At 44.4% G+C, this 72,089-nt stretch overlaps 2 protein-coding genes across 3 annotated transcripts; both read left to right on the plus strand.

Moving 5' to 3' along the window:
* Nucleotides 1-32,041: 32,041 nt before the first annotated feature.
* LOC123445748 (fructose-bisphosphate aldolase-lysine N-methyltransferase, chloroplastic) lies at nucleotides 32,042-36,950 on the plus strand. Of its 2 annotated transcripts, none has more exons than XM_045122782.1 (15): nucleotides 32,042-32,179; nucleotides 32,314-32,423; nucleotides 32,497-32,560; nucleotides 32,680-32,799; nucleotides 32,954-33,013; nucleotides 33,457-33,564; nucleotides 33,648-33,717; nucleotides 34,101-34,141; nucleotides 34,241-34,321; nucleotides 34,415-34,450; nucleotides 34,615-34,698; nucleotides 35,142-35,275; nucleotides 35,768-35,856; nucleotides 35,982-36,130; nucleotides 36,570-36,950. In XM_045122782.1, the coding sequence occupies exons 1-15, from the start codon at nucleotides 32,072-32,074 to the stop codon at nucleotides 36,720-36,722; spliced, it is 1,407 nt and encodes a 468-aa protein (XP_044978717.1). In that variant the 5' UTR covers nucleotides 32,042-32,071; the 3' UTR covers nucleotides 36,723-36,950. The 2 variants fall into 2 exon arrangements, with proteins under 2 accessions (XP_044978717.1, XP_044978718.1); XM_045122783.1 differs by having other exon boundaries at nucleotides 36,466-36,623.
* Nucleotides 36,951-37,055: 105 nt separating this feature from the next.
* LOC123445747 (protein NETWORKED 2D-like) lies at nucleotides 37,056-41,076 on the plus strand. Its single transcript, XM_045122781.1, has 2 exons — nucleotides 37,056-37,370; nucleotides 38,040-41,076. Exons 1-2 carry the CDS (start codon nucleotides 37,277-37,279, stop codon nucleotides 40,868-40,870), a joined length of 2,925 nt encoding a protein of 974 aa, XP_044978716.1. The 5' UTR covers nucleotides 37,056-37,276; the 3' UTR covers nucleotides 40,871-41,076.
* The last annotated feature ends 31,013 nt before the right edge of the window (nucleotides 41,077-72,089 follow it).

Raw genomic sequence — 72,089 nt, forward strand, 5'->3', positions numbered from 1 at the left:
CGCGTCGACCAAAGGCTGGATCTGGGTTCTTTCTCCCTTAGAGAGCGCTAGCTTCCTGGGAGGGCCCAGGCGGTCTAAACTTAAGGGTGGTAACCCACTCGAAGCATTTGGGCAGGCAATGTCCTGGCAATAGAACCAGGACGATTGCCAGTTCCTAACCGACTCAGATAGCTGAAGCGAGGGATAGCTACTCTTCATTTTCTTCTGAAATCCTAAACCCCCGCAGAGCTGGAGGATGTGTGTCTTATCATCGGACTGGCTAAGCTTCTTAACAGTCTGGGATCTAGCGGAGAAAACATATTTGAAGAGCCCCCAGTGGGGAGGACATCCTATGAAGCACTCGCAGAGGGTGATGAATGCAGAAAGATGAGCTATCGCATTCGGAGGAAAGTGATGGAGCTGCGCCCCGAAGTAATTCATGATACCTCGGAAGAAAGGATGGGGAGGCAAGGAGAAACCTCTGGCCACGTGGCTGAGCAGCAGAACGCGCTCCCCCTCCTTCGGCGCCGGCTCCGTCTCGCCTTCCAGCAGACTCCAAGACTTGTTGACGACCATGCCGTGCTCCACCAGCTCCAGCACATCGTTCTCCGTCACCGAGGAGGGGAGGAAGTCCCCCTCGATCCAGCCCGCTGGCAACGCCCGCTGCCGCCGCTGAGTGGAGGCCGCCCCCTTTTTCTTCTTCGCCTCGAGCTTGCTGGTATGTCCCTTCGTCATGGCGAGGGTGACGGATCCGCAGAGGAGGAGAGGAAGGAGGTGACTAGAGGTGCGCAAGGAGTTGCGGGGGAGGGCGAGATTAACGGGAGGAGGACGAGCAGTGCAATAGGAAGGACCGCCGGGAAAGCTTTAATAGGCCTCCGACTGAGTCACCTACAGGTGGGCCCAGGATCTTATCCTCCCAACCGGCCACAAGATTAGTGGAGAAGATAGCGGCACGGTAATCGAGGAGGCGAAATCTACTTGATGGCGATTGCGTCATCCCCGCTGAGTGCGCGACAACCGAAATTTGAGGATCCCGGAAAATCCGGCGCTGTCAGTATGACCGGTCACGTCGAAAGATTTCGCGGAAGCAATCGGTCCCTCACGGTTCGTTTCGCTTGCATATTCACTCGGATCACTAGACGCAAGGATAAAATGGATCGAGGCAGACAACGCTAAGATCACCTCAATACCAGTCGGTTCTGAACTTCGGACATCAATTCATCGTTCCAACCCCGATCCATTCGGGGACTAATGATGGGGTTATAGTCCCTGGGTAGGGTCATAGGTCTGCCCTATAGGTCCTACCCAAGGACTACCCTTCATAGAGGACAAAGCCCTTAGACAGTTCCGACTGAACTAAGCGCGCCCCCATCATCCAGTCGTCGACGATCCACTCGGAGCGTATCTAACGTACCGACTGGAATTCATTCTGTACATCGTAACCTCCAGGAGGGCAACGGTCATACGTTTTCATACACCATTATTAGCATTTAAAACTTTCGTTACTTGTAACGTCAGTGTTTACTCGCCACTACTCCACCCCTATCCACCGGGCCATTATATATGAAGGGCAGCGCACTCTATATAAGCCGCCCTTCGTGTTGGAAATATGCCCTAGAGGCAATAATAATTAGTTATTATTATATTTCTTTGTTCATGATAATCGTTTATTATCCATACTATAATTGTATTGATTGGAAACACAATACTTGTGTGGATACATAGACAAAACACTGTCCCTAGTAAGCCTCTAGTTGACTAGCTCGTTGATCAAAGATGGTCAAGGTTTCCTGACCATAGGCAAGTGTTGTCACTTGATAACGGGATCAAATCATTAGGAGAATCATGTGATGGACTAGACCCAAACTAATAGACGTAGCATGTTGATCGTGTCATTTTGTTGCTACCGTTTTCTGCGTGTCAAGTATTTGTTCCTATGACCATGAGATCATATAACTCACTGACACCGGAAGAATGCTTTGTGTGTATCAAACGTCGCAACGTAACTGGGTGACTATAAAGATGCTCTACAGGTATCTCCGAAGGTGTTCGTTGAGTTAGTATGGATCAAGACTGGGATTTGTCACTCCGTGTGACGGAGAGGTATCTCGGGGCCCACTCGGTAATACAACATCACACACAAGCCTTGCAAGCAATGTGACTTAGTGTAAGTTGTGGGATCTTGTATTACGGAACGAGTAAATAGACTTGCCGGTAAACGAGATTGAAATAGGTATGCGGATACTGACGATCGAATCTCGGGCAAGTAACATACCGAAGGACAAAGGGAATGACATACGGGATTATATGAATCATTGGCACTGAGGTTCAAACGATAAGATCTTCGTAGAATATGTAGGATCCAATATGGGCATCCAGGACCCGCTATTGGATATTGACCGAGGAGTCACTCGGGTCATGTCTGCATAGTTCTCGAACCCGCAGGGTCTGCACACTTAAGGTTCGACGTTGTTTTATGCGTATTTGAGTTATATGGTTGGTTACCGAATGTTGTTCGGAGTCCCGGATGAGATAACGGACGTCACGAGGGTTTCCGGAATGGTCCGGAAACGAAGATTGATATATAGGATGACCTCATTTGATTACCGGAAGGTTTTCGGAGTTACCGGGAATGTACCGGGAATGGCGAATGGGTTCCGGGTGTTCACCGGGGGGCAACCCACCCCGGGGAAGACCATAGGCCTTGGGGGTGGCGCACCAGCCCTTAGTGGGCTGGTGGGACAGCCCAAGAAGGCCCTATGCGCCATAGGAAGAAAATCAAAGAGAAAAGGAAAAAAAAGAGGAGGTGGGAAAAAGGGGAAGGACTCCTCCTTCCAAACCTAGTTGGATTCGGTTTGGAAGGGGAGGACTCCCCCCCTTGGCTCGGCCGAACCCCTTGGGGGTCCTTGGACCCCAAGGCAAGGCTCCCCCTCTTCCCCCTATATATACGGAGGTTTTAGGGCTGATTTGAGACAACTTTGCCACGGCAGCCCGACCACATTCCTCCACGGTTTTTCCTCTAGATCGCTTTTCTGCGGAGCTCGGGCGGAGCCCTGCTGAGATTATATCACCACCAACCTCCGGAGCACCGTCACGCTACCGGAGAACTCATCTACCTCTCCTTCTCTCTTGCTGGATCAAGAAGGCCGAGACCATCGTCGAGCTGTACGTGTGCTGAACGCGGAGGTGTCGTCCGTTCGGCACTAGATCGTGGGACTGATCGCGGGATGGTTCGTGGGGCGGATCGAGGGACGTGAGGACGTTCCACTACATCAACCGCGTTTCTTAATGCTTCTGCTGTGCGATCTACAAGGCTACGTAGATCGAATATCCCCTCTCGTAGATGGACATCACCATGATAGGTCTTCGTGCACGTAGGAAAATTTTTGTTTCCCATGCGACGTTCCCCAACACTTCGCCACTGGTACGGGGGTTGGCACTTGCTGTAATCCCACAATTCACTCGACACAAAGCTCCCAATAGCACTGAGACGTAGGGCTTTTACCTCCACCGTAGAGGGGACTGAACTCATACATACTCGCCGTAGCTAAGGCTCTGCCCATATACTTTCGTACCCCATACTTCTACTGTCAGACTTATACCCACGACAATCTCTATTCCGTTTTGTATGGAGATCATTTGATGTTTTTTGATGACCAAACTTTGCAAGGTTCAAAAATATTTTTTCATAATCACATCCACAAAGTTTCTGAATTCTTTGACTTTTACCCTCTTTTTTTTAATTTACTGTTCACTTTGTCGGTGTAGTCACTACTTTCCCTTTTCAATGATCACATGCTCTTTGAGGTGACACGACAAAGGAATAAAATGAATACACAAATGAAAATAATATACCTATCTTCCCTAATAATAAAGCGTGCAGCGTTTCTGCCGTACGTCGCCGGCTTTTTTTGCAAAAACACTCCTCACTTTTTCGGTATTCAACCCGCGGTCCGTTTTAAGTCAAAAACGAATCATTTTTGCGTTTTACAGAAAAACCCCTGATGTTTCAGATAATCAACCCGCGGTCCGGATTTAAGTCAGAAAACGAATCTTTTTTTTTCAATTTTCCGAAAACCCCCTGATGTTTCAGGTAATCAACCCGCCCTCCGTATTTTAACAAAAAAAACCTAACTTTTTAGTTAATCAATCCACATTATATCTAAAACAAAGTTATCCATATCTTTTAAACCGTAACTTCGATTTTAACATGTTATATATGAAATTTGATTAAAAAAATTTGTAGAATCTAAATAGGATGTTATTTTTAGCTGTTGAATACTTTTTAAATATTATTTTTGGTGCAAACTTAATCTGTAGTGCACGGTCTTTTTCTTTCTTTCTTTCCGGCGATGATACGAAATGCAATAAACATCCATTCAATTAAAACCAAATTGAGAGGAAAGAAAACATCGTTAACAACACATGCACACCTTTGGAAAACCTCGTGGGGAGAAACAACATATTTTTCATCTTATTCCGAGTGAATGTATATTCAAACGCGTTTTTATTGTGTGAGCACTAAAGCCATCATCGGCAACACAAATGTGATGTCATGTGAAAATATATTGCGTTCAGAGCATGTGTTATTTTCTCTTCCGTTGCAACGCACGGGCTCTTTTGCTATATACTAATGGAAATAGATATTCTTAGTCCGTCATGCTATTTTATAGAAAAACTTCTGATTTTTTTAACATTAAACCCATAGTATATATTAAATGTTTTTTAAAATACTCATATCTTCTAAACCGTAACTTCAATTTTAACATATTATATATGAAATTTGATTAGAAAAATATGTAGAATTTAATGTGATGATATTTTACATGTTAAACATTTAATAAAAATACTATCTAGGGTGCAATCTTAATAATAAGCCATTATTCATCTTTCTTTCATACCGGTACTCATCCGGATTGGGATGAACATGTCAACAAAATCAGGATTGAAGATGAAACTGAAGGTCACAAGCAAGCCGTTTTAAAATAGAAGACCGGTGAAATTTGGACTGCACTTTTATAGGATAAGACCATCTTTGTTTGTGTTGTAACTACAAATTCTCATATTATAGACCATTTTTTATAAATTAAGAGCATGTGGTATTTATTTCTTCCGTTGCAACGCACGGGCTCTTTTGCTAGTATACACCTATGAAAAGTCTATGTAAACTGCCAAAGTTTATTCAGTACATATATAACTAGCAAAGCGCTTACCAAAAAAGCTGAATATAGTTTCGTCATTGAAATGCCGGTAGATATGCCATCCATACTCTATTATTATTTTTCTGTCTTTCCATCCTGTTTGAATGGCTTCATTACAACATGGCATGGTTTTGACTCACGGCTGACCTGGCCACCAGTGATGGGAACGTTTGAGCCAGGATCATGCGTGGTTCACGGAGTCTACAAGATCACCATCATGTTTCTTGTTGTTGTCGTCGTGGTGGTCGTCATCGTCCTCGGGGAGACGGTCGAGGTAGTTAGCCCGGGCCTCGAGCGCGAGCAGCTGACAGACGAACCAGATGAGCGCGGCATCGAGGGCCAGCAGGGCGCCTCCACCGAAGTGACCATCCATCTTGGTTGTCTTTGATGGGCAGCTCATGGTGCCGTCAGGTTGAATTGGCAGCTGGTACCGGAGATTGGCAGCCTCCGCCTTGGTCGCTCCCACCAGCATCATCAAAGCCGAAGCTGAGACCAACCTATTTTGACAATTAATCCCATGACAAATGGTACTTAGTTACTGAGCAGAACAGATCACTGATCAAAGCCGAAACTGAGACCAACCTATTTTGACAAAACAGATCACTCATAGTCATATAATTAATTACTTATATGGACAGCTAAATAAAGGGATTCATTTAGTTACTCCGCGATGATGAAGAAGACTATGAGAATGGTGCTTTGAAGCAGAGCTCGGTGAGGAACTTTTGCAGGTTGTTGGCTGGTCCTGTTGGTAGGGTAGGGGTAGAAGACAGCACGGTGGCCGATGACGATGGTGAGTAGCAGCGAGATCACGGAGAGGATCCCCATGACCACGCTGAGACGTGAGAACTCGCACATGACATAACCATCACCGATGACGGTACCGGTTCCGAACTGAGGCTGCAGTCGATAGAGGCATCCCATAGGTTTATTAGTATTTTCGACACAAGCGAACGAATGAACGATCGACTAACCTTTTTGTTTTCGGCAACGATGCCGAAAACGAAGGCCTTCACGCCAAAGTAGCAGAGAAGAAGGGCGAGCTTCGACCAAGCTGAAGCCGCCATTGTTGATGCTCGGAGCGGAGCAGGTGCTGCTTGTGATTTCTGTTGATAGGATCGTTGCTAATTTGCTTTCCTGCTGCATGTTAAGCAATAGTACTTAAGTAGCTTAATTAATTAACTCTTTTGGATCCATTTGGGGCCTAGTTAGGATTACTATGCTGCTTGCTGCCATTTCTTATTCTTTGTTACGGGGAAATCTATGCATGTATGAATTACTTATCGCTGCTGCCAAAATCTCAAGGAATTAATGGTACGCTTACTATGTGGGTTTTAGTTTTTCTTATATTATTATTTCTCACTAACACGAGGGAAAATAAAATTTATATGAAGATGGTGTTCCTCAGCCGTGCAAAACTCAATTGTTTTGTGTGGAATCAGATATAAATCCCTTGTCGCGGAATTGGAGATTTTATTTTGTACTTTTTTTTGAATGAAAGGGGTTGCCCCCCCTGCCCCATTTTATATAATGAAGCAGATAGAACACAGTTCAATGTCGCCTGATTATCAGGCCCCACTACCACATCACACATCAGGCGATACACACAGGTAAAGTTCTGAAAGGTGGCCAGACCACATAAAGCACTACCACAAACTAAAACAAGGACAGGTCTGCAAGGAAATTAAAGCTAGCTATTACAGTTGAGATCACTCATCCCTCCAGGCAATCCGAAGCAGCTCGCCTCGATGTTTGTCCAGGAGCAGAACAAATCTTCTCAGCACCCCCACTTGTGCAGCGTCGCAGAGCACCGTCCATTTTTGCAAATTCCCTTTTAATTTGGCAAGGCCGCAGCCCAGACCCCTCCATGATCGTCCCTGGAAGCAGAAATCATTTCTCAAAGACCAGATACTCCACAAGGAGGCAACAGTGATCATATTAAGCATAATTCTTTTTCTTTTTGCATTTCCACATGAAAGAAACATCATCAAAACATTGAATCTTTCTTATCATAAAAAATTCAGAAATAATAGACCAAATATGCTCAGCATTGATACAATCAAAAAACAGATGTTGTATAGACTCCTTTTCATTACAGAATAGGCAAGTTAAGTCATCCATGTTTTTCCTCTTAGCCACATTATCCCTAGTCAGAATTTTGTTATATAGACACAGCCAAAGAAACACATGGATATTCTGAGGACAAAGAACCTTCCACAAGTCATCTCCATACAGAGACCCTACCCCACCAAAATTGATACATTTGTAAAAAGACTTGACTGAGTACTCCCCATTCTTCTCTAACACCCACACAAGTATATCAGGATTATTAGATAGTGGGTAATTTTTAATATAATCAATGAGACTCTCCCACTGATTCATCAAATCCCAATCTACACATCTTCTAAATGTAAGTCTCAGATCAGTACCATCCCAAACCTGGGACACCACACAATCTTGCTGATTACAAATCTCAAACAACCCCCAAAATCTAACTTTAAGGGAACAATCCCCAGCCCATTTATCATGCCAAAATCTAATATTCCTACCATTACCAATCTTCCGTTCATAAAAAATCCTAGCAGCTTGGAGAGCCCAAGAGATACTCTTCCAAACAGGGGAACCCCCTTGTTGTCTGGACCAGAAGATATTAGGATTATCAACATTATATTTAAAAACAAGCAGTTTCTTCCAGTCACTATCTCTACTGTTATGGAACCTCTTCCCCCAGGAAGCTAGCAAAGCCATGTTATACTCTCTAATATTTGGTATACCCAATCCACAAAATTCCTTCTTCCTGGAAACCAGTCCCCATTTGGCCAAGTGATATTTGTGGTGGTCTCCCATATTCCCCCACAAGAAATGAGTCATCTGAGAGTTGATGGCATTAATGGCGCACTTAGGAAATTTCAGTATAGCCATCAAATAAGCAGGAATGCTAATCACACATGCACACAGCAAAATAATCTTCCCCTTATATGTAAGATATCTACCTAGCCACCCAGAAATGCCTTTAATGATTCTATCAATGATAGGTTGGAGATCCTCCCTTCTCAGTTTATCATAATGTAGGGGCACACCCAGATACTTAATGGGGAAGGAACCCATGTTACAGCAGAAAATCTGGGCAAAGATATTAGCTCTCTCCTCATTCACATTAATGGTAATAAGATCACTTTTATGGAAATTGATTTTCATACCACAGATGCATTCAAAACATGACAAGATCCATTTAAAGTTTTTTTCCTTTTCATAGGAATCCTCCAGAAAGAGGAGAGTATCGTCTGCATATTGAAGACTAACAATTCCCCCTGGAATGACATTACTCAAAACCCCTGAAATCAAACCCTGCCTAGCAGCTTTTGCGAGCATCTTGGTGAATACATCCGCCACCAGATTAAAAAGAATGGGGGATATGGGATCCCCTTGTTTAAGACCTTTCCCCCCTACAAAGTAGGGACCCGTAGTATCATTAATACGGACACTAAAGGTCCCCTGGAACAGTAATTTCTGTATCCACAAAATCCATTTAGATCCAAAACCTCTGGATTCAAGCATTTCAAACAAAAAATCCCAGTTAACACGGTCGTATGCTTTTTCATAATCCAGCTTGAGCACAAGCCCAGGAGCATTGAATTTTTTCACCTCATGAATTACTTCATGGGCAAGCACCACACTTTCCAAGATATACCTCCCCTTAATAAATGCAGTCTGATTAGGGGAAATCAGTCTATCACTAATAGGGGAAAGTCTATTAGTTAATACCTTGGAAAAAATCTTAACAGCGCAATTGCTCAGGCTAATAGGTCTAAAAAAATTCATAACATTGGCATCAGGCTCTTTTGGAATTAATATAATCAAAGCGAAGTTCAGCCTATGAATGTCTAAATTCCCCACCTCGAAGTCCTTAACCATTGCCATAAAGTCAGACTTGATCAACTCCCAAAAAGTTTGGTAAAACAGAAACGAAAAGCCATCCGGCCCAGGAGCACCATTGGCATATGAGCCAAAAATGGCTTCTTTCACCTCCGCTTCTGAGAAATCTTTTTGGAGACTTTCATTTTCAGCCATGGTGATTAACTCATCATCCTCCCAAAAGGTAGGGCCCAAGTGAATATTATGTCTGGCCTCCTGGCCAAACAGTTTTTTATAAAATGATGTTGCCACCTCCAGCATCTCCTCAGGAGAGGAGACAGGACCATGCTCGCCAACAAGTTCAGCAAGATGGTTCTTCCTGTGGCGATGATTCGCCAACGCATGGAAGTAAGCATTATTTCTATCACCTTCCTTAATCCTACGATCTCTAGATCTTTGCCACAAGGCAATTTCCTCTTTCCTCATTATCTCTTCTAGTTCTCTCTTAATATCTTTCATACGTTTAATGTCCACATCTGTGAGACGATTGGTTTCAGCAAAGACATCTAAAATATCAAATTCCATAATAAGATCTCTCTTTTTCTTCTTAACAGTAGCTTCAATATTAATACTCCACCCTTTGATTTTCTTCCTAAGTCTTTTAGATTTCGCAACCCAAATATCAATAGCAGATCTGCCCACAATGGGAGCATTCCACACTGATTCAACAAGATTTTTAAAATCAGGTTGTTCCAGCCACCACTTTTCAAATCTGAACATCTTTGGGGAGGTAACCCTCCGAGCCATCGTATTTATAATCAGAGGGGTATGATCACTACCAATTCGGGGCAAAGCCCTAAGAGCTGAAAGGGGAAACATGGTGTCCCAAGAGGGAGAAACAAACACTCTATCAATAGTGGAGTAAATGGGGTTTTCCTGGTTATTACACCAGGTGTATTTCCTGTTAGCTAAACTGATTTCCATCAGCCCCCATTTGTTAATCCAATCATTAAACAAGAAAGAAGTGGAATGATTCACATTACCATTGCTCTTATCAGATCCTGATCTGGTTAGTTTAAAGTCCCCACCCAAAATAATAGGATAAGAGGTTTTCTCCATAACCTCATGCAGGTCTGCAATAAAATCCATCTGGTTCTCATTGTAAGCCGTGCCATAAACAGCAACAAACTGCCAAACAACTTTATCCGTTTTATTCCTAATGGTAGCTGTAACACAGAACTCATGGTTTAAAAAACCAACAGTCTCAAAAAGATCTCCATTGATGCCCACAAGGACACCACCAGCTGTACCTTTAGCAGGTAGCTGGTGCCAAACAAAATTCTTATTACCCGCAATCTTATCTAGAAGCTTGCTATCAATGTTTTCTCTCTTGGTTTCAGAGAAACCCACCAAATCCACATTATTAATCCTCAAAAAATCTTGCAGGCGTTGAATCTTTCCAGGTTGTCTTAGACCACGTATATTCCAAAAAACTCCTATCATGAGATTTTAAAAGGATGTGACAGGCTACAAAGCCTCCTAGCATGAATCAGGTTTGGACAAGTACTACCAGAAGCATCAACGCCTACTGCTCTGTTAAGTATCATGTCTTCACCACGTGGAGAACCCTTACTATCCTTATTAACAGGTGTGTAAAGGTCATCAGGGAGCACAGTCTCAGGATTGGAATCTGCAAATTCCAAACACCTAATACTCTCCCTCAGGACCAAATCCTGAATAATATCCCCCTGCTCCTTATCATTATCTCCTATGCAAATGTCTACCCTAACAATTTGATCAGCAAGAGTTTGAGTATCGTTTAATGCAAAATATTTACCTTGGAAGGAAGCAGGAATCTCCAAGTTCTTCTTTTGCAGGTATGCAGTAGCCTTCTCCATAATCTTTATGTTACCATGTTGTCTTGTAGTAGGTCTCGTGGAGAGCACAGGGCCCCATCTCTTCTCTTTACCTGTATCTTCTTTCCTTCTCTTATCCATTTCCTCCATATCCACGAATTCTAGCAATGATCTCTTAGCAGAACCAAAGCTTGTGGCTATTTGTTCAAGTAGACACACCATCTCAGGCAGATTATTTTCCTCTTCATCTTCAGAATCAGCCATTTCAATCTTCCTCAGCTGTGCAGAGCAATAGTCCATGTGAGAACCAATGTCCATATCATGATTCAGATCCTCAATACTCTCCTCAGATATCTCCATCTGTGCAGTGGGAGTTTTACACTCAGCTTCCAACATAAACTGCTCATGTAACTCATCCATCAACATCTCAGGGTGAAAGCTGGCAGCAGATGTGCAGATTTCTTCCTTAATACCAGAACCAGCTTTCTTATCCTTTGAGAAGTTTGCTCTATCTAGCTCATCTATTGGTTCATCAGCATCCCCATCCATATACTCCTTATCTTGATCAAACTCTTCCCCTTCTTTATCCTCATCTTCCACATCTAGATCAGGGTCATCTCCATCTCCTCCAGAACCTTCCCCATCCTGGTCAAATCCTTCCACAGTGAATAGCAATATGTAGAGCTTCTTTTTCATCTCCACCAATCTCTCATAGGGAATCTTGGTTGGATCTCTACAAGCAACCTTAATTCTGACTTTCTCATAGAAACTCTTAAAAATTCCATTCCAGTCCACATCAACTAGGATACCAAAGCAGGATGCTATTTGGGCTAAAACCTTCCATGCACACCATCTGGGAGGAATACCCTCCACTTGGATCCATACTTCAGTCAGCTCACCATAAGGTTCCAGCATCCCAGCCCATTCACATTGTTGGAATTATGCCCTAGAGGCAATAATAAATATAGTTATTATTATAATTCCTGTATCAAGATAATCGTTTATTATCCATGCTATAATTGTATTGAATGAAGACTCATTTACATGTGTGGATGCATAGACAAAACACTGTCCCTAGCAAGCCTCTAGTTGGCTAGCCAGTTGATCAAAGATAGTCAGTGTCTTCTAATTATGAACAAGGTGTTGTTGCTTGATAACTGGATCACGTCATTAGGAGAATCACGTGATGGACTAGACCCAAACTAATAGACGTAGCATGTTGATCGTGTCATTTTGTTGCTACTGTTTTTCGGCGTGTCAAGTATTTGTTCCTATGACCATGAGATCATATAACTCACTAACACCGGAGGAATACTTTGTGTGTATCAAACATCGCAATGTAACTGGGTGACTATAAAGATGCTCTACAGGTATCTCCGAAGGTGTTCGTTGAGTTAGTATGGATCAAGACTGGGATTTGTCACTCCGTGTGACGGAGAGGTATCTCGGGGCCCACTCGGTAATACAACATCACACACAAGCCTTGCAAGCAATGTGACTTAGTGTAAGTTGCGGGATCTTGTATTACGGAACGAGTAAAGAGACTTGCCGGTAAACGAGATTGAAATAGGTATACGGATACTGACGATCGAATCTCGGGCAAGTAACATACCGAAGGACAAAGGGAATGACATACGGGATTATATGAATCCTTGGCACTGAGGTTCAAACGATAATATCTTCGTAGAATATGTAGGATCCAATATGGGCATCCAGGTCCCGCTACTGGATATTGACCGAGGAGTCTCTCGGGTCATGTCTACATAGTTCTCGAACCCGCAGGGTCTGCACACTTAAGGTTCGACGTTGTTTTATGCGTATTTGAGTTATATGGTTGGTTACCGAATGTTGTTCGGAGTCCCGAATGAGATCACGAACGTCACGAGGGTTTCCGGAATGGTCCGGAAACGAAGATTGATATATAGGATGACCTCATTTGATTACCGGAAGGTTTTCGGAGTTACCGGGAATGTACCAGGAATGACGAATGGGTTCCGGGAGTTCACCGGGGGGCAACCCACCCCGGGGAAGCCCATAGGCCTTGGCGGTGGCACACCAGCCCTTAGTGTCCTGGTGGGACAGCCCAAGAAGGCCCTATGCGACATAGGAAGAAAATCAAAGAGAAAAGAAAAAAAAAGGAAGGAGGTGGGAAAGGGAAGAAGGACTCCACCTTCCAAACCAAGTTGGATTCGGTTTGGAAGGGGAGACCTTCCCCCCTTGGCTCGGCCGAAACCCTTAGGGGTCCTTGGACCCCAAGGCAAGTCTCCCCCTCTTCCCCCTATATATACGGAGGTTTTAGGGCTGATTTGAGACGACTTTTCCACGGCAGCACGACCACATACCTCCACGGTTTTTCCTCTAGATCGCGTTTCTGCGGAGCTCGGGTGGAGCCCTGCTGAGACAAGATCATCACCAACCTCCGGAGCGCCGTCACGCTGTCGGAGAACTCTTCTACCTCTCCGTCTCTCTTGCTGGATCAAGAAGGCCGAGATCATTGTCGAGCTGTACGTGTGCTGAACGCGGAGGTGCCGTCCGTTCGGCACTAGATCGTGGGACTGATCGCGGGACGGTTCCCGGGGCGGATCGAGGGACGTGAGGACGTTCCACTACATCAACCGCGTTCACTAACGCTTCTGCTGTACGGTCTACAAGGGTACATAGATCACACATCCCCTCTCGTAGATGGACATCACCATGATAGGTCTTCATGCGCGTAGGAAAATTTTTGTTTCCCATGCGACGCTCCCCAACAGTGGCATCATGAGCTAGGTTCATGCGTAGATGTCTTCTCGAGTAGAACACAAAAGTTTTTGTGGGCGGTGATGTGCGTTTTGCTGCCCTCCTTAGTCTTTTCTTGATTCCGTGGTATTGTTGGATCGAAGCGGCTCGGACCGACATTACTCGTACGCTTACGAGAGACTGGTTTCATTGCTACGAGTAACTCCGTTGCTTAAAGATGACTGGCAGGTGACAGTTTCTCCAACTTTAGTTGAATCGGATTTGACCGAGGAGGTCCTTGGATGAGGTTAAATAGCAACTCATATATCTCCATTGTGGTGTTTGCGTAAGTAAGATGCGATCCTACTAGATACCCATGGTCACCACGTAAAACATGCAACAACAAAATTAGAGGACGTCTAACTTGTTTTTGCAGGGCATGCTTGTGATGTGATATGGCCAACGATGTGATGTGATATATTGGATGTATGAGATGATCATGTTGTAATAGATAATATCGACTTGCACATCGATGATACGGCAACCGGCAGGAGCCATAGGGTTGTCTTTATACTAATGTTTGTGCTTGCAGATGCGTTTACTATTTTGCTAGGATGTAGCTTTAGTAGTAATAGATGAGTAGCACGACAACCCCGATGGCAACACGTTGATGGAGATCATGGTGTGGCGCCGGTGACAAGAAGATCGTGCCGGTGCTTTGGTGATGGAGATCAAGGAGCACGTTATGATGGCCAACCTACTGCAGCACTACCAAAGTACTCAACAGTAGGTTGTAGATGTGCCCAAGCAATACAATTATTGACATTATGTGTACCAGAGCAGATAAAGCATCTTTTTGGTTCCACACAATTGCCTACATAGTGCCCAGGCCAGCTACAATTGAAGCAGATCATCTCCTTATATCTGGGATCTAAGACTTGCACAGTGGGAGCTGGAACAGAGGCAGGGACTGGAGCAGGGGTTGTGTTTTGAACACTGGGGGCAATCTTACCAGTGTTACCTGATTGCTTCTGACCTGCTGCTGCCCCTTTGACAACAGGAGCTACAGGAGGTGGAGGAAGAGCCCCCTGTCCACCTTTCTTGGGAGGATTCTTCTTGGATCGCTATTGCCCCTTGGGATACATGATCCCTTTCACCACAGACACGAAAGAAACCCTCCTCTCACCACCTTCCTCACAGATCCGAAACCTAGTGGGGGCAGGATCAAAACGTCCGGGGTGGATGATGGGATAGCGATCTTCTACAGAGAAGCTCCCAGACCGCAGCAAAGTTTTCTTGATCCAGAACAGGCGGCTGCCTATTGTCGATCTAGGGTTTGGGGGGGACCATATTTATGGTTGGTTTGACGGCGTTGGGGGAAGGGGTGACCCACAGCTGTCCATAAAATTCCTCCACCTCTTCCTCCTTTCTGTCATCATAGCCAGAAGGCGTGTTTCTCTTTACCGCTTTATCCTCCACCACAAATCCATAGATCATCGATGGTGTGTGATCCTGGGCCCTCAAAGGAAGCCAACATTTTTCCATATTCCCAGTTTTTCCTTTAGACCCAGCCCCACCATCAACTAGCCGTGGTCTCTCACTAGATAGGGCTTTGGATACAAATCCATTCTCTCTCTGCAGATTGTTTTGGGGCTGTCCATTACTTTCCACCTTTGTTATCCCAGTTATCATACCTTCATCACTGTTAATCTCCACGATCACAGTACTATCAAACCCCTTTTTGCAAACAGCATCAGGACCTGTAACCTTGCTAACAGAGGAATTAACACTGGACAGAAGTCCATCAGGAACAAATGGATGGCTGAGAAGTTCATCCTCACCTCCACAATCCCCAGCTGATGCCCCAATCCCCCCAAACTGAAACCGAGGAACAATCCCCCCCTTATTAGCCCTAGAATCATCACCTCCCCCCTCTGCAGAAGCAGGAGAACAATATCTAATTGCAAGTTTACGAACCTTCACATTTTCCAGAGGGATCTCACCCCTGTCTGCCCCCATCACTAGTGGGGACAGGGCCTATAGCCCCGGCCCGTAAGGGGCTTTAGTCCCGGTTCATCAACCGGGACTAAAGGGGCGGGACTAAAGGCCTAACCTTTTCGTCTCGGTCCTCTTACACGCCGGGACTAAAGATGCTCCACGTGGCAGGCCCTTTAGTCCCGGTTCGTTATACGGTCCGGGACTAAAGATTTTCAGATTTTGCTGGTTTTTGGGTTTTTTTTTAATGAAAATTATTTTTGGGTTTTAGGGTTTTAGGGTTTAGGTGTTCGGGAGATTAACGTGATGCCTCGTTTGGTGTTCGGGAATTAGTTTTCATATAATTTAAATAGAAATAATTATGCGTATATATATAAGATTAACTTATCTTACAAGCGAGCATATATATACAATTATATGCAGATCTGAATTATCGGGACTAGAGCCCGTCTATTCGATTACATGGACGAACATCAGTAATGGCCCCTATTTACACTAAATCGTCCTTTGTCATCTATAGCTTCCGTTCTCAGAAATCCCGCAAGCTCCTCTGCAACAGCAATCGCGCGTTGCTCTGGTAGGACCTTCGTCCTCATGGTCGTGTGCTATATAAGAAGAGGAGATGAATATGAATATCAATCATGATAACAAAGAATGACGGGTAAAAATAGAGGTGTGAATGTTCATTGCTTACGTCGAATCTGTGCTCCTTGAGCTCAGAGGTAAACGTGCGAATGGTCTCGCAAACATAGTATCCGCATAGATGCGTTCCCCGTGGCTGCTGGTCGCACTTTATGAGAATAGAATATATATAATCAAAATAATAATCTAGCATCATAAATGTATTGAAAATTAATAGAAGTATATCATACTACTACTTACCTGAGCCGCTCTAAAGGTCAACTTCTCAGGAAAGTTACCGGGAGTCACGCACTTGAACCGATTCCAAACCCTGCCCGACAAGGATAATGATTTGCTAAGTTTTTCATTAATTGATATATCAGAAAATCATCAAAAGAGACCGATAGAGCGCAAGAATGATTAAAATTACCCTTGGAGCATGTCCTGCAGGCTTTGGAACTGTTCCAAGGGTCTCGATAATGGGTCGAAGGCATCAACTCTTCCCTTATCAATTTGAATGTCCAACAGAATCCAATGGAAGCTGCACATGTATATATATATATATATATATATATATATATATATATATATATATATATATATAGATGTGTGTGTGTGAGTAACTTATCAATTACACTTATAAGTGAATGGACACAACAGAGTAAAGACCCTCACCTGAAGTTGTATGGAAACAGTATGTGGTCACAGAAATTTTGATCTATTAGAAACCTTAGAAGGTTTTCCTCCGTCTCCTTGGGATAATTAGTTAGCGTCGCTATATGTATTTTATCTGGATCAATAAACCCAATATTTATGATGCTCTTACTTTTACACTCCAGAATCTTCATTCTGCATAATAGAGTACAAGTTAATTATATATAGACAATGAATTGAAATAACTAAACAAGTTATATGTAGACAACGAATTGAAAAACTTACAGACAATAGCAACTCATAAGCGATTTGTCGAGGGCGTCGCCATTGTACATCTGGAAGAGTTCATCAAAGTCGATATGGATTTCTTCGGAGCGGCTGTAGTACTCCTGTGGGACACTCAGCACGATCATCGTTCTCCCATTCTTTGATTCACTTAAGTACCATTTATGCAAGTAACGCATATTTGTTGGGAGATCATCTTTGCTGACCAAAGGCTCTCCCATGACAAACTGTGGCTTAGGGGCTACCATAGCCTTGGGTATCCTGTCGTCTTGGGAATTAGCCAGCAAATTTTCAACCGAGATACCACATTCATCCGCCAACTCCTTTGCGTTTTCAAAAGCTTGCCCGTGCACCGGAGGGGGAATATTCTCGGTTAACACCTTGAGGGGTGGGATCGACTGTTTGGCATGTTGTCCAAGCTGAGGAACGTCTGATTTTTTTTCTTGCTTGTAGTTGAACTTGATTTGCTCCCACTTGCACTTGCATGTGACTTGCTCTTTTTCACTTCCTTCTGCAATGTGCGTGTATAGTCATCAGGCTTATAGTGTAAGTCATACTGTGATGGAGTGGTTATGAAGTCTTTTGCCCATGATATGTTCTTCTCGGTGTATTTCGGGCGGGGCTCGGGTTCCTTCCTTTTCATCTGCGCCTCATGTTGTTCCGTTGCTATCCTGGCGTTTTCCTCGGGGGTACGATCATAAGGTCTGATAGGAAGATTAGCATGAGGTACCTTTGGGAGGGGCGACAGTTTGCGCTTTGGAGAGCTCCGTCGCATAGAAATCATCGACGAAGCGTTCTTGCTGGCACGCTTCCGCTTAGTATCATGTGCGGGCGGCGGCGAAGACGGACGACCCAAGTCCGGCGGCGGTGATCCAGATGGACTCGTGTTGTGCTGGCCGACGTCATGTGGAGGGCTTGGAGGTAATGGAGGTGTAGGTGACCTGCGACGACTCGGAGGCGGTGTTGTCCTTGGGGGCAAGCCTGGAAGCTTGATGTAGTTCTTGTCCCATAGGATGACTCCACCCAGTACTTCTCCGAGTGTCCTCTCAACTTCGGGTCCAGCTATGTCGAGCTCCATATCATTAAACCCCGTCATGATTTCATCCACCCCGACTTTAGCAAAGCCAGCTGGAATCTCACGGCCATGCCAGCGTGCATCAGGGCCAGAAGGTAAAGCTTGTCCTACGGCCACCTTCATGGATATGTTCTTGAATTTCTGATGGAGTTCACATGATGTTGACTCCTTGATTCCATCCACGGGGTAGCCGGGATCGCCCTCTATCATTCTTCGTTCATCGTTGGGCGGGGCCTCAGATTCAGCCACGCTGCTTTTCTGCTTAGATGGGGCGCCGGTAATATCAACTGCATGATCTTCCTGGCGCGGTACTCCTCTAAGCTCATCAATCTGCTTCTATTGCTCGTTAATCCTGGCAAGCAACTGGTTGAACTTGTCATTCTCCTCATCCTGCTGCCGCTTCTTTGCTCTCTCTCGGCTTCTGTAAGTGTGTTGGTCTCTGGCAAACCCAAGCCACCACGGGTAAGAAGGACTGAAGCCTCGCGTTCGTCCTCCATGTTCGTCATTGCCGAGGACCAGTGTGAGCAAATCTTTCTCTCTATCTGCAGTGAACTTTCTTCTTACCTCCTTAATTTCTTTCACTATCCTTTTCCAATTCTCCCTAGGTATCCTAAGATTGTCATTGCAGATGAGGTCCCCTGTTGTTTCGTCGTACGACCCATCATGCGCAAGGAACCAATTTCTTGCTCTCAATTCCCAATCATCACGGAGTGGTTCAGGTACGACGCCTTTATCTATCAGATCTTGCTCTTTCTTATCCCACTTTGGGATGGCAGTCTCATAGCCCCCTGGCCCCAACTTGTGGTGATATTTATTCTTGTCGGCATTTATCTTGTTTTTTTCTGATAATGCCTGGGCATCTTCTGACTCCTTGTACTCTTGAAATGCCTTCCAGTGATTCGCCTGCTTGGCTAGATACCCCTCGAATACTGGCACTTTCTGTGTCTTCAGATAGTTTTTCCATAGCTTCTTCTTCCAGCTACGGAACAGTTCGGCCATCTTCTTCAGAGTCCACTGCTTGACTTTGGCCCTCAGTTTGTCTGCGGCGTCTTCATTCTCACATTCTGGCAGGTTGAAATGTGACATGAGATCATTCCAAAGATTATCTTTGTACCTTTCGGCGACATAGTCACTATCGGCTGCCCCTTTGCGTTTGTTCCACTCCCGAGAACTCCGCATTGCTTCTTGAATGTGTCAGCAGCATTCTTAGGAAGCTTGGGTTCGCCCGTAGGAAATATCACCTCAAATGTGTAATGCGTCCGTGCATCCAACTTTCTAGTCGGGCCTCGTTTCGTAGTTTTGCTCGATGTGGAGGCCTAAGAGGGAGAAACATTTGTCAAATGAATGTATATGTATACAATATAGAGCTATCTCCAATATTTTTCACATATTACAAGTGATTGTCGAACTTCATATGTATACCTCGCCGGAATTCTCCTCTTCACCGGCTTCTCCATCAGTGGAGCTATCACCTTCTCCGCCATTGGACCTATCTCCTGCCCCATCGGCTTCATCTTCGTGTCGCTCGACCTCCATTCCAACGTCCTGGTTTAGATATAACGACGGAGATTCAACTGTTTCAACGTCGGGGCCGTTTTTGATTATATCTTCCAGAAGTTCTTCCTCTTCGAGGTTCCTGATATGTGGATCCATAGTTCTGCAAAAAACGGATTCTCTTAACCTTTGTACCAAAAACCAAAGTAGGAGTACTTTTCCAATTTGAGACTCCTAGATTTCTGCATAGTATTCAAAGTAGGAGTAAATTTCCAATTTGAGCATTCACTAAGCAAAACCAAATCGTAAAATAAAGTAGTATTCAAATTAGCATGCATTCAATTATAAGCTAATACATCATCACTTTTGTCCGTACATCGTCGAATATTATCATTAATACTCCTCGAATACTATCATACATATAGCATCACTAATACATCTAGAACCGTAGCGCCCGACGGGTATCGGCGCGGGCGGTGGACACCCAAAGAGAAGGAACCATCACAGGATCATAGCTCCAGTGAGATCCCCGAAGAACCTGCCAGGTATGCTCGAACCTGCCCTCCAACGCAACCATGTAGCGACGGACGTGCTCATCCTCCTCGCTGACACGGTGACGTACCACCTCCGCGGTGTCCGGAAGCCTCGGCACCCTCATTGGCCCACGCGACCGCCACCAAACAAGGATCGGGTCAACGATGGGCTGACTCCTCACCAACCTATGCCCCCCGAAAGGTAGCACCTCCCAATACCAGTCGGGCGGAGCCCAGTCCCGGACAGGGCCCCTCTGATCAAGCAGGTGTCCTCCGCCGAGTCGATGACGAGGATGCGGGATAGGCATCGTAAAATGAACTAAAAAAATAAACTAGTTCTATTAATTTTCTTGCTAAAATAAACTATTAACACTTAAGCATATACAATAGCAAAATTAAACTATTAACACTTACTTTCATTTTTCTTCTCCTCCTCTTCTTTCTATTCTTCTCCTCCTCTTCTTTTCTTCTCTTCTCCTCCTCTTCTTTTCTTCTTTTCTTATACACTATACACTATAGCAAAATTCCTCCTCTCCTTATACACTATACACTATATACACTATACACTTAAGCATATACACTATACAATATACACTTTTTCTTCTTTTCTTCTCCTCCTCTTCTTATTTTCATTTTTCCTAATCTTATTTTCTTATTTTTGTTCATATTTCTTCTTCTTGTAACCCTAACCTAATTCTAAATATTACTAACCCTAATAATCTAGCACAAACCTAATAACAATAGGAATTAAATGACAAAAAAATCTTTTCTTTTTCTTCTTTTCTTCTCCTTTTTCTTCCTTTCTTCTCCTTTTTCTTCTTCTCTTCTCCTTTTTCTTCTTTTCTTCTATACTGGCCGGAGTGTTGGGGAGGAGGGGGCGGGGGGCTTACTGGCCGGAGTGTTGGCGAGGAGGACGGCGCGGAGGACGGCGCGGCGGCGAGGAGGACGGCGCGACGGCGAGGAGGACGGCCGACGACGAGCAGGACGGCGGGCAGCCTGACGGCGTCGGTTACGTTCGTCGTTGTGCCGCGCCGGGCAGGAGAACGAGAGGAAGAAGAAGAGAAATGGACGAATTGGGTTGGAAATTTTCGAAGTCCCGCTTATATAGGAGGGGCTTTAGTCCCGGTTGGAGCCACGCCCCGGGACTAAAGACTCCCTTTAGTCCCGGTTGGAGCCACGACCCGAGACTAAAGGCCTCTTTTCGGGCAGACCAAGAGGTGGGAAGCAGGGGGTCTTTAGTCCCGGGGCGTGACTCCAACCGGGACTAAAGGGGGTCTTTAGTCCCGGGGCGTGGCTCCAACCGGGACTAAAGACCCTCCTCGGCTGTACGATAAGTTTAGTCTCACCTCGCCCAGCGAGGGGGACTAACACTTGTTTATAAGCCCCGTCGCAGCTTCTCCATCGAGCTCCTCTCTAAAGCAGGCTTATAGGGCCTAAACTCACTGAAAATTGTAACTATATTAGAAATTATAGGGAAAATTCAATCTAAATTCAAATGAGAATTTAGGTTGAATTTTCTCTATGATCTCGAATATAGTTTCAATTTTTTTTATTTTCATAATTAATAATTTTGACTATCCAAACTATTATCTATTTTGTTATTTTCAATTAAAAACTATGTTTATTAAAAATTCTTTTTGCATATTTGAGAATTTGACTAAACTATGATAATGAAAAGTGTTTCAAATTGAATAAATAATGCAAAACTATTTTTTATTTTCATAATTAACAATTTTGACTATCCAAACTATTATCTATTTTGTTATTTTCAATTAAAAACTATGTTTATTAAAAATTCTTTTTGCATATTTGAGAATTTGACAAAACTATGATAATGAAAAGTGTTTCAAATTGAATAAATAATGAAAAACTATTTTTTATTTTCATAATTAATAATTTTGACTATCCAAACTATTATCTATTTTGTTATTTTCAATTAAAAACTATGTTTATTAAATATTCTTTTTGCATATTTGAGAATTTGACAAAACTATGATAATGAAAAGTGTTTCAAATTGAATAAATAATGCAAAACTATTTTTTATTTTCATAATTAATAATTTTGACTATCCAAACTATTATCTATTTTGTTATTTTGACTTAATTTTTTATATTTCGTGCATTTACTTATTTTTTTAGCTAGTTGACCCTGAAATTGAAAAGCACTACAAATGAACTCTGAAAATGTTGAAACTTGGCATGCTATCATCATTTCACCCACATAGCATGTGTTAAAAAGTTGAGAGGGCTACGACAAAGACTGGATGCAGTTCGTGTACAAAACTATCAATCTCTCTCGAAGTAGCAGGGTTTTGAACGAGAACTCATCTCTTACAAAGGGATTTCATTTTTTTAAAACTTATTTGAACTCCATACTTTTTGTGTGTTCAAAATGCACCATTCAAAGGCACATCACAGAATTTCAACAATTTCTGACTTCATTTGTTATATTTCGTGCATTTACTTATTTTTTTGAGCTAGTTGACCCTGAAATTGAAAAGCACTACAAATGAACTCTGAAAATGTTGAAAGTTGGCATGCTATCATCATTTCACCCACATAGCATGTGTTAAAAAGTTGAGAGGGCTACGACAAAGACTGGATGCAGTTCGTGTACAAAACTATCAATCTCTCTCGAAGTAGCAGGGTTTTGAACGAGAACTCATCTCTTACAAAGGGATTTCATTTTTTTTAAACTTATTTGAACTCCATACTTTTTGTGTGTTCAAAATGCACCATTCAAAGGTACATCACAAAATTTCAACAATTTCTGACTTCATTTGTTATATTTCGTGCATTTACTTATTTGTTTTGAGCTAGTTGACCCTGAAATTGAAAAGCACTACAAATGAACTCAGGAAATCTTGAAAGTTGGCATACTATCATCATTTCACCCACATAGCATGTGTTAAAAAGTTGAGAGGGCTACGACAAAGACTGGATGCAGTTCGTGTACAAAACTGACAATCTCTCTCGAAGTAGCAGGATTTCGAATGAGAACTCATCTCTTACAAAGGGATTTCATTTTTTAAAACTTATTTGAACTCCATACTTTTTGTGTGTTCAAAATGCACCATTCAAAGGCACATCACAAAAATTCAACAATTTCTGACTTAATTTGGTATATTTCTTGCATTTACTTCTTTTTTTGAGCTAGTTGACCCTGAAATTGAAAAGCGCTACAAATGAACTCTGAAAATGTTGAAAGTTGGCATGCTATCATCATTTCACCCACATAGCATGTGTTAAAAAGTTGAGAGGGCTACGACAAAGACTGGATGCACTTTGTGTACAAAACTGACAATCTCTCTCGAAGTAGCAGGATTTCGAACGAGAACTCATCTCTTACAAAGGGATTTCATTTTTTTTACTTATTTGAACTCCATACTTTTTGTGTGTTCAAAATGCACCATTCAAAGGCACATCACAAAGGGAATTCTTCTTCTCTCATATATGGTGGACACTAGCTCACCTGATTTTTCAACCGTCGATGGTGGTCGCTACTCCTACTTCCCCTAGTGCATAACCAATATCTAGCACAAGGAGAAGAAGGAGAAGTGATTGTTTTAATCAAAAACAGATCTGTTACAAAAGGGATTTCATTTTTTTAACTTATTTGAACTGAAGACTTTTTGTATATATATGTGGTCGAAATGCATGATACCATGAAGTTAGAAAGGGCTAAACCATTCAAAAGTAGCAAATGAAGTTAGAAAGGGCTAAACCATTCAAATTTGGAAACTATAATGGCACAAACAGAAACTAGACATATATAAATTGGTCCAAGAAGTACATGATACTAGTCCAAACAGTACATAATAATAGCTACAATAGATATATATACAAGTGTTCGACGTTAAGAACACTACTCGTCTGAATCATCTGAATCAGAATGTCCACCTTCCTCGAGGGGATATAGGTGACGCTGGCCATAGTGGACGACTCGAATCTTGCGGTACAACTCGTATGAAACATATGCATCTTTTGCTGCATACTCAATGTTGATATCATCAAGTGGGCTCTTCTCCCAAAGTCTGTGCTGAGACCTTGGGAAATTGGTCTTCATATCAGCATATGAATCGTCGATCAAGGCAACTGCCATACGAGCCATCGAAGTCCTGTCATGTTGAAGCTTGAATATCGTTTGGATATCAACGAGGCAACCAGCTGGTATCTCAATACCGAAGCTGTGCCTCATCTTCAGCCTGTCGTTCCTTATGTCAACAGAAGCAAAAGTGACGCCGCTGCGAAGGCACTCCATGAGTCCTGGATAATGCTTGTCACTCCTGCAACAGAAACAAATTAAAATGGACCAAATGTTACATACTGCTGCAATAAGGAAACATGTTTCACTACAACTAAAGAGAAACTTATCTTTAGGATTCATATAGCACATATGCAATGGAACCTAGAGATAGATTATGAACCTACTACTGCAATAAGGAAACATGTTTTACTACAACTATTTGAAGGGAACCAACTATGATAGAAACAAATAAACTTATACGTGGAATTCACTATGATAGATTATGGACATTATGCATAATATGCAAACAAAAGAAAGCTTGTTAACTAGTAAATCCAAACTACAAACTAAGTCTTATCGGATTGACAAAATTCGATCCAATGTGAATTATAAATGAACACAAATAAATCAAATGTACTCCACACATACTACACTACTAAATCAAATGTACTACACTACTAAATCAAATGTACAAATACACAAAATCAAATGTACTACACTACTAAATCAAATGTACTACACTACTAAATCAAATGTACAAATACACAAAATCTACTACGCTACTTAATCAGATACACAAATACACAAAATCCATGTGAACATGGGAGTAGTGACCCTAGGGGAGGGATTATCTTGGATCAAAGAAAGCCTCAAAACTTACTTCGCCCATTGGAAGATCAAGACATGGGTTGCGAAGCATATTTGGATGACGGCAACACCACGTTGATCGGTCGTGTACTCCAGATCAAGCCCGAAGAACTTCTCATGATCCGGTACGTGGTTAAACCATCGTTCCTTCAACTGTTGAAGGAAAAAACGGCACCTCCGTGCTCAGGTTCGTGTACACGACAAGGAGCTTCGCCGCGCCATGCGCGACCACCTCACGAAAGATAGTTGGCATGGTGGAAGAAGAGAAGGGAAGAAGAGAGGAGAAGAACAGAGAGGGCGACGCGAGAGAGAAGAAGAACAGAGAGGGCGACGCGAGAGAGAAGAAGAACAGAAAAATGGCGACTGTACGCTTCGGTTCGTGCTTTTCATCGCCCGAAACGACGCGGGATGCAAACCATTTGGGCCATTAATCCCGGGTTGAGCCACCAACCGGGACTAAAGAGGTATACCAAACGGTTGCCACCACTACGGCAGGCCACGTGTTAGGCTTTTAGTCCCGGGTTCAACCACCAACCGGGACTAAAGAGGTATGCCAACGGTCGCCCCACTACGGCAGGCCACGTGTTAGTCCTTTAGTCCCGGGTTGAGCCACCAACCCAGACTAAAGAGGTATACCAACCGCCGCCACAACCACGGCATGCCACGTGTTAGGCCTTTAGTCCCGGGTTGAGCCACCAACCGGGACTAAAGGGGGATACGAACGGTTGCCACCACCACCGCCCGCCGCGTAGCCCTTTAGTCCCGGTTTGGGACACGAACCGGGACTAAAGGCTCCTTACGGCCCAGGACTAAAGCCTCGAGGGAGGCATTGAGAATTGGGGCGACGTGGTCGGGCCTTTAGTCCCGGCCCAGAGGCACTCCGGGACTAAATGGTCCAGGCCAAAGGCCCGTTTTCTACTAGTGCATGCAGGAGGCTCATGAAGACGAGCCCCCATGAGACGCCCGCGACGTGCTCCCTGGCCACGTCCACGGGCAGCACCCATCAGGGGAGGCGGGGTGGGCTGACACCGCGCGACAGGTGCTCCAACGGGATGCTGGCCAGCTCCATGATCGACGGTGGTCGGATGTTGAGTCGCGCGGGACTTGTGGATTTGAAGCGCCTCCACCTCTCCGCCTGGATCGGATCTGACGACTCCGCCTCCTGGATGGCCCAGAAGATGACGTCGTAGTCCATCCCTCCCTCATCGCCGGCGAATCGGCAACGCTCCGAGAACGAGCTGCTCCTGATGACCTCGACGCAGATCTCCGGCCACTTCTCTCTCAGCGGAAATCTCTCCCTCACCACATGTAGAATCTACTCCCGCGCCTCCGGCGAGTGCGAGTCTATCTGCGGGCGCCTCTCCACCGGCACCGCTTCCTGAATCACCACCGGCGCCGCTACCTGCGCCTGAGGACGCAAGCGGCGGATTCGCCTCCTCCGTCGCGGATTCGCCATCTGCGCGCCGAGAGGAGAGGTGGGGAGGAATGGGAAACGGTGGAGATCGAAACCCACCCGCGCGCTCGATATGGTGGGCGCAGTAACTACGGGGCGTGGGTAGGTGTGGGAGTGGACGGCCATTAATGGCAGCCGCGGCACGCGTGTCGCCAGACGTGTCGGCCGTCGGCTCTAGTTTTCTCATTTTATTTTGTACTGTAAAACATTGTATAGACTGTAGAATATAAATCCATTCGTTAACATTTAAAATATTCGAGAATTGGTCGCAGTAACTACGTGATTCCACGATGGCGCCCGGAAGCACAGTCTGATATTTTTGTGCAGTAAAAAGAAAATATTGTGAACATAAGTTTTTCTTAAGGTTTTTCAAGATCATAAGTTTTTTTTCGTAAAACATAGGGTAGTATTGTTGCATGGGCGATATACTGAAGCAAAGCAGGCCAAGATATTTGGTTGGGTGATAAAGAAAAGGCCCATTACAATCATCACAATGGCTCTACGTATGGATCGAGGGTTAGAGTTAGAGACGACGGCGCCTCATCACAATCGCTCAACGTACGTGTACGTGCTCCGGCTGGCTGATCCGATCCACCTCGGCAACGCCAAGGGTGCGCCGTCGATGGAGGACGACCTCTTCTCCGAAGTCAGGGAGAACCTGGCGAGCTTCCCGGAGGCAGGGGCGCTGAGCCCATTGGATCTGGAGGCGGCGGTGGGCCGGATCATGTCGCTCTCCGACCCCTCAACGCCGGCGCCGTCTCCGGCACAGGCATGGTCCGGCTGTCGGACGAGGACATTGCCGTGTTCATGTACCACAAGGAGACGGAGGCCCCCAACGGGGTGGATCGAGGAGCGGAGGCGGCAGCTGGATGAGCAATGCCGTCTCCCCACAGCTAAGATGAAGGCTGACGGAGAAGACAGCCTCCGGGTGTTGCTGGCCAAGATCAGGGTGGACCTCATCGCCAGGGGCTACGTCGACGTCCCGCTGGAATTCCTGCAGGCTCAGATGGAGCAAGGGACAACAGCCGGAGATGTCTGCATTGACGGGGATCGGTAGTCGATGAAGAAGATGATGAAGGCCTTGCAAAAGATATATAATGCACTCTCTAACACCTACATATTATCTTTAAATGTATATATACGCTATGTATGCATCGCTAATTTATGAAGGGATCAACATATTTTATCCAGCACCTATGTCTTTGTATACATCCACTTGAGTATATATATAGATTTGTCTTGCAAGCTTCATCCTCTGTCAAGAAGCATGCATTACTCTTGCTTTGCCTTCGGAATTATAGTCATGCATTACTATATGCTACGTTTATAGTTTGGATCTTGTCCATCACATCATTCTTCAATGATGTGATCTCCTAATGTAGGCATATATTCCGTATGTAGTCATACGTGCTTAGGAAAAAGAATTTTCATGACATCTATTGTCCATCCCTCCCGTGGCAGCGGGGTCCTAATGGAAACTACGAGATATTACGGTTCTCCTTTTAATAAAGAACCGAACAAACACATTAACACTTGGTGAATACATGAACTCCTCATACTATGGTCATTTCCAGGAGTGGTTCTGGCTATTGTCACTCCGGGGCTGCCGAGTCATAACACATAGTAGGTGACTACAACTTGCAAGATAGGATCTAAAACACACATATATTGGCGACAACATATTAGGTTCAGATCTGAAATCATGACACTCGGACCCTAGTGACAAGCATTAAGCATAGCATAGCCAAGTAGTAGCAACATCAATCTAGAACATAGTGGATACTAGGGATCAATCCCCGTCAAAACTAACTCGATTACATGATAGATCTCATCCAACTCATCACCGTACAAGAAGCCTACGATGAGATTACTCACGAACGATGAAGAGCATTATGGAATTGTCGATGGAGGAAGGTTGATGATGACGATCTCCCCTCTCCGGAGCCCGAAACGGACTCCAGATCTGCCCTCCAGATGAAGAACAGGAGGTGGCGGCGCCTCCGTATCGTAAAACGCAATGAAACATTCTCTCTGATTTTCTTCCGGGCGAGACGGAATAAATAGAGCTGAGTTTGGGAGCGGTGGTGCCACGTGGGCCCCACAAGCCCTCACGGCGCGGCCTAGGGGGGTGGCCGCGGACTGTGGGGTTTGTGGCCCACTGGTCCACCTCCTCCGGTGGATCTTTGTGCAGATATTTTTCATTTATTCTAGAAAAAATCTCCGTAAATTTTCAGGACATTCCGAGAACTTTTATTTCTGCACAAAAATAACACCATGACAATTCTGCTGAAAACAACGTCAGTCCGGGTTAGTTCCATTCAAATAATGCAAATTAGAGTTTAAAACAAGGGCAAAAGAGTTCGGAAAAGTAGATACGACGAAGACGTATCACCCCGCTATATATGAGAGGCCTAGGATACAAGTGTCCTATTTGGACACGACTCCGTATCCTATCTAAAAACAATACAACTACAAGTCCAATTGTAACCTACCTTGTACATAATATTCGACACAACTCTAACAAACTCCACCTTGGTGAATATTCTTCACCACCTTGAATTTGTCCATGCGTCAAACTTCCATGCACATCGGACTTGAGCTTATTCCATGTGCACCGCTACTACTCCAAAGACTCCATGTGACTTCACTTGCAACTTGTAGTTCCTTCTTTTTCTGACCATAGTCAACGCTCGAACGAAATTAAGCTCCACATTACTCTAGTTGCGCTCGCAACTTTCAGAGTATCCAACACCATCACACGTCGATCACTGACCTGCGTGAAAGTGAACAATTCATATTGGGTGTCGCACATAAGAGTTACCTGAACTCAACATCACCGCTCTTCCTTGACCGTCCGTCTAAAACTTGAAGGAATTTTACCATTGCTTGTATTCATCTCGAATCAAATTGGCAGTTTGTCTCACCACATGTATGACCACCAGAGCCCTGGCCCGTCTCCATGTCCTGTGCGTACCGCACACCTCGCCGCTATTACCGCGTCGAGCCTCCGTTGTCCGGTCGAGTCTCAAGGGTCGCGAACCCACACCACTCAACCCCCACTGCAGAGTACCACCGATCATCACCGACCGATGACGAGTATCACGTTTCCATCAGACCACCGAACTCCAGTCCGAACCACGTGTCACTCGCTTTCCCCCGCTGAATAGGCTTTGACTCTTTGTCGACTTACATCGTAGCCCCTCAATCTAGCTCTACCTTCAACATGACTCCATGGTAGATAATCAGTCCACCCCTTGCGCCCCATCGACTTCAAGCTCACATGTACACCGTCTTGAATCAACCCCGCGCCATAGTCTTGTCGAAGCCACACAAGCCCTAGAGCCTGCGCCGTGTGTTTCCACGTCCAGAAGTCGATCACCATCATCATCACGTTCCTATGTCGTCGTCTCCGATCCTACCACCGTCTTCTGTACCAACCGACTCGCGTCGATCCGTCAGACTATCCAGTCCGACCCAATCGAATTTCCATCCATCATATGATAATTTCATCTTAGCCGGCATGACTTCCAGCAACGCCTTCAAGCATCTTTTTGTGCCTACAAGCTTTCACCCATGTCTGCCATAACCCAAGGTTTTCAGTTCCATCGAATTTCTTCACCTCAAACCTGATACCCGTTGACGTCATGGTTCTTTGTACAGCTGACCCTGCAAAAAATTAACTGAGCTTTCCACGCAATGCCCGGAGCAGACGACTAGCCTCCGTGTACAAATAGCAATTTCCAACCAAAACAACTTACTGGTCTTCACGTGTATAGCTCACTAGCACAACTCCCGAAGCTAGCTAATTAATTACTCTCTTAAATCTTTGCCTTCCCGATGAACATATCCCTTGCTGAATTTCTTTTTCCCTTGATTGATCTGCCTTGTGCCTCTCCGTGTCATATGAGGAGTCGATCTTTCTTTTGTTTTCAAAACAAATCTCAACTATACGCAGCAGCTCACACACGAAACATTAAAAGTGCCGTGCGTGTCCCTCGGCCGCACGACTCGGTCGGCTCACCTAGCTGGCTTCACGCGCGCATATCGTTGAGATTTGTTTTAACATTAAAAGAAGTTCGACTACGGACGCTTCTTCCCGTGACACCGTCACAATACCGCACCTTGGGCACCGGCACACGACGCCGGCTCCCCCTGCACGCCTGTGTTATTATGTCGGCATAGGCTACATCATGTGTCTAGCCCCCGCTATCAGGGGCGGACCTAGAAACTATTTTAAGTGGGGGCAAACAATAGGAGTGGGGGCACACTTTGTACAAATTTACATAGTTTTGGCAAAAAATTCTAAAATTTCAAAGAAATATAACTGGAGTTTCATATTTTGAGTGGGGTCCTAGGCCCCCACTCCCATGAACGTGGGTCCTTTCCTGCCCGCTATATATGATAGGCCTAGGATACAAGTGTCCTTCTTGGACACGACTCCGTATCCTATGTAAACACAATACAACTGTAAGTCTAATTGTAACCTACCTTGTACATAATATTCGACACAACTCTGACACATGCGATCATTACCAAGGTATGGGCCTACCACGATAGTTCTAGGTGACACACTTGATGACGACCAAGGCGCGTTGGAAATTCCATAGTTTCTCCTTGTTGATATAATTGCGGGAAGAAGTTGATGCCTCCGCTCATAAAAATTGTTTCGAACCACCTTAATGAGCAGTTATCCGTGAATCATATCAAAAAAATGGAGCATCCGACACAAACATGCTTGCACTAAGTCGGATCATGCCATATGCCCTGATATCCTCCCATCATGAAGCCTGGGACTTGGGGATGGAGTTGGCGGCGTGATAGATGGCCATTCGATCGCCTTGCCATTGGACTTACGGTCGGGGATCGACAAGGGGTAGGGGTTGAACTTGAAATAGGTGGGTGCAAGTCAGATCTTGGTTGGATAGGGGACGTTGGAGTGGAGTGGGACCAAAAAGAAGGTACCCTAATCATGTTTAACTTCAGAAAGTTAAAAAACGGGGAAAGAATTGGGAGATTGACACATTAGAGAAAGGGGATCCATAAGAAAGAAAAACAGGGGAGAGGAGATGATAAGAAGAAAGAGGAGGGATGATACTATTGTCACGGAGGCAAGTTTTGACATGTTTGGTGTGCTAATTTTTGGATCGGCCGATTTTTTTTTCTCCCTCGCCATGAGGTGCCACGCAGCGCATGTGTACCCTTCGTTCTTAAATAATTATAGTATAGTTCTTCTCAATTATAATTTTTATTTAGATATAGATAAACTATTATTTAAATATAAGTGTTCATGTAGGTTTTTTATAACCCTAATAGTATAACATACACACACCTCCTATGAACACTTTTAAGTGCGTAGCAATTTTATCCTTATGAAAAAATATATTTCCCGGAAACTCCTCGCTCTGTTTGTTGTGCCGGAACTGAAGCAGAAGCAGAAGCAGAGGGAAGTACTAGGAGGATGGCTGCGCGAGTGGTGCGCCGCCGCCTCGCCCTCGCCCTCGCCCTCGCCGGCGCCGGCGCCCCTCCTCCTCCCACCTGCAGCCAGTCCGCCGCCGCCATCCCCAAGGTGAGCTATCTGGGCTAGGGTTCACCGCAAGAAAAAAAAGAGGGAAGAAATCCCTCCCTCTCAGCAGCAGCGACTAGATTCATTTACTCCTCCTGCGGTGGTTGCTGAATGAATTTGCCGGCCCTCTGGTCTAGGTGAAGGATGACGCTTTCCTGCGGTGGCTTCGGAGCAAGGCCGGGTCCGGCATCTCGTCGGCGCTGCGCGTCGGAACCTCGCCCTTGGGATTGGGATTGGGATTGGGAAGGTCTCTTCTTTTCTCCCCCCAAAAAAAAAGGTTGTTTCTTTTGGGCACTGTCGATTGTCTTGTTGTTGGTCAGGTCCCTGTTGGCTTCGCGGCCGATTCAGGAGGGGGACTGCATACTGCAACTGCCTCACACTGCTGTATCTTCCCAAATCCCAATCCTAAGCAAAGCGATCCCCCTTCTTCTGCAAAGATGCAGTATCCTGCCAACTACGAGTAATTTTTATGGTTTGCTGAATTATCTTCTTGTAATATGCAGCAGCTTACTCAGGACAAACTTCCTCAGGAGGTCCGCCTGTTGCTCGACGATGACCCTATCGCCGGAGACACGGCAGCCAAGGTAGCCGTGCTCCTCATGATGGAGCAGCACCTGGGACACGTACGTCTTGTTTGGTTAATTCCCCTGCTTACCGCGACAGCGCCACCTTTATCTGTTCTGAAAGATTTCTCCTTGTGTCATAGTACTAATAATAATAAGAAAAAGGAGTTTTGCGGGGGAGAAACATACCGGATTATGGTTGTCTGTCTTGTAGGAATCAGGATGGGCGCCGTATGTTACATCTCTTCCGTCCAAGGATCACATGCACAACATGGTATGCACCTGGAACAGAAATATTACACACATTTAATTCTTTTGTAGGAATAGGGATGGGCGACACAAATATGTACTGATGGCATAAAGGTTCTGTTTGTTTCAAACACACACACACGCATGAAGGTTCCATGGTTATTTTCGTAGAGGAAAAAAAAATGAAGACTCCAGGTTTTCTTCTGTTTGATTGCCAACAGAAGCGCCTGCTTGTTGTTAATCCGATTTTAGACTATTGGTGAGGCTAAAGTGATAGGCGTGAATCATTATGATTTCTTCCTACTAGGTTTGTTTTGCTTTATTTAAAAGACTTGTAATTCCATCATAGCACAAACTTTGCTGAACCATTTATACATTAAAAGGTTATTTATGTTCATTTCCTGATTAACCCACGAACTATCACTTTGTCAAAAAATATTTGATGTAGAAAATATGTAATTTCTACAGATGTTCTGGGATCTGAATGAGCTTCATACAGTCACAAGTAGCTCAATTTACGATGAAACCATCCAACAGAAGGAACATGTCTTGAGACAGTTTTCAGCCGTCAAACCAGTTTGTGCTGTTTCTCTCTTAAACCGGCCTACTTTTTTTGGGTTAATTAATCTAATAACTGTTTGTCCTTTTTCATATGCAAGGCTCTTGAAAATTTTCCACATTTGTTTGGAGAAATCAAGCTGGAGGATTTCATGCATGCTTCTGCCTTGGGTATGTATAAATCTCTAAGATTTAAAGTGTTATTTATGTTATTCCTTTCTGCATACATTTATAATACATAATCATGGCATTCAGCAACATAATTAAATGATATTTTGGTAGCTCAACCTGTTGGAAATTGGGTGGTTTATTATTCTTATTACTTTACTGAAACTATACATGATTGATTGACTTCATCATAATATAACATAGTTGTATGATAAAAGCAACTTAGCAAGTGAGATGCTTGTACCTGGACTGTTTTGTCATGTGTGATCTCATTTGAGAAGCTGGTAAGTGGTATAATAGGATTGCTTTGCTGCATTTCCCCTGAAATTGTGTCCTCTGCTTGCTGTTAAACTTAGGAGCTAAGACTATTTTCATGGCACATGCAGTTTCATCTCGAGCTTGGCAGACTTTGAGAGGTGTATCACTGGTACAGTTTTCTAAATCTCTGCCTTCCTTTCATTTGCAACTTAAATATATTGAATGCGTTGTGCATCAACAGTTTTCACCATCTGAAAACATCATTTAGATTCCATTTGCAGACTTCCTTAACCATGACGGCGTTTCTAATTCTATATTAGTATATGACGAACAGAAAGATGTTTCAGAGGTACATATATGATATATGGTTCAATGTTTAGTAGTGCAGTTGCGCGGTATGGTTATGAAGGCACTTTACGTTCTAATTTTCAGTTACTCACAGGTCATTGCCGACAGGAATTATGCTGTTGGTGAACAGGTGAGTTTTGAAGAACTTTTTTTGCTTGAACCTTATTGTGGTTGGATAACATGGTTAATTATGAGTATGCAAATTCACGAGCTCCATCTTTATGCTTCTCACCCAGGCAACCATCTGTTCGGAGTAAAAATAATAATACAGTGAGGTTTCATTATATTTTTCAGGTCATGATAAGATATGGGAAATACTCGAATGCCACACTAGCACTTAACTTCGGATTTACACTTTCCAGAAACATATATGACCAGGTAAAACCACAGGTTGATGGTCAAACACTAGCACTTAATTTCGGAATCTTAGTTGGTATAGTGGTAACTAATGAACCATCAGATTATGGGATTTTGGTCCTCTGAGGCTCTGACACCAGTAATCGAGTCATCTATGGCTAGTTAACATGTTGAGAATATTAATTACTAAGTTCTACTCCCTCCGTTCCTAAATATAAGTCTTTCTAGAGATTCCACTAGTAGACTACATGCGGATGTATATAGACATACTTTAGAGTGTAGATTCACTCATTTTACTCCGTATGTAGACTCCTAGCGAAATCTCTTAAAAGATTTATATTTAGGAACGGAGGAAGTAGTAAACATGATGTCCACTGACTATGCAATCATATGACTTCATACATACATATTTGTTCTCGAAGCATTGTCCCCGTATTCTTAAAGTTTTCATTACATTTTTTCAGGCACATATTTGGATAGATATGTCAGAGGAAGATCCACTTTATAAAAAGAAGCTTGACATATGGCAAAAGCACCGTACTCCAAAATCTGAACATGCGTGCAGCTCTGGCTGTACGAGAACTTCTTTTGCCATTAAGTATGTTGTTTGGCAGTGTTTACAGCTAATTCAGTTCATTGTTTGGTTATATTCTAGATTTGCTTTGCAGCATTCGTAATGAAGACATCGGATAGTTAAGGTGGAATGGAATTATTTCTGATATTCTGACTGCCCTGAAAATGCAAAAGTCTATGCCTGTGTCGACCATATTGTACATTTGTATAGTAGCAGGTCTAGGTAGATTTTGTTTCAGGTCACTTTGTAAAGTTCCCGCACAGTCTAGTGATTTTCAGAGGTTTAATAGATAGAGTTCCTTGAAATCCAGCAGTGCTAACTGTGCACCTTCAGTATTTTCTCTGAAATACCAACTTAAGTATTTTCTCTGAAAAATCTGAATTGTATCTATAATACATCAAGTAATTATTTCTGGAAGTCAACTAATGTTTGAAATAGCTCTAGTTCTGTTATATCTTTTGCATGATGAGAACATGGTGTCTGTTTTGTCTCACTGAATATGAATGATGGACACAGGGAAGTCAAGTACTCTGGAGACAAAGGGGTTGGGATTCCACAGGTCTTGCGTGCATTTGTCCGGGTTTTCTGTGCCACCTCAATTGAAGGTGCTATGTGCTATTATGATATATTTCTGTATTTCGTTTTAGTTACATCATTCGGATAATTTACATGTAGGTTAGATATTCAGGATTTTTAATCAGTGTTCAGTGACATAAGATAACCTGTTTAGAATTGGACGCAATGGCCATGGAGGCTGCTGAAAATGATGGCCGGCTTGCGAGGCGTCCTCTGAAGCATGCGGAGAGAGAAGTCCATGCTCACCGCAAGTTGCTTTTGCACCTTGACAACATGATTCAGGGTCATTCTACAGCTATTGAGGTGAGGAGACTGACAAGAGCTGAGAATTCTGTCTCACTAAAAAGCAATACCGATAAAGCCAAATAACAAATACAGCACTACCCTGTTGCAACTTTTTGTTACATTCTGTTAGTACTCAGCACTTGTGTTGTATGATAAGTTGGACAAATTAAAATGGTGTCACTCTTATCGCTGAAGTATCAAGTGTTGCATACGGTTCCACTTGTATAGGATTAGAGGTGGTTAGGTGAAAGAATGGCCTTGGTATATTAACTTTCTTTATTTACATATACATTTTTGTTGAGAAAGCTAAACTTATAACTTTTTTTGTATGGACGACTATGATGGTGAAAAAGACTGTAAGAGAAACCCATTTGTCGGAGCAGAGAACAATTTGAATAAGAAGATCGTTCCATCAGATTAAATTCATGTGCATATTCTGATTTGGTTTTATTTGCAGCAACTTGAAATCGTTGATGGCGCTGCATCTAGGAGCATGCATCCGTTCAGAAAAGAGATGGCTAAAAATTTACTTGCCGGCGAGCTACAGGTTTTTCAGAGTGTGCATGCATGGGTTGCAAACTACTGTAAAACTGTGAGGAGCATGTCATGATCGTTCCAGCCTTATTATAGGAGCATGCATGAGAGGGAGCGCAGCATTGCCAGCCCTGTCCAGATGAATGGGACTTTGTAGCCACATGCATCTTGAGCACTTTTATTGATATATAGATTTGAGGTGTGTAGTGTGCTGCTAGAAATATTTGGCATGTTTGTAACCTAGGAATTTCACATGATTTTTGGAGGTTTGTTATTTTTCAATGAAATTTATGCATTTTCAACAGCCCCATGCATGCGAAAAGTTGATTACCGTCCGGATGGCTTCTTGGAACAGCATGCATGCATTTGGTCCATCACTTCCACTGCACTTCATCCTTCTGCATGCGTTCGTTAACCTCTCACCATCTTTGCTATATTTAGGCATTGATATATTTGCAATGAATGGACTTGGCTATCAGCCTCTCAATGGCATCTCCTCCCTCCCCCTTTCTTGTCTTTTCACCTCCCACTTGTCTCTTTTCTCGTGGTATGGTCGTCATGTATAGTGGAAAAGATTAATGCCAAGAGATTGGGTTGGGTTCTGGAGGAGGAAGAGGCAGAGAAGGCAGGATGCTGCAGCGGGCGGCGAGCAATGCGTACTCATGGTGGTGGGCGAGCCACATCCGCACGAAGCAGTCCAAATGGCTCGACAATCACCTCCAAGGTATTCATCCGCTTTCCCGATTACACGTTATCTGCACATTTCCATGAATCTGTTCAAATGGGGATTTTCGGATTATGGATCAGGTTTATCTACAAGTTGTCCAATCAGCCACATTTCAAAATTAATATGCAATTTTTTTTGTGGCTAATGAATTAGTCACATCTCAGAATTGACATGCATATTGTGTATGCTTGTCTGGGTAAAATCTGCACCATGGAATCAGTGCAGGCCTGTTGCATCCCTGATCTGCTGATTTCATCCTTTGCTGCCCATGGAAATGGTACTGATCAGGTGTTAGTTCCGAGCATCCGTGATCTGATGATTTCATCCATTCTGATGTAAAATGCTGTGCATCGTGGGAAGAATTGTCTTGATTAATTGCACCAAAAATGATGTTATTTTTAATTTAGATAGCATGAAGTCTTGAAACCGTCTGTCACCTTGCATATTTTATTTCTTGTTTTCAGCAATTGTTTTACAACAGGATAATGTAAACGTACTAGCCAAACATCGACAATTTGTCAGCATCTGTTCGGAGGATTGGAGCACCTTGCTAAACTTCTCTAAAAGCAGCCAGATTCTTTGTAAAAAAAAAAAATCTGTAAAATGATAGTACATATCTTCATACTTCTGATTGATATGCTAAGAAAATTTTCTTTTGATGTGCAGATATGGAGCACAGGGTCAAGTGCATGCTCTTACTCCTTGGAGAGGAAGCCGATTCCTTTTCAAAGAGAGCAGAGATGTACTACAAGAGGCGGCCTGAGGTGATCACTCAGGTGGAAGAAGTGTACCGGATGTACAGGGGTCTCGCCGACCGGTATGACATCATGTCAGGGGAGCTGCACAAGGCAAACCACACCATCGCAACCGCCTTCCCTGACCAGGTTCAGTATGCAATGCTAGAAGAGGAGGATGACAATGTCCCAAAGGCATTCACCCCGGTCGATCCGCGCAAGATCCACAAGTCGACAGTGGATGGGTTGCTGAAGAAGAAGAAAGGAGAAGCGCCAGGGCCCGGCGGGGCAATGACGGATCCAGCTCCGATGAACAAGGAGAATGCACGAGAAGAAATCAGCAGGCTACAGAAAGCTATACTTGTGATGCAGACCGAGAAAGAGTTCATCAAGAACTCGTATGAGAGTGGCATTGCCAAGTACTGGGATCTTGAGAAGGAAATCAATGAGATGCAAGAAAAAGCTTGCCACTTCCAGGACAAGTTTGACGTAAGCGCTGTGATCGAGGACGATGAAGCCAGAGCCTTGATGACAGCGACGGCCCTCAAATCCTGTGAAGACACCATTGTCAGATTGCAAGAACAGCGCAAGACCGCTGCTAGGCAGGCATTGGACGAGTCTGAACGAGTCAAAGTGCTGAGGGAGAAGCTCAAGCCTATACTGGACGAACATGGCAAGTCTCTACCGGACCTGGCGGAGAAAAACATACGGAAGAATCATGTCACGGAGATGGGAGACGTGTACCATGTGAAGCTGGGTGAGCTGCAGATGCAGACAATAGTCGACAAGATCAAGGAAAACTTCACGAGCGACTGCAACATCTCCATGGACGAGATCACGGAGCAGATGGACGAGCTTGTCAACAAAGTTGTCGATTTGGAGCTTATGGTTTCGTCGCAGACCTCGCAGATCGAAAGAATGCACCGCGAAAATGAGGAGCTGGAGAATTCCGTCAAGAACCTGGAGGAAGAGAAAGGCTCGAGTGAAGTGGAAGAGAAGCTGAAGCAGGTGGAAGAGGAGCTGGTCAGAGTGCAGGCTCTCGAAAGCTCCTTCCATAAAGACGAGAGCACGATACGTTCAAACTTCACCGAAACGATAAGCAGATTCAGTAATTTCGCCGACATGTTGCAGTCGCCGGTTTGCGACTACCAGGCTGCTCACACGTCGGCGCTAGCCGGCGAGGAAGAACCGCCTCCTGCCGAGACATCCAGCCCGCCTCCTGCCGAGCCATCCAGCGAGGAAGAACCGCCTCCTGCCGAGCCATCCAGCGAGGAAGAACCGCCTCCTGCCGAGCCATCCAGCGAGGAAGAACCGCCTCCTGCCGAGCCATCCAGCGAGAGCCATCCACCTCCACCTAAGGAAGAAGAACACAAACAACAGGTAGAAGAAGAGAAGGCTACCGTGGTGCAGACTCCTCAACCCCAAGAAGCCAGCACTGGAGATGATGATGCTGCTGCTGCTGCACCCGTTGATGTGGCGAAAACAGGGGCGGCAGCGAGCACTACTGATGCGTCTGTTGTAGATGGCACTAAAAATTCAGATCATGGGCATGACAAGATTTCCCGGCCGTGTTCGCTGGCACGGCTTCGCCACATCTCCTCTAACGTCGGAGAATCTGACGAGCAAAACGAGAAGGGCGAGAAGGGTTGTGCCGACGGCGACATGAAGAAACTGCAGGAGCGGCTCATGGACGGGCTGGAAGACAAGGAGAAGGTCCTGCTATCCGAGTACACGTCGCTCCTGGAGGATTACAAGGACACCAAGAGGAAGCTATTGGATGTGGAGAAGAAGAACCAGGAGTGCCTCAATGAGATCAGGTCGCTGCGCGATCTCATCGGAGAGAAGGAGAAAGAGAAGGAGAGGGAGAGGGAGAGGGGCAGCATCAGAGGAGGACACAGGAGGACACCCAGCCTGAGCCATCAGAGGAAGCAGAGCCTTTCTTCCATCTCTAAGCTCATCAGGATGGGCTCAAGCATGCAAGACGACCCTCCTGCTGCTGACCTTGACGACATGAGGCTGCCGGCGATCGCCGAGGTGGAGAACCCATCGCCACTGGAGGAGAAGTTCAGGCGCGACATCGACACGCTGCTGGAGGAGAACCTCGAGTTCTGGATGAAGTTCAGCTCCTCCATGGGCCGGGTGCAGGAGTTCCAGAACAAGTACGACGACCTCAGGAGGGTGGCGGCAGATGGCGCCGACGGCGAGAAGAAGCTCCGGGCGCTCAAGACGGAGCTGCAGGTGTGGTCGGAGCAGAACGCGATGCTACGGGGCGAGCTGCAGTGCAGGTTCACGTCGCTGTGCGACATCCAGGAGGAGATCTCGACGGCGCTGGAGATGGACACGGAGCAGGCAGAGCAGACCGAGGAGGGCGCGCCGCGCTTCACCTCCTACAGTGCCGGCAAGTTCCAGGGGGAGGTGCTCAACATGCAGCAGGAGAACAACCGGGTCTCGGACGAGCTGCAGAGCGGCCTGGACCACGTCAAGACCATCCAGTTCGCAATCGAGAAGAAGCTCAACGAGGGCGTCAACCTCTCCTCCTCCGCCTCGCCGGCAGAGGAGGGGGTGGAGGAGGGGCCGGACGGGGTGCTGGCGCGGGTGCCGACCAAGGCCAAGGTGCCGCTGCAGAGCTTCCTGTTCCCGGCCAAGCAAAAGAAGCCGTCGCTGTTCGCTCGCGTCACGCCGGCCGTGCTCCACAAGCAGCAGGTAGACATGAAGTTAGACATGAAGTTAGACATGAGGTTCCTCCCCAAGTTGCCAAGGTAGCCACCCACACAAGCAGCAGCAGCAGCAGGGATATGTTATGTCATTTAGCTTACTTTAACTAACTAGCAGATGCGATACATTTTCTTTAATGAAATTAATGCTTCAATGATTGAACCAAACTATTCGTGTTTTGTTTTCTAGGGCATTGTAATTTGTTGTAACCTCTGAGATCAATGGAAGAAAGACAAATCATTTTCCCCTTTTCATTTTCATCTGTCAGCAAACAAACCTACTTGTTGTAATTTCCTCCAGGAAATTCAGTGCTATGCTTATCTCCAGATGACAATTTTACTTGATAGCAAGTTCAATTACATCTATTCAACAATCCAATAACTAAGGTAGTCTGCATGATTAGTTTAATCTTTGTTTCTATCGTCATGATTTATTTAATGCTTATTTGGATTAAATCTCATATTAATTTGCTCATATATTCAACAATCCAAAAACCTGATTATGGGCAATCTACTCCAAATGGATTTTCTGCACATATGAATCCGCCCACCCTCAAGGGGTGCAATATAAGAGGTGGAGCATGAGAGCATTCTACTAGTTTCAAACCATGTAATGCTATGACGCCACCAAGGACAAGCCCGAGGGCGATCTTAATGTTGCACCGCAGGAAGCTTTTGAGAAGATCGATACCCTCTTCAAGTGCGCCCTTGTGAGTTTTCTTGATGATTCCATTATGGATTCGTACATGTCGTTTGAGAATGGCAAGGACATGTGGGATGCGCTCGATGCCAAGTTTAGGGCCTCACACGCTAGCATCGAATTATACGTCATGGAGCAATTCTATGACTACAAGATGACTGATACGTCTCAAACGTATCTATAATTTTTGATGATTTCACGCTGTTATCTTGTCTTCTTTGGATGTTTTATGTACCTTTTATATCTTTTTTGGGACTAACTTATTAATTCAGTGCCAAGTGTCAGTTTCTATTTTTTCTGTGTTTTTGACTCTTTTCAGATCTGATTTTGGAACAGAGTCCAAACGGAATAAAAACCCCGAAATGATTTTTTCCCGAACGGAAGAAGATCAGGGGGCCTTTGGGCCAAGCCAGGTGGGCTCCAGGGAGCCCACAAGCCCCCACTCCGCCACCAGGGGGGAGGCGGCGGTGGCAGGGCTTGTGGCCTCCCTGGCCGCCCCTGACCTAGATCCTTGGCCTATATATTCCCAAATAATCCGCAAAAAATCAGGGAGCCTCGAAAATACTTTTCCGCCGCCGCAAGCTTCCGTTTCCGCGAGATCTCATCTGGAGACCCTTCCCGGCACCCTGCCGGAGGGGACTTTGGAGTTGGAGGGCTTCTTCTTCATCATCATCGCCCCTCTAATGACTCGTGAGTAGTTCACTTCAGACCTACGGGTTCGTAGTTAGTAGCTAGATGGCTTCTTCTCTCTCTTGGATCTTCAATACAAAGTTCTCCATGATATTCATGGAGATCTATCCGATGTAATCCTCTTTGGCGGTGTGTTTGTCGAGATCCGACGAATTGTGGATTTGTGATTAGATTATCTATGATATATATTTGAGTCTTTGCTGATTTCTTATATGCATGATTTGATATCCTTGTAAGTCTCTCCGAGTCTTGGGTTTTGTTTGGCCAACTAGATCTATGATTCTTGCAATGGCAATATATTTCGGAATGACTTTGAAAAAGCCATAGTAGGTAGGTATGGTGGCTGTTTTGAGGGAGGCTAATGGTGGGTTTTGTGCACCAGAGAAAGTTGCACGACACCGGAATCTTAGGGGAAGGGTTGGTAGGTATAAACCATCACGCGATCCCGACCGCCACGCAAAGGACGAAAATCAATAGACTAATCATGCTCAGATTTCATCACATAGCGGTTCACCACACGTGCATGCTACGGGAATCACTAACTTCAACACAAGTATTTCTAGATCCACAACACCTTACTAGCATGACTTCAATATTACCAAAACCACAACTCAAAACTAATTGACATGAATCAAACTTCTCTAACTATTCAATGCACATGGAGGTGGAGGTTTTCGTATCCCTTTGGATAACTACCCCTTTTGAGACTACTTTCAAAGCATAGATCAACTACCAAGCCATGCACCGCTGCGCTCTAAAAGATATAAGTGAAGCACACCGAGCAAAAGTATCTAGCTCAAAAGATATAAGTGAAGCACATGTGAGCTGAATTGTCTACCAAAGGATATAAGTGAAGCTCGACAAAATCACGGTGAGTGCATGTCTCTCTCTCTAGGTGTGCAACAAGGATGATTGTGACACAACAAAAATAAAAGACTCCTACGATACAAGACGCTCCAAGCAAAACACATATCATGTGGTGAATAAAAATATAGCCCCAAGTAACGTTACTGATGGATTAAAGACGAGAGAGGGGATGCCTTCCCGGGGCATCCCCAAGCTTAGGCTTTTACGGCATCCTTGAATCTCTTGGGGTGCCTTGGGCATCCCCAAGCTTGAGCTCTTGCCACTCTTTATCTCTTTGTCCATAAGAGGTTCACCCAAAACTTGAAAACTTTCACAACACGAAACTTAAACAGAAACTCGTGATAACATTAGTATGAGAAAGCAAACCACCACTTCCTTAGGTACTGTAGCAAACTTAAACTCTACTTATGCTGATGTTGGGTTACTGTATTTTCAATCTTTCATGGCTAATACCCCCCGATACTATCCATAGTTTCATCAAAATAAGCAACCAACACAACAAAAACAGAATCTGTTAACAGCAGACCAGTCTGTAGCAATATGTATATTTCGTATACCTCTGGTACTTCAAAAAACTGAACAAATACGACATTCTGAATAAATTACATAGAAATCTGAAGCAAAAATAATCAACTCAAAAGTTCTTACAGAATAAAAATAAAAATTATTTTCGTGAGCAGAAAGTTTTTGTCTTTTTCCAGCATGATCAAACAATCATCACCAAGACTAATAATAACGGTTTTGCTTGGCACGAACACAAAAAACACAATCATAACAGAATTATGAAAGTGTGGAAAACACAAAACAGAAAGAAAAATGATAGATTTGTTGGGTTGCCTCCCAACAAGCGCTATCGTTTAACGCCCTTAGCTAGGCATTGATTTCAATGATGCTCATATAAAAGGTAAGGATTGAAACACAATGAGAGCATCATGGAACAAATGGCTAGCACATTTAAGTCTAACCCACTTCCTATGCATAGGGATTTTGTGATCAAACAATTTATTGGAGCAAGAATCAACTAGCATAGGAAGGCAAAACAAGCATAGCTTCAAAAATTTCAACATATGGAGAGGAAGCTTGATACTATTGCAATAAGTAGAAGCATATGATCCTCTCTCATAGTAATTTTCAGTAGCATCATGAATGAATTCAACAATATAACCAACACCTAAGGCTTTCTTTTCATGATCTACAAGCATAGGAATTTTACTACTCTCCACATAAGGAAATCTATTCTCAAGAATAGTAGTGGGAGTATCGTAAAAGACTTGAGCATTACAAATTGTGTCCACAATGAAAAAGAAAGGTTTAGCAAAAGGGTTCTCGAGAGTATGGCAAGTTTTATCATCCCTCTTCTTCAAAGCATAAGTATCCTCACAATAATCATCATTGATAGGGGGCATGCTTTCATCAAAATAATTTTGATCATTCAAAGTGGAAGAACTAAAAAGATCATCTTCTTCAGATATAGCATCCCCAAGCTTGTGGCTTTGCATATCATTAGCATCATGGGTATTCAAAGAATTCATGCTAAGAACATTGCAATCATGCTCATCATTCACATATTCTATGCCAAGCATTCTATGTAATTCTTCTTTCAACACTTGAGCACAATTTTCCTTCCCATCATGCTCATGAAAGACATTGAAAAGATGGAGCATATGAGTCATCCTCAATTCCATTTTTTGTAGTTTTCTAGCGAAAGAACAAGAAACAAAAAGATTCGATTGCAAGATCTAAAGATATACCTTCAAGCGCTAACCTCCCCGGCAACGGCGTCAGAAAAGAGCTTGATGTGTACTATGCAACCTTCTCCTTGTAGATGTTGTTGGGCCTCCAAGTGCAGAGGTTTGTAGGACAATAGCAATTTTCCCTCAAGTGGGTGACCTAAGGTTTATCAATCCGTGGGAGGCGTAGGATGAAGATGGTCTCTCTCAAGCAACCTTGCAACCAAATACAAAAGAGTCTCTTGTGTCCCCAACACACCCAATACAATGGTAAATTGTATAGGTGCACTAGTTCGGCGAAGAGATGGTGAAACAAGTGCAATATGGATGGTAGATATAGGTTTTTGTAATCTGAAATTACAAAAACAGCAAGGTAACAAATGGTAAAAGTGAGTACGAACGGTATTGCAATGCGTGGAAACAAGGCCTAGGGTTCATACTTTCACTAGTGAAGTTCTCTCAACAATGACAACATAACTGGATCATATAACTAGCCCTCTGTTGGAATTATGCCCTAGAGGCAATAATAAATATAGTTATTATTATAATTCCTGTATCAAGATAATCATTTATTATCCATGCTATAATTGTATTGAATGAAGACTTATATACATGTATGGATACATAGAAAAAACACTGTCCCTAGCAAGCCTCTAGTTGGCTAGCCAGTTGATGAAAGATAGCCAGTGTCTTCTGATTATGAACAAGGAGTTGTTGCTTGATAACTGGATCACGTCATTAGGAGAATCACGTGATGGAATAGACCCAATCTAATAGATGTAGCATGTTGATCGTGTCATTTTATTGCTACTGTTTTCTGCGTGCCAAGTATTTGTTCCTATGACCATGAGATCATATAACTCACTAACACCGGAGGAATACTTTGTGTGTATCAAACGTCGCAACGTAATTGGGTGACTATAAACATGGTCTACAGGTATCTCCGAAGGTGTTCGTTGAGTTAGTATGGATCGAGACTGGGATTTGTCACTCCGTGCGACGGAGAGGTATCTCGGGGCCCACTCGGTAATACAACATCGCACACAAGCCTTGCAAGCAATGTGACTTAGTGTAAGTTGTGGGATCTTGTATTACGGAACGAGTAAAGAGACTTGCCGGTAAACGAGATTGAAATAGGTATGCGGATAATGACGATCGAATCTCGGGCAAGTAACATACCGAAGGACAAAGGGAATGACATACGGGATTATATGAATCCTTGGCACTGAGGTTCAAACGATAAGATCTTCGTAGAATATGTAGGATCCAATATGGGCATCCAGGTCCCGCTATTGGATATTGACCGAGGAGTCTCTCGGGTCATGTCTACATAGTTCTCGAACCCGCAGGGTCTGCACACTTAAGGTTCGACGTTGTTTTATGCGTATTTGAGTTATATGGTAGGTTATCGAATGTTGTTCGGAGTCCCGGATGAGATCACGGACGTCACGAGGGTTTCCGGAATGGTCCGGAAACGAAGATTGATATATAGGATGACCTCATTTGATTACCGGAAGGTTTTCGGAGTTACCGGGAATGACGAATGGGTTCCGGGAGTTCACCGGGGGGGGGGGGGGGGCAACCTACCCCGGGGAAGCCCATAGGCATTGGGGGTGCCGCACCAGCCCTTAGTGGGCTGGTGGGACAGCCCAAAAGAGCCCTATGCGCATTGTAAGAAAAATCAAAGAGAAAAGGAAAAAAAAAGAAGGAGGTGGGAAAGGGAAGAAGGACTCCACCTTCCAAACCAAGTAGGACTCGGTTTGGGGGGGGGGGAGACCTTCCCCCTTGGTTCGGCCGACCCCCTTGGGAGTCCTTGGACCCCAAGGCAAGGCTCCCCCTCCTCCTCCTATATATAGTGGGGTTTTAGGGCTGATTTGAGACAACTTTGCCACGGCAGCCCGACCACATATCTCCACGGTTTCACCTCTAGATCGTGTTTCTGCGGAGCTCGGGGAGAGCCCTGCTGTGACAAGATCATCACCAACCTCCGGAGCGCCGTCACGCTGCCGGAGAACTCTTCTACCTCTCCGTCTCTCTTGTTGGATCAAGAAGGCCGAGATCATCGTCGAGCTGTACGTGTGCTAAACGCGGAGGTGCCGTCCGTTCGGCACTAGATCGTGGGACTGATCGCGGGATAGTTCGCGGGGCGGATCGAGGGATGTGAGGACGTTCCACTACATCAACCGCGTTCACTAACGCTTCTGCTGTACGGTTTACAAGGGTACGTAGATCACACATCCCCTCTCGTAGATGGACATCACCATGATAGGTCTTCGTGCGCGTAGGAAAATTTTTGTTTCCCATGCGACGTTCCCCAACAGTGGCATCATGAGCTAGGTTCATGCGTAGATGTCTTCTCGAGTAGAACACAAAAGTTTTTGTGGGCGGTGATGTGCGTTTTGCTGCCCTCCTTAGTCTTTTCTTGATCCCGCGGTATTGTTGGATCGAAGCGGCTTGGACCGACATTACTCGTACGCTTACGAGAGACTGGTTTCTTCGCTACGAGTAACTCCGTTGCTCAAAGATGACTGGCGGATGTCAGTTTCTCCAACTTTAGTTGAATCGGATTTGACCGAGGAGGTCGTTGGATGAGGTTAAATAGCAACTCATATATCTCCGTTGTGGTGTTTGCGTAAGTAAGATGCGATCCTACTAGATACCCATGGTCACCACGTAAAACATGCAACACCAAAATTAGAAGACGTCTAACTTGTTTTTGCAGGGTATGCTTGTGATGTGATATGTCCAACGATGTGATGTGATATATTGGATGTATGAGATGATCATGTTGTAATAGATTATATCGACTTGCACGTCGATGGTACGGCAACCGGCAGGAGCCATATGGTTGTCTTTATAACTAACGTTTGTGCTTGCAGATGTGTTTACTATTTTGTTAGGATGTAGCTTTAGTAGTAATAGCATGAGTAGCACGACAACCCCCATGGCGACACGTTGATGGAGATCATGGTGTGGCGCCGGTGACAAGAAGATCGTGCCGGTGCTTTGGTGATGGAGATCAAGGAGCACGTGATGATGGCCATATCATGTCACTTATGAATTGCTTGTGATGTTAATCCTTTTATGCACCTTATTTTGCTTAGAACGACGGTAGCATTATGAGGTGATCTCTGACTAAAATTTCAAGACGAAATTGTGTTCTCCCCGACTGTGCACCGTTGCTACAGTTCGTCGTTTCGAGACACCACGTGATGATCGGGTGTGATAGACTCAACGTTCACATACAACGGGTGCAAAACAGTTGCGCACGCGGAACACTCGGGTTAAGCTTGACGAGCCTAGCATGTGCAGACATGGCCTCGGAACACATGAGACCAAAAGGTCGATCATGAATCATATAGATGATATGATTAGCATGGGGATGCTTACCACTGAAACTATGCTCAACTCACGTGATGATCATGAACCACTCAAATGACTAGAGAGATGTACTTTTTGAGTGGGAGTTTAGCAAATAATTTGATTAAGTTAAACTCTAATTATCTTGAATATAGTCTAAGTCCACTTTGAATATATTTGTGTTGTAGATCATGGCTCACGCGACAGTCACCCTGAATTTTAATACGTTCCTAGAGAAAGCTAAGTTGAAAGATGATGGAAGCAACTTTGTAGACCGGGCTCGTAACCTTAAGCTAATCTTACAAGCTAGGAAGAAGGATTATGTCCTTAATGCTGCGCTAGGAGATGAACCACCCGCTACAGCTGATCAGGATGTTAAGAACGCTTGGTTAGCACGTAAGGAGGACTACTCAGTAGTTCAATGTGCAGTCTTGTATGGCTTAGAACCGGGACTTCAACGTCGCTTTGAGCGTCATGGAGCATTTGAGATGTTCCAGGAGTTGAAGTTTATCTTTCAGAAGAACGCCTGGATCGAGAGGTATGAGACCTCCGATAAATTCTATGCTTGCAAGATGGAGGAGAACTCGTCTGTCATTGAACATGTGCTCAAAATGTCTGGGTACTCAAACCGTCTAGCTGAGCTGGGGATTGAACTCCTGCAAGAAGCTATCACTGACAGAATCCTTCAATCACTGCCGCCAAGCTATAAAGGCTTTGTGTTGAACTACAACATGCAAGGGATGAACAAGTCTCCCGGCGAGTTGTTTGCGATGCTGAAAGTCAGAGAGTCTGAACTCCGTAAAGAGCATCAAGTGTTGATGGTGAATAAGACCACTAGTTTCAAGAGAAACGGCAAAGGCAAGAAGGGTAATTCAAAGAAGAGCGGCAAGCCTGTTGCCAATCCGACGAAGAAACCCAAAGATGGACCTAAGCCTGAAATAGAGTGTTACTATTGCAAGGGTATGGGTCACTGGAAGCACAATTGCCCCAAGTATCTGGCTGATAAGAAGGCGGCCAAAGAAAAATCAGGTATATTTGATCTACATGTTATTGATGTGTACTTAACCGGCTCTCGTAGTAGTGCCTGGGTATTCGATACCGGTTCTGTTGCTCATATTTGCAACTCGAAACAGGAACTGCGGAATAGACGAAGGCTGGCAAAAGATGAAGTGACGATGCGCGTAGGAAATGGTTCCAAGGTTGATGCAATCGCCGTCGGCACAGTTTCACTTCAGTTACCATCAGGATTAGTTATGAACTTAAATCATTGTTATTTAGTGCCTGCGTTGAGCATGAACATTATATCTGGATCTTGTTTATTGCGAGACGGTTACTCTTTTAAGTCAGAGAATAATGATTGTTCTATTTCTATGAGTAACATCTTTTATGGTCATGCACCCAATGTGAGAGGATTGTTCATATTGAATCTTGATAGTGATACACACATACATAACATTGAGACCAAAAGAGTTAGAGTTAACAATGATAGCGCCATATTTTTGTGGCACTGCCGCTTAGGTCATATTGGTGTAAAGCGCATGAAGAAACTCCATGCCGATGGACTTTTGGAGTCACTTGACTTTGATTCACTTGACACGTGCGAACCATGCCTCATGGGCAAGATGACTAAAACTCCGTTCTCCGGAACAATGGAGCGTGCAAGTGACTTGTTGGAAATCATACATACCGATGTGTGTGGTCCGATGAGCGTAGAGGCACGCGGCGGATATCGTTATTTTCTCGCCTTCACTGACGATTTGAGTAGATATGGTTATGTCTACTTAATGAAGCACAACTCTGAAACATTTGAAAAGTTCAAGCAATTTCGGAGTGAAGTTGAAAATTATCGTAACAAGAAGATCAAATTCCTACGGTCTGATCGTGGGGGTGAATATCTGAGTTTCGAGTTTGGTGCTCACTTAAGACAATGTGGAATTGTTTCACAATTGACACCGCCTGGAACACCACCGTGTAATGGTGTGTCCGAACGTCGTAATCGTACTTTATTAGAGATGGTGCGATCTATGATGTCTCTTACCGATTTGCCATTATCATTTTGGGATTATGCATTAGAAACAGCTGCATTCACTTTAAATAGGGCACCATCAAAATCCGTTGAGACGACACCATACGAACTGTGGTATGGCAAAAGGCCAAAGTTTTGGTTTTTAAAGTTTGGGGATGTGATGCTTATGTCAAAAAGCTTCAGCCTGAAAAGCTGGAACCCAAAGCGGAAAAGTGCATCTTCATAGGTTACCCAAAAGAGACAGTTGGGTACACCTTCTATCTCAAATCCGAGGGCAAAGTGTTTGTTGCTAAAAACGGAGATTTTCTCGAGAAGGAGTTTCTCTCGAGAGAATTGAGTGGGAGGAAGATAGAACTTGACGAGGTTGTCGAACCTCTCATCCCTCGATGGTGGCGCAGGGCAAGGGGAAACCTCTGTCGTTGTGACGCCGGTTGAGGACGAAGTTAATGATGATGATCATGAAACTCCGGTTCAAGTTTCTGTCGAACCACGTAGGTTGACGAGACCACGTGCTGCTCCAGAGTGGTACGGTAATCCCGTCTTATCAATCATGTTGTTAGACAACAATGAACCTGTAAATTATGAAGAAGCAATGGCGGGCCCAGATTCCAACAAATGGCTAGAAGCCATGAAGTCCGAGATAGGATCCATGTATGAGAACAAAGTGTGGACTTTGGAAGTACTGCCTGAGGGCCGCAAGGCTATTCAGAACAAATGGATCTTTAAGAGGAAGACGGACGCTGATGGTAATGTGACCGTTTATAAAGCTCGACTTGTGGCAAAGGGTTTTTCACAAGTTCAAGGAGTTGACTACGATGAGACATTCTCACCCGTAGCGATGCTTAAGTCCGTCAGAATCATGTTAGCAATAGCTGCATTTTTCGATTATGAAATCTGGCAGATGGATGTCAAAACGACGTTCCTTAACGGTTTCCATAAGAAAGAGCTGTATATGATGCAACCCGAAGGTTTTGTCGACCCTAAGAATGCTAACAAGGTGTGCAAGCTCCAGCGATCCATTTATGGACTGGTGCAAGCATCTCGGAGTTGGAACAAACGCTTTGATGAGGTGATCAAAGCATTTGGGTTTATACAAGTGGTTGGAGAATCTTGTATTTACAAGAAAGTGAGTGGGAGCTCTGTGGCGTTTCTAATATTATATGTGGATGACATATTGCTGATTGGAAACAACGTAGAGTTTTTGGAGAGCATAAAGGGTTACTTGAATAAAAGTTTCTCTATGAAGGACCTAGGAGAAGCTGCTTACATTCTAGGCATTAAGATCTACAGGGATAGATCAAAACGCCTGATAGGACTTTCACAAAGCACATACCTTGATAAAGTTTTGAAGAGGTTCAAAATGGAACAGTCCAAGAAAGGGTTCTTGCCAGTTTTACAAGGTAGGAGATTGAGTAAGACTCAGTGCCCAGCAACTGATGAAGATAGAGAGCACATGCGCTCCGTCCCCTATGCTTCAGCCATAGGTTCTATCATGTATGCAATGCTGTGCACTAGATCGGACGTTAGCCTGGCCATAAGTATGGAAGGTAGGTTCCAGAGTAATCCAGGAGTGGATCACTGGACGGCGGTCAAGAATATCCTGAAGTACCTGAAAAGGACTAAGGAGATGTTTCTCGTGTATGGAGGTGACGAACAACTCGCCGTAAAAGGTTACGTCGATGCAAGCTTTGACATAGATCCGGACGACTCTAAGTCGCAAACCGGATACGTATTTATTCTTAATGGGGGTGCGGTAAGCTGGTGCAGTTCCAAGCAGAGCGTCGTAGCAGATTCTACATGTGAAGCGGAGTACATGGCTGCCTCGGAGGCGGCTAAGGAGGGTGTCTGGATGAAGCAATTCATGACGGATCTTGGAGTGGTCCCAAGCGCACTGAATCCAATAACCTTGTTCTGTGACAACACGGGTGCCATTGCCCTAGCAAAGGAACCACGGTTTCACAAGAAGTCCAGACACATCAAACGACGCTTCAACCTCATCCGCGACTACGTCGAAGGGGAGGACGTAAATATATGCAAAGTGCACACGGGTCTGAATGTAGCAGACCCGCTGACTAAACCTCTTCCACGGGCAAAGCATGATCAACACCACAACTGTATGGGTGTTAGATTTATTACAATGTAATTCACATGATGATGTGAGGGCTAGATTATTGACTCTAGTGCAAGTGGGAGACTGTTGGAATTATGCCCTACAGGAAATAATAAATATAGTTATTATTAGAATTCCTGTATCAAGATAATTGTTTATTATCCATGCTATAATTGTATTGAATGAAGACTTATATAGATGTGTGGATACATAGACAAAACACTGTCCCTAACAAGCCTCTAGTTGGCTAGCCAGTTGATCAAAGATAGTCAGTGTCTTCTCATTATGAACAAGGAGTTGTTGCTTGATAACTGGATCACGTCATTAGGAGAATCACGTGATGGAATAGACCCAATCTAATAGACGTAGCATGGTGATCGTGTCATTTTATTGCTATTGTTTTCCGCGTGCCAAGTATTTGTTCCTATGACCATGAGATCATATAACTCACTAACACCGGAGGAATACTTTGTGTGTATCAAACGTCGCAACGTAACTGGGTGACTATAAAGATGGTCTACAGGTATCTCCGAAGGTGTTCGTTGAGTTAGTATGGATCGAGACTGGGATTTGTCACTCCGTGTGACGGAGAGGTATCTCGGGGCCCACTCGGTAATACAACATCACACACAAGCCTTGCAAGCAATGTGACTTAGTGTAAGTTGCGGGATCTTGTATTACGGAACGAGTAAAGAGACTTGCCGGTAAACGAGATTGAAATAGGTATGCGGATACTGACGATCGAATCTCGGGCAAGTAACATACCGAAGGACAAAGGGAATGACATACGGGATTATATGAATCCTTGGCACTGAGGTTCAAACGATAAGATCTTCGTAGAATATGTAGGACCAATATGGGCATCCAGGTCCCGCTATTGGATATTGACCGAGGAGTCTCTCGGGTCATGTCTACATAGTTCTCGAACCCGCAGGGTCTGCACACTTAAGGTTCGACGTTGTTTTATGCGTATTTGAGTTATATGGTTGGTTACCGAATGTTGTTCGGAGTCCCGGATGAGATCACGGACGTCACGAGGGTTTCCGGAATGGTCCGGAAACGAAGATTGATATATAGGGACCTCATTTAATTACCGGAAGGTTTTCGGAGTTACCGGGAATGACGAATGGGTTCCGGGAGATCACCGGGGGGGGGGGGGGGGGGGAACCTACCCCGGGGAAGCCCATAGGCATTGGGGGTACCGCACCAGCCCTTAGTGGGCTGGTGGGACAGCCCAAAAGAGCCCTGTGCGCATTGTAAGAAAAATCAAAGAGAAAAGGAAAAAAAAGAAGGAGGTGGGAAAGGGAAGAAGGACTCCACCTCCAATCCAAGTAGGACTCGGTTTGGGGGGGGGGGAGACCTTCCCCCTTGGTTTGGCCGACCCCCTTGGGAGTCCTTGGACCCCAAGGCAAGGCTCCCCCCTTCTCCTCCTATATATAGTGGGGTTTTAGGGCTGATTTGAGACAACTTTGCCACGGCAGCCCGACCACATATCTCCACGGTTTCACCTCTAGATCGCGTTTCTGCGGAGCTCGGGCGGAGCCCTGCTGAGACAAGATCATCACCAACCTCCGGAGCGCCGTCACGCTGCCGGAGAACTCTTCTACCTCTCCGTCTCTCTTGCTGGATCAAGAAGGCCGAGATCATCGTCGAGCTATACGTGTGCTGAACACGGAGGTGCCGTCCGTTCGGCACTAGATCGTGGGACTGATCGCGGGATAGTTCGCGGGGCGGATCGAGGGATGTGAGGACGTTCCACTACATCAACCGCGTTCACTAACGCTTCTGCTGTACGGTCTACAAGGGTACGTAGATCACACATCCCCTCTCGTAGATGGACATCACCATGATAGGTCTTCGTGCGCGTAGGAATTTTTTTGTTTCCCATGCGACGTTCCCCAACACCCCCAACATGCAACAAAGAGTCACTCCAAAGTCACTAATAGCGGGGAACAAACGAAGAGATTATTGTCGGGTACAAAACCACCACAAAGTTATTCTTTCTAATCGATCTATTCAAGAGTCCGTAGTAAAATAACACGAAGCTATTCTTTCCGTTCGATCCATCATAGAGTTCGTACTAGAATAACACCTTAAGATACATATCAACCAAGACCCTAATGTCACCTAGATACTCCATTGTCACCTCAAGTATCCGTGGGCATGATTATACGATATGCATCACACAATCTCAGAATCATCTATTCAACCAACACATAGAACTTCAAAGAGTGCCCCAAAGTTTCTACCAGAGAGTCAAAACGTGTGCCAACCCCTGTGCATAGGTTCCCAATGTCACGAACCCGCAAGTTGATCACCAAAACATACATCAAGTACTCACATGAATCCACGTGTGCCAACCCATATGCATAGGTTCCCAATTGTCACAAACCCGCAAGTTGATCACAACAGATAGACACGTGCAAGACATACATCAAGTGTTCTCAAAGACTCAATCCGATAAGATAACTCGAAAGGGGAACTCAATTCATTACAAGAGGGAGAGGGGGAAGAACATCATAAGATCCAACTATAGTAGCAAAGCCCATGGTACATCGAGATCAAGACATCTCAAGAACACGAGAGAGAGAGAGAGAGATCAAACACATAGCTACTAGTACATACCCTCAGCCCCGAGGGAGAACTACTCCCTCCTCGTCATGGAGATCGCCGGGATGATGAAGATGGCCACCGAAGATGGATTCCCCCTCCGGCAGGGTGCCAGAACGGGCTCCAGATTGGTTTTTGGTGGCTACAGAGGCTTGCAGCGGCGGAACTCCCGATCTAGGTTTCTTTTTGGAGGTTTATGAATTTATAGGAATTTATGGCGGTGGAATTACGTTGGCTGGGCCCACGAGGAAGTCACAAGCCTGGTCGCCACCACCTAGGGGGGTGGTGGCGGCGTCAGGGCTTGTGACTCCCTCGTGGCCCATCTGGCCTTCTTCCAAAGCTTCGGGGGTCTCTTTTGGTCCAAAAAATCATCGTAAAGTTTCATTCCATTTGGACTCCGTCTGAAAATGGGCCAAAAACACGGAAAAAACAGAAACTGGCACTTGGCAATGAGTTAATAGGTTAGTCCCAAAAAAGATATAAAATAGCATATTCATGCATATAAAACATCCAGAGTTGACAAGATAATAGCATGGAACCATAAAAAATTATATATACGTTGGAGACGTATCACCCCCGGGTCTATTCACACCCATCGTTTACACCTCCGCTTTTACTTTGCTTTGTTACTTTGTTGCTTTCAGTTCTCACTTGGCAAACAATCTATAAGGGATTGACAACCCCTTCATAGCGTTGGGAGCAAGCTTTTTTGTTTGTGCAGGATCTTGTGATACTCCTCCACTGGATTGATACCTTGGTTCTTAAACTGAGGGAAATACTTACCACCGCTGTGCTACATCACCCTTTCTTATTCGAGGGAACACCAACGCAAGGCTCCAAGGCCACGAGGGAAATCCTTTGCATACTTGCCTAGGAAGTCCCTTAAGGCGTAGCCGCAGCTGAAGGATTCCTGGTGCCGTCGACACGACAATTTCTGGCGCCGTTGCAAGGGAAGAACAACTGACATCAATGACTGATGAGCGCTTTATTGTTCAACAAGCTCATGAGATACAGTCACTCATGAAGGAGCTTGAGTACTTTTTTTTCGAGAGTATGCCAATGGCGTACCATATTTTTATAGAAGGCAGAGGGTTAATATGTACAAGGATACATCATCAGGTGTGAACGAAAGCAAACCACCTCGTTAGTGCAGTCGCGCCGGAGGTGCCCTTCTTCAAAGCATCGGAAGCAGAGCCCCTGCATATCTGGGGAGATCACGCGCGCCGGCTTTGGTGCGGGCAGCGCGGGATCGCCCTGTTCGCCGAGCCTGCGGTGCAACCTCCACCTCTCTCGCCGTGAGGGGCACGGATGCCGCCAAGCCTCCTCCGGTTGTGCAGCCGCCAGCACGGGGGGAGCAGGGGCCGATGCCTCGGAACCACCGGAGTAGGAGGAGAGCCCCAACCCCGAGACGACGGGCTGCTCACCGATGCACCGAAAATAGGAGGTGACCGATCTGGGGCTTGCGTCCATGGCGAAAGGAACCGTGATGGGCGGCGGGGGATCCACGGGGAAGCGGCGACAGGACACGTGACTTGGCGGGAAGGGTGTGGCCGTCGGGGTCGGAGCGACCGACGACGGGAAGGGGTGGACACCGTTGCCGGAGTGGCAGACAATGGTAGGTGGAGGGGCTCGCTCATTCGTTCGCTCAGGACGGGCGTGACATTAAAGTGGGGTTGTCAGCAACGGCAACGGCGACCTACTCCTGTCAGCTCTCGAGCTTGAGTACTTCAAGTGTGTGTTGCTGGACAAGTTTGTAGCCGGAGGCATCAGTTAAAAGCTTCCACCTTTGTAGAAGAATTTTGGTATTTCTCTGAAACACAAGAAATAGGAATTTTCGGTTTCGAATCTCATTGGATCTCTTGATGTTGAAGAGAAGGCGAGAGCAAAAGACACACATGATCGAGCTGTTGAGGGAACTTCTAGTGCTCACATGGTACAGAAGAAGAAGTTCCATCTCAACAAGCCCCAAAACAACAATAACAAAACAAAGGGCAAAGACAAGTTTGTTGCAAAGAACAAGCTGTCACACTCTACCAACTTCAAGAAGAATTCTCATAAGAAGGGGAAGGGACTATGCCATGTCTACAGTGATCCTAATCACTGGGCTCCGAGATGTGCCAACCGCTATGAGTAGCGTGAACTTGAGAAGAGAGGCAAGTCCGCTAATGTTGTCATCGGTGGTACTGATATGAAGGATTCTGGGTACGGTATTTTTCCTACCATCTTTTCAGTTTGTCATTCTCTAGATTGGTTAATTGACACCTGTGCCAATGTACATCTTTGTGCTGATGCCTCCGTGTTTTCTTCTTATCAGGTCACACGGACTTCTCCCATGCTAATGGGGAACGGGTCACATGCTTCTGTTCGAGGTGTCGGTATGGTCGATCTGAAGTTTACTTCAGGGAAGATTGTGTGCCTGAAGAATGTTTAGCATGTGCCCTCCTTCAATAAAATCGTCGTCAACGGTTCCCATTTGTCTCAAGATGGTTTTAATTTTGTTTTTGAGTCAAATAAACTTGTAATTTCTAAGTATGGACAATTTGTTGGAAAAGGCTATGAGTGCGGAGGCTTGTTCACTACAAGAAATATGTCAACTTATGACCTTCTGTCAGTGACCCTAGAAGAAATGGTTGTAAATCTACAACCATTTGAGTTCAGTTGGTCATAAGGTGTTCGAGGGGTTCCAAACCTTAAACCATAATGACCATTTTGGTCAAAAAGGTCGTAATTTCCTTACACGAAATGAACGTGAAGCAGACAACACTGGTCCGCTGCCTTATTTCTAGCTGACCACGACCAATATAGGTGATCACAACCTTGTAAATTGTGGTGCATTGCTATGACTAGGCGTCACCTCATTAGTTTTCCTTATGTGTCATGTCCATGTGTCAATTTTTGCCCTAGGTTGTGAAGCATCCTACGTTTCTACCATTCCCAAAATTCCCCAAAAAATCTCGTAAATCCTTTGGATCATATCTTCCTCTACTATGTCAAAAACCTTCCTCGCCTAGTTCAAAAATAATTCAGGAATATTCATTTTTTTATTTTGTTCAGAACATCACTTTGTAAAGGAAGAGCTATTTATATTTTCTTGATTGCCCTCAAAATTTCCGGACACTCTTTCCTATCCAAATCATTGCCTCATAAAAAATTCAGCTCCATTTTCCTAGTAAATCTTCCTCAAGAAATTTCCAAAGTTTCTGTTTAGTGAGAAGCTTTGTGAAGGAAGTACTAGCTACGAATATCCTAATAAGTAGAATTTTGCCACATATTCTATATGCCCAAATAATAGATCTCCATAAAATTTAAGCCCCATCTAACAATCCATTTTACTTTTTTACTATGGAATTTTGAAAAGGCTAAGAATGTTTCATATACTAATTTCAAACAATAATTGCAACATGTCGTATGCTTAAAATCCGTAAAAGGGAAAGTAAATGAAACATATTTTTATGTTTACATTTCAGAATTATATCTTCATAACAAGATTACGGTTATCAATTAAGAGGCATAAGCAATTTATTATTTTGATTCCTCAGGTGGTCTTATTTGTATCGATCGGATTTCTCCATGTGTCTCTAAATTGTAGAAACAATTGTTTTCACATTCATTCACACTAAAACAAGCTAAATGTGCAAGTATTTTTGATAGCATACCTTGATAGCTTCTGTTGAATCTTAGTATTCATCAATCATTCATTTTTTATACATATAGCTATTGGAAAGTGCGTTATACCGACTAGAGGGGGGGATGAATAAGTGATTTTTTACAAATTCATCATTGAGGAAATTCTTAGTGAGGAAAGTCCTTAGTCATGAACTGAGTGCAGTGGAAATAGAACTTAGTCAGAAGTGCAAAAATATCTACAGCAAAGTACTCAACGTGAATTTAGAGCATCGGTTTGCACACGACACAAATACATGATAAGGAGGTGATGAATAACTCAGGTGAAGAATTTGGGGTGAGGAATTCAGAGAAAGTCTTCAGTCAAATTCTTCAAATAGTACGGATGAAAGTCTTCAACATGCAATTGAGGAAATGATAAGAGTTAAGGAAATTGAACTAGTAGCTCGATGAAGACAGTTGTTGATGACCCAGTTTCAAATGCCCTGGCAGTTGTACGTCTGGTTTGGAGCGGCTTGGTATTAAAACCAAAGGACACACAGTCCCGGGACACAAAGTCCCTACCGTATTCTCCTTGAGCTAAGGACACACAGTCCTCGCCCAACACTCGTGGTAAGTCTTCAGGGCAGACTTTCAAACCCTCACAAACTCGGCCACCTGGTGATCCACAGTTGACTGCTGGATGCTCTAGACCATGACGCCTAACCGTCTGGAGGATGCATAGTCCTCAAAGGTAACAAGCATCGGTTCCACACAAGAATAACTTCTTTGATGATGCTCAATCACTTGGGTTTTGGTTTGGATTTGGGTGTTTGTGGTATTTCCTCACTTGATGATTTTCGCTCAAAGGCTTTGAAGAATTTGGGTTGCTCTAAATGACTAGTGTTAGTTTTTCTCGGAGCAGCCAACCAACTAGTGGTTGTGGGGGACGACTATTTATAGTCTGGGAGCATCCTGACATGATTTGACATAAATGCCCTTAATGATATGACCGTTGGGTGGATAAGATTTGGGACAGGTGGGGCGTGGCGCGGCAATGGTTGGAACTTTCAACTGTGAAAGTCCGCATGTCTCTCATGTTCCTCATGGTAGGTGTAGGATCCAATATGGGCATCCAGGTCCCGCTATTGGATATTGACCAAGGAGTACCTCGGGGCATGTCTACATAGTTCTCGAACCCGCAGGGTCTGCACACTTAAGGTTCAATGATGTTTTAGTATAGTTGAGTTATATGTGTGGTTACCGAATGTTGTTCGGAGTCCCGAATAAGATCACGGACGTCACGAGGGTTTCCGGAATGGTCCGGAGACGAAGATTGATATATAGGATGACTTCATATGGTTACCGGAAGGTTTTCGGGCATTATCGGAAAAGTTTCGGGCTCATCGGTAGTGTACCGGGAGTGCTGGGAGGGGTGCCGGGGACCATCGGGAGGGGTGTCACGCCCCAAGGGGTCTCATGGGCTATGGGAAGAGATAAACCAGACCCTAGTGGGCTGGAATAAGTTCCCACTAAGGCCCATAAGGTTTGAGAAGGAAAAAACACAAGGTGGAAAGAGTTTCCAAGTGGGAAGGTGGAATCCTACTCCAAGTAGGATTGGAGTAGGACTCCTCCACCTCCAATTTCGGCCAAACCTTGAGGTTTTGAGGCTGCCTCCTCCCCTCCCTCCCTCCTATATATAGTGGAGTTTTAGGGCTGATTTGAGTCAACTTTTGCCACGGCAGCCCGACCACAAACAACACGGTTTTTCCTCTAGATCGTATTTCTGCGGAGCTCGGGCGGAGCCCTGCAGGAGCAAATTCTTCACCACCACCGGAGCGCCGTCACGCTGCCGGAGTACTCATCTACTTCTCTGTCTTGCTTGCTGGATCAAGAAGACCGAGATCATCATCGAGCTGTACGTGTGCTGAACGCGGAGGTGCCGTCCGTTCGGCACTAGATCGGAGCGGATCATGGGACGGACCGTGGGACGGTTCGCGGGGCGGATCAAGGGACGTGAGGACGTTCCACTACATCAACCGCATTTCTTAACGCTTCCTACTGTGTGATCTACAAGGGTACGTAGATCCAAATCTCCTCTCGTAGATGGACGTCACCATGATAGATCTTCGTGCGCGTAGGAAATTTTTTGTTTCCCATGCGACGTTCCCCTACATAACATACCTTGAACACAATATTCAACACATCTCTAACACATAGGATGAAGAATTAGTTCAAGTAAATATTTTTGATTGTATTATTGGTGTTATGATTATCCATAATTTACATACCGTTTCACAATTATATTATCAGAACTTCTTTTTTAGTCAAGAAATTAAGGAACAATATACTTCCAAATGACTTTATTCATAGTAAGAAGTCCAAAGCCTTCTCATTAAGTATACATCTATTTAGATATAGCTATATTAAAGTATTTTTTTTATCAAAAAGGTATATTAGAATTTCAACGTGGTATAAACTTGTGGGGTAAATTCATTACCCGTCTATATGTACTCCATTAGAAAAGGGTTGGTTCCTAACTTTAGTTTTTGTTTAATTTCCTTTTTAAGAAAAGACACTCGGAAGAGTACTCCCTCCGTCTCGGTGTATATCTTAGGTTGTGCACCGTGACCAAGACAAAGAGGAAAACGAGAGAAATAAAAGTTAATTTGCTAATATAATACCATTGCATACAATAAATTGACCACTGCATGTCATGTCAGTTAGTCTCAAGTCATTAAAAACATAAACGCCCCACGTCTCTTTTCGGTTAATTCCTTTATTCATGTAAAAAAACAGAAATGAGGTGAAAGTTAATGTACGGTGCCTAATTTTTTTGGAATTATTTGGTTTTTCTAAGATGACTTATAAACCGAGACGGGGGAGTATCATAAATTTGATATTTATTAGGGATAACAGTAGTGGGTACAAAAGAGGGATAGCTTGACACAAACGACTTGTAAATAATATAAAATCACACATGATATCTCATTTATTGTCTTCTTCCTTGATTATTCATAAGCACCCGATCTTAGGAAATGCACCACAAAGATAGTAGACGAAACATATCCATAGTTTGAACACCGGATCTTAGGAAATACACCGCAACGTCTTCGCCACACAAGCCTTCGATGTTGATAACGAGATCTAGTAGGGAAACTGGAAAACTCCACGGGCGTTCATGGTAGAGCCTTCCCCGATATTAGTCTTGGAAACATATCCATAGTTTTCATCAGTAGAGTTGAGATTTGAATTTGCAAGCTTCACACCATAGATATAACCCCAGCTTCCCACACTTGGGTAGTGTCCTTCCTCACGGATTTCGGTGTACACCTACATACATAAAGTATTAGAATATGCACTAGTAGAGTTTGACATATACATAATGTTTTTTCAGTTGAAAAACTGTAGTAAGTAAATTCAATTGAATTTAGTTTAGATTATTTATTTATTTATTTTTGCAGAATCATAGTTGAAAAACTGTAGTAAGTAAGATCTTCTATCATCTTGTTTGTAAATTAATACCATGAATTCACTTATCAAAATCATAGTCAGCCTTTTCCAGTCATGTGTGTGCAGCCATGGCTGGTGGGGAGCAGCAGCACGCACAGAGGTACTGCCGGTCGAGCAAGAGGTTGATAATATTTCTTCCTGTTCCGTTTCTAGAAGCACGCACACTGCTACCAGCGCTGACATGGGGCGGCTGCCTCGTCGCTAGGACACAGGGAAGGAAGATCTCAGTGCAACGACGGGCGTTCGGCCTTGTGCGATCGAGGAGACGGGCGTCGGGACTCGCGCGGCTGCTTTGAGTGATGAATGGCACACAAACTAAAATATCTGCGTAGCCGAGATGGGTCCAATTATGATTAATTGCGTTGTTTAAGGATTGTGTTAAATTTAAGAAAGGATAAATATACCCTACGAGTGAATTACGGAAATGTCCTACCTCAAAAATTAGAAGGATTAATATTAACCATTCCATCAACAATATACTACTCACTTTTTTGAGTAGTATGATGCACCGTAAAAACTCTCTAGATTGATGTCCATCGGAAGGAACCTCTGCCCATTGTTTCGACATAAGGCCATCTTCAACACGGAAACCAAACACGGACGGTCATCCGGGAGCTAACATCCAACCCTCTTCACATATGTTATAATTTTATTTGGCATCCATCAGGAGGGCCTTTCTGGCTTTAGGAAGCATACGCTCGCAAGTGAACAGTAAATTCAAAATAAATAGTTAAAATATTAAAAATATTTGTGTGGATATTCATGTTAGTCTAACCAGCGTGCTTGAAAATTTTCATGCAAAACAGTATAGCGGGGCTTGGTCGGTAAAAAAAAGACAAAATTAAGCCTACCATTTAGAGGTAACATTGTGCGTTCCGTTTTATTTTCCTCAGATGTCAAAATGCCTGAGCTTTTCTCCTGAAAATTTGCAAAGCATTTGGGTTTGACAATGAGGACATCCATTTTTTTCAATTACTAATTCTACTTTTATCAGAAATTCTCTACTTCTAAAACGATGCCTGCTTGTGGAATAATCTTCGAAATAGGCTTTAGCTCCCCTTTATAGATACGGCAAACCACACAGATACGAAGTCCATGATACAAGGTGTTGAGGAAATCCTCAAAGGCTGGTCAAAAGACAAATTGACAAAACTAGATAAAAACGCTAACGCCATCAACCGGTTGTCGAGAAGAAGCACATGAGACCGTCATTGTGTGCCCGAGGACCCAATCTCACCGGCGATGCCCCCCAAGAGGGTGATAACGTGAAGCGCCACGTTCGCCGCGCTAGCTGAGCCAAACAGAGGTTTTCACACTTACATCTGGAGGGAAAGGAGAGGACCGCGAGGGAGCCCCAAGAGGAACACAATACCCACATGTGATGTCACCGCCGGTGCCATGGCGCAAAGATTTCGCCGTGCTCCCAACACCCACTACATCAAAGAAACTCCATGATGGAGACCCCATCACCACGGGTCGCTAGCACCATATCCAGACTAGGGCTAAGCTACCAATGAGGACGACCTACACCCAGATCCAGCACCACAACACCCATTGCCATTCTCATGGCCAAAGAATGTCGTCAACACCAACTACACCGAGACTTGCCGAGAAGCCACCCATGTAGCCCGCCACCCCGGCATCCAAACTTCCTCCCCAACACTACAAGTCCACGAGGTCCGCCGAAGGCCACACCTTGGCATGGGTGACACTGGCATAGGGCCGGACCCCCGGTCCACGTGACAAGGAGGACGTCGGCAACGAGGGCCTGATCCTCACTGTATTAGCCCCCAAAATCGTCGAGCCGTCCAGGGATGGGGCCAACCGGCGACACCCAAATGCCCGTGTATGGGCCACCTGCCCATACACCGCCGCCGAAGCTGCGGCCTCCATGGGCGGTACCTCGTATCTCCAGATCCAGCCGAGGCAGACCCTGAAGGCTGCCGTCCCATTTCCCAGGAGCCCCACCGGACCTCCGCCACCCCGATCCGCCGCTCGATAGCCACCAGGCCTCCTTCCACGCTCACCCTTCCAGATTCGCTGTCCTCGGGGCAGCATGAGGGATCCGCAATGTACCCCAACCGTGACAAGGGCGGCCTGCACCGCTTCAATGAAGAAACTGAAGCCATCTTCCTCGAGCACGCCACCGACATGCATCCCACGACATAGCAAGCACCAACAACACATCGTCTGCGGCCCAACACCGGCCACACCTGTCACCTTCACGCCCTGCCACAGATTAAAGAGCGATGTCGCCAGATCCATCGCGCACATGCCGCACCACCCCGTCTCGAGCGAGCGCGCGTCCGCCCATGTAGCCGTCTGTAACGTCCAAGATGTGATTCTTTCCATATTTGGAGGCGAGGCCTCAATAGGGAAAGAGGTGCATCTTATCATTTTGAAAGTACATCAACCATTGCATTACATACAAGAACATATGAGTTTATGAGTTGGCTTACACTCACCACAAATTCAGTTACAAATCCACTCAACTATTTATTCAAGCCTCCATAAGACATGGTCCGGCTACGGAAAAGATAAAAAACAAAATAGCAATGAGTCTATCTCGCTAGGACCAAGAGACGAACAAGGTCCTCTAGTCGTCGGGGTACGTCACGTACATATGCCCAATTCCTTGGTCGATCTCCCACTGCAACCGAGTAGCATCAAAAGCATCTGGATCTCCTGCACTTGGACCTGTGGTTGCGTAGTAATCTGTGAGCCACGAGGACTCAATAATCTTATGACCATGATAGCGAGTCTAACCAAGTTATTAGGTGAGGACGGAGAATGTGTTTGAGTTTGCAGCAACACTAAGCATTTATGGTGGCTAACTTATGAGAACATAAAGTAAAATGAGTGGTCCACGCATGACGATCATGACCTAATAATAATCACTAAGTGATCCTGAACACCTACTTACGTCAGTCGTAACCCCACCGTATTCTCGATCGGAGAAGGAGCTTCGAAAGAAACAGTCACGGTTATGCATACAGTTGGCATGTTTTAGGTAAGTTATTTCAAGTTATCTAGAACCGGATGTTAAACAAAGTTTTCATGTTACCACATAAATGTGGCCTCGGCTTTCCGAACGATTTAACCCTGCAGGGCTGCTCCAACTAATCCAACACAAATTACCACAAGATGCATAGAAAGCCTCGATCACGAAACTCGTGATCTCCTTGGTTTCCTTAGTGGAAAACTCAATCTGAGATAACCCAAAGCAACAGTCGAATCCCGATGCACAAGATATATCGTCAAGGTAAAACAAGTCTAGGAAGACCACACGACGTGGTCATGACCCCGATAAGAGCCGCGTATCTCAGTCTCAGGACACGTCGAACAAGCTAAGCGTACGGTGGCCTGATAGAAATCCCCCAGGTTTCCCTGGGGTGGCCACGCACGGTGCTCTAGTTTGGACCAACACTCATGAGGAGCACTGGTCCGGGGGTTGATTAAATTATCCTCAAGGTAGCTATTCCCCATGCTTTTTAATTATTAAGTCATTAGCAAATGTAGTACCAAAGTTGGGTCTTGACAGACAAGTCTTAAGCCAAAACGATTAATCAAGCGGGCCGCCATAACACCTCGAGCGTGTTAGGAGTGCTCAATTATGGAATAAAACACCGGTAACCGAAATTAGGGCGGGGAAGGCGGAACAAATCACCGAGAAAAAGGCCAACCTTCCGCCTTTTACCAGGTATGTAGGTGCATTAATGAAATAGCATTAACTAAGATTATAATCAAATTGCGCATGTTATCACATGGACCAGCTTGCACCTCCAACTAGCAATGCTATAAGATGGTTGAGCAAGCACTAACTTAGCCAATCAATGTTTTGCTAGGAGGTGAAGGGTTAGAGTGTTTCATGACAATGTTTGGAGGTTTAATATTCAGGTGGTAGGTAGCGATAAGTAACGATGGAAACAATTCATCTAGGCATAACAAAATTAGAAACAATATCAAGGTCACAATCATCTTGTCTATTGGATCTTCTGACTCGAACTGCTATTGCCCTTCCTGAACGTACTCAACGAAATCCTCGCACTCGTTCTTCGCACCCGTTTCTACCCAAAATCAGTATACATCCAATAAACACACATCAAGTAATAATGCTTCAAACAATATGATGCATGTGTGTGGCATGAAAGAAAACATGGAATTGCTACACTTTCATCTTTCCATGCACTTATTAAGTTATTAGCATTCTGAACAGAACCTCAAGTCAACTTATTTTGACATGCATGAAAATAATAGAAATGGATGCATCATGAGAAAACGGTATGTCGCCAATAGTAATATAGCACACCGTGAGGAATCCTTTGTCTGTGGCAGCTAGCCTGGGTTTAGTAAAGTATACTACTCTATAGTAGTACAGAACACTGAGAGATAGATAGATGCTCATTGTGTGGACATAAAGTCCCCCCCCCCCCCCCCCCCCCAAAATAAAAATAATGCCCATCAACGGCATTGTCATAAAGCAAACAAGTTGCTGGTCACCAGACTACTTCCTTGCGTATTTCGTGATAAAATTAGATGAACTGTGTAAACGATGCCGCTTCTCCGTCATGCTGATGCATCACATTGTCACCCTGAAACTCAAACCCTTAATCGTGGAGACGTTTCAAACGCTCATCCTCTACGATCATATTGTGCATGATCACACAAGCTAGCTTGGGATTAGTATAGTATAGTACTCTATAGTAGTATAGCACACTCGAGATAGATCGATGCTCATCGGGAGGAATCCTTGCAAGTTGTGTTGAGATAAACCCAGTCCCCAACGGAATTGTCATACGGCAAACAAGTTGCTTGCCACAGGACTACTTCCTCGTGTCCAAATCGTGCAGTATGGCACATTATTAAAGCACGCACAAGATAGATTGATGTCCATCGGAATGAATCTTTGCCCATTGCTTTGAGATAAGGCCATCTTCAACACGGAAGCTAAAAACGGACACTCATCCGGGAGCTAAAACTTCCTCGATATTTCTTCCTGAAGGTAATCGGATTAAATTCATTGTATTTATGACATATTAATTTAAACAAAACCATCTAGAAACAAAAGCTTCTAGAAGTTTTAGCCTAGTCTAAATCTTTGCTGATGCCTGTCCTCCAAGTCCTTGTTATGCCCTGCCATGTACATGACCTACGTCCGTGAGCCCTCACTAGTGGAAAACGGGTCTTTGACCGGGACCCTTTAGTCCCGGCCTGCCTTTGGACCGGGACTAAAGGCCCGGCCACGTCGCCCCAATTCCCAATGCCTTCCTCGAGGCTTTAGTCCCGGCCCGTAAGGAGCCTTTAGTCCCGGTTCGTGTTCCAAACCGGGACTAAAGGGCTACGCTGTGTGCAGCCCGCATGTGCGCCACCTTTAGTCCCGGTTTGTGTCTCAAACTGGGACTAAAGTCCTCTGCCTATATATAGCACAGCCCCCCTCTCCCCTCTTCGTTGCATTTTTCTTGGATGGAGGATTGTGGGTGGGTGCTAGCTCTCCACTTTTTTTGATGCACTAGAGGTGTTTGTTGAAATATGTGTTAGAGCGATGCTGCTTCAGTTCACCGAACACAACTACGATATGAGATGCCTGAGCCACGCTTAAACCTCTTCCTCTTTATTTCTACTTATTCTAAAAGGTTAGCAACTATATTTCCTCGTTTAGACCGTGCGATACTAATTTTAAGGATCGTGATTGTATTTGATATACTGTCGTATAACACAGATGAGCCATCCATGGATGTACGCTGATCGACGCACAGCCGCTTACAGAGAAGGCGTGCATTCTTTTCGAGATGCAGCCGATGCGAACAAGCATGGTGGTGGCTATATGTTTTGTCCATGTGTTGAATGTCGGAATGAGAAGGATTACACTTCCTCAAGAGTCATTCAAAGCCACCTGCTTCGGTCCGGTTTTATGTCGGGCCATAATGTTTGGACCAAGCACGGAGAAAGAGGGGTTATGATGGAAGACGACGATGAAGAAGAAGAGAACGATGATGACAACTACCGATCTATGTTCCCTGAGTATGCTGATACCGCAATGGAAGACAATGAAGAAGAAGATCAGCATAAAGAACGGGAACCAGATGAGCCCGCTGATGATCTTGGCCGGGTCATTCCTGATGCACGGCGAGGTTGCGACACAGAAAAGGAGAGGTTGCAGTTCGAGCAGATGTTACAGGACCACAACAAATTGTTGTAACCAACTTGTGAAGATGGCTAGAAGAAGCTGGGTAGCACACTGGAATTGCTGAAGTGGAAGGCAGAGACCGGTGTGACTGACTCGTCATTCGAAAAGTTGCTGGTACTGATGAAGAAGATGCTTCCAAGAAAGAATGAATTGCCCGCCAGCACGTACGAAGCAAAGAAGCTTGTCTGCCCTCTAGGATTAGACGTGCAGAAGATACATGCATGCCCTAATGACTGCATCCTCTACCGCGGTGAGAAGTACGAGAATATGGATAAATGCCCGGTATGCACTGCATTGCGGTATAAGATTAGAAAAGATGACCCTGCAGATATCGAGGGCGAGCCACCCAGGAAGAGGGTTCCTGCCAAGGTGATGTGGTATGCTCCTATAATACCACGGTTGAAACGTCTGTTCAGAAATAAAGATCATGTGAAGTTGTTGCGATGGCACATGGAAGATCGTATGAAAGACGATAAGTTGAGGCACACCGCTGATGGTCGGCAGTGGAGAAAAATCGAGAGAGAGTTCCCGAGATTTGCAGCTGACGCAAGGAACTTATGGTTAGGTGTGAGTACAGATGGCATGAATCCTTTTGGGGAGCAGAGTTGCAGTCACAACACCTGGCCCGTTACTCTATGCATCTACAACCTTCCTCCTTGGTTGTGCATGAAGCGGAAGTTCATTATGATGCCAGTGCTTATACAAGGTCCAAAGCAAACCGACAACGATATTGATGTGTAACTAAGACCATTAGTTGATGAACTTTTACAGCTGTGGGCGGAACCAGGTGTACGTGTGTGGGACGATCACAAACAAGAGGACTTTGACCTTCGAGGGTTGCTTTTCGTAACCATCAATGATTGGCCTGCTCTTAGTAACATTTCAGGACAGTCAAACAAGGGATACAATGCATACACACACTGTTTGGATCAGACAGAAAGTATATATCTTGACAAATGTAGGAAGAATGTGTATCCGTACAATCGTCGTTTTCTTCCACCCAACCATCCCTTAAAGAAAAAAAGGCAAGCATTTCAATGGCAAGGCAGAACCCCGGGGGAAGCCTGTCATCCGTACTGGTGCTGAAGTATTTGATATGGTCAAAGATTTAAAAGTAATCTTTGGAAAGGGTCCTGGCAGCCAACCTGTTCCTAACGGCCCTGATAAGCGCGTACCCATGTGGAAGAAGAAATCTATATTTTGGAAGCTACCCTACTGGAAAGTCCATGAGGTCCGCTCGGCAATCGACGTGATGCACCTGACGAAGAATCTCTGCGTGAATATTCTAGGCTTCCTGGGCTTGTATGGGACGTCAAAAGATACACCGGAAGCACGGGAGGACCAGGAACGTCATAAAGGAAGAGATGGCATGCATCCAGGGTAGTTCCAAGGGTGTGCCAGCTACGCTCTTACTAAGGAAGAGAAGGAAATCTTCTTTGAAGTCCTTTTCAGTATCAAGGTCCCGACTGGCTTCTCGTCGAATATAAAGGGAATCGTAAATATGAAAGACAAAAAATTCCAAAACCTAAAGTCTCATGACTACCACGTGCTTATGACGCAATTGCTTCCGGTTGCATTGAGGGGAATTCTACCGGAAAATGTTCGCCTGGCAATTGTGAAGGTATGTGCATTCCTCAATGCAATTTCTCAGAAGGTAATCGATCGAGAAAGTCTATCAGGGTTACAGATTGATGTGGTCCAATTTCTGGTCAGCTTTGAGTTGTTGTTCCCGCCATCCTTCTTCAATATAATGACACACCTCCTAGTTCACCTAGTAGAAGAGATTAGAATTCTCGGTCCTGTGTTTCTAAACAATATGTTCCCCTTCGAGAGGTTCATGAGAGTCTTAAATAAATATGTCCTAGCCAATAATGTCGCTCAGGTTTTCTATGTGAAGGACATGTCTACAAAAACGAGAAAAAGAAATCAGCAAGAGAAGATACCGTCCGATGAGCCAAAACGCCACATAGTTCTTTCAGGGAAAAGAAACATCGTGGGAGTAGATGACAAGACAGACATGTCAGAAGATTATAATAAGTTTCATGAAATTCCGCCCTTCAAAGTGAAAACTGACCCAAGCATCCTACTAAATGATGAAGATTCTCCATGGCTACGACCCAGAAGAAAACAGAAATAATAGATAGGAATATTGGTGCAATAATGTAATAATGTATTAAACCTTTTATGTAATGCATGTATGGAATGTACTAAATTTCAAACACTTTTCATTTTCATAGTATCCATGTAAGAGATGAGTTCTCGTTCGAAACCCTGATACTTCGAGAGAGATTGTCCGTTCTGTACACGAAGTGCATCGAGTTTTTGACATAGCCCTCTCAACTTTCTAACACATGCTATGTGGGTGAAATGATGATAGCATGTCAACTTTTAACAATTTCAGAGTTCATTTGTAATGCTTTTCAATCTCAGGGTCAACTAGCTCAAAAAAAAAGTAAATGCACGAAATATACCAAATGAAGTCAGAAATTGTTTTTGCGATGTGCCTTTGAATGGTGCATTTTAAACACACAAAAAGTATGGAGTTCAAATAAGTTCAAAAAAATGAAATCCCTTTGTAAGAGATGAATTCTCGTTCGAAACCCTGATACTTCGAGAGAGATTGTCCGTTTTGTACACAAAGTGCATCCAGTTTTTGTGGTAGCCCTCTCAACTTTTTAACACATGTTATGTGGGTGAAATGATGATAGCATGCCAACTTTCAACATTTTCAGAGTTCATTTGTAGTGCTTTTCAATTTCAGGGTCAACTAGCTCAAAAAAAAGTAAATGCACGAAATATACCAAATGAAGTCAGAAATTGTTGAAATTTTGTGATGTGCCTTTGAATGGTGCATTTTGAACACACAAAAAGTATGGAGTTCAAATAAGTTCAAAAAAATGAAATCCCTTTGTAAGAGATGAGTTCTCGTTCGAAACCCTGATACTTCGAGAGAGATTGTCTGTTTTGTACACGAAGTGCATCCAGTTTTTGTCGTAGCTCTCTCAACTTTTTAACACATGCTATGTGGGTGAAATGATGATAGCATGCCAACTTTCAACATTTTCAGAGTTCATTTGTAGTGCTTTTCAATTTCAGGGTCAACTAGCTCAAAAAAAATAAGTAAATGCACGAAATATACCAAATGAAGTCAGAAATTGTTGAAATTTTGTGATGTGCCTTTGAATGGTGCATTTTGAACACACAAAAAGTATGGAGTTCAAATAAGTTCAAAAAATGAAATCCCTTTGTAAGAGATGAGTTCTCGTTCGAAACCCTGATACTTCGAGAGAGATTGTCCGTTTTGTACACGGAGTGCATCCAATTTTTGTCGTAGCCCTCTCAACTTTTTAACACATGCTATGTGGGTGAAATGATGATAGCTTGCTAACTTTCAACATTTTCAGAGTTCATTTGTAGTGCTTTTCAATTTCAGGGTCAACTAGGTCAAAAAAATAAGTAAATGCACGAAATATACCAAATGAAGTCAGAAATTGTTGAAATTTTGTGATGTGCCTTTGAATGGTGCATTTTGAACACACAAAAAGTATGGAGTTCAAATAAGTTGAAAAAATGAAATCCCTTTGTAAGAGATGAGTTCTCGTTCGAAACCCTCATACTTCGAGAGAGATTGTCCGTTTTGTACACGAAGTGCATCCAGTTTTTGTCGTAGCCCTCTCAACTTTTTAACACATGCTATGTGGGTGAAATGATGATAGCATGCCAACTTTCAACATTTTCAGAGTTCATTTGTAGTGCTTTTCAATTTCAGGGTCAACTAGCTCAAAAAAAATAAGTAAATCCACGAAATATACCAAATGAAGTCAAAAAGTATGGAGTTCAAAAAACCATATTATGAAATTAAATATTATCAT

Source organism: Hordeum vulgare, chromosome 3H (genome assembly GCF_904849725.1).
Source record: "Hordeum vulgare subsp. vulgare chromosome 3H, MorexV3_pseudomolecules_assembly, whole genome shotgun sequence".
Classification (NCBI taxonomy): Eukaryota; Viridiplantae; Streptophyta; class Magnoliopsida; order Poales; family Poaceae; genus Hordeum; species Hordeum vulgare.

Bases quoted from the DNA above. Each gene is read 5' to 3' on its own strand.
- LOC123445748 (XM_045122782.1), top strand. From the start codon at position 32,072: ATGGCTGCGCGAGTGGTGCGCCGCCGCCTCGCCCTCGCCCTCGCCCTC. The intron at 32,424-32,496 runs GTCTCTTCTTTT...GTTGTTGGTCAG, and splicing joins TTGGGATTGGGATTGGGAAG to GTCCCTGTTGGCTTCGCGGC. The intron at 34,142-34,240 runs GTACAGTTTTCT...AACATCATTTAG, and splicing joins CTTTGAGAGGTGTATCACTG to ATTCCATTTGCAGACTTCCT.
- LOC123445747 (XM_045122781.1), top strand. From the start codon at position 37,277: ATGCTGCAGCGGGCGGCGAGCAATGCGTACTCATGGTGGTGGGCGAGC. The intron at 37,371-38,039 runs GTATTCATCCGC...TTTGATGTGCAG, and splicing joins GCTCGACAATCACCTCCAAG to ATATGGAGCACAGGGTCAAG.